This window comes from Nicotiana tabacum, chromosome 19 (assembly GCF_000715075.1).
Source record: "Nicotiana tabacum cultivar K326 chromosome 19, ASM71507v2, whole genome shotgun sequence".
Classification (NCBI taxonomy): domain Eukaryota; kingdom Viridiplantae; phylum Streptophyta; class Magnoliopsida; order Solanales; family Solanaceae; genus Nicotiana; species Nicotiana tabacum.
Window position 1 is genome coordinate 54,582,069 of NC_134098.1, and position 72,089 is coordinate 54,654,157.

The following is a 72,089-nucleotide window of genomic DNA, read 5'->3' on the forward strand; positions in this document are numbered from 1 at the left end:
ACCTAAATGAACCTAACACTCTGATACCAAACTGTCACGACCCAAAAATACACAATAGGTCGTGACGGCGCCTAACACCGCCGTCAGGCAATCTAATAGTTGTTGATCATTTTAATTACTCATTCTAGTACTTTAAAAAAAATTATAATTTTTATTAGTTAGATAGTGTAAAATAGAATTTACAGAGTGAATGATAATATTCACACGAGCTACAATAATGAACAACCCGTAGGAATCTCCAAAACCCGGTGTCATAAGTGTATGAGTATCAACTAGGAAATATAATAAAATACAATATTTGCCCGTAATACAAATTAGACAGGAGAAATATAAATAACTCTGATGGAGACTCTACAGGCTGCGGATCGTAACATGAAATGCAGTTCACGGTAAAAGTTCCCGCAATAGCCGCGCCTCTGCGCCCAAAAGACCACCAAGCATATATGTACCTACACAATAAGTGCAGCAAGTGTAGCATGAGTACGTAAATCAACGTGTACCCAATAAGTATCTAGCCTAACCCTAGAGAAGTAGTGACGAGGGGTCGACATCAACACTTACTAGTGGTCCAATAAGACAAATACAATAGAAGTAAACAAATGTGAGTCAGGGGAATAAACGAAATAACAAGTATAAATACGTGGAAAAATTCTCCTCTCAGCAATAACTCAAACTCTCAGCTAGTAGTTACCTCCTCAATCGGAGTATATATAATGGACCTAACCAGATAGGTCGCCACAGTTCAAATCAGGAAAACTCACAGATATAATGCCTTCTTATCAATTATTACACATGATTTCATAAGAGTATTTTATAGAAATGCTGAGGCATACGGCCCGATCCATCATAATATTGCCGAACCATAGATACATATATTGTATTGCCAAGGCAAACAACCCGCTCCCATGAGAGTGTGGTACATAATCCTGCCGAGGTGTACAATCTGATCCATCATAATATGCGCACTGCCGAGGGTCGAACGGCCCGATCCCATTAGAATAAGAAGCTTTGACGGGTCCTCGACCCCACTCATGAATAGTCGTGTGAGTTATAGATTTTAAGGGAACTTTTCGAACGCATAATAACGCGGGAGAATTTCGTAAGGAGAGTACAATTAATCTGCGGCTTATCATGATGCCCGTCAAATCTCTACATAGCAAGTCTATCACTCTATGCAAGTCTAATCTCAAGTCGTAATGTAAAATAAAGGAATTTAGTAGGCAAGAGACAACTCAAATAGTACAGTTATATCATGGCAGGAACCTAAGTCTACCCAGACATAACATGAATCTAGATATGTACGGACTCTTATCACCTCGTGCGTACGTAGCCCCCGCAACAAGTAGCACATAACAAACACATCACCTAGGGGTAGTTTCCCCCTCACAGAGTTAGACATGAGACTTACCTCGCTCCGAAGTTCCATAACCGGCTCCAAAGCCTCTCTAACACCTCAAACCGATGCCCAACGATCCAAAACTAGTCAAAACAATATGCAAAACCAATCAAAATATACTCTAATACCCATAATTAATCAATCCAAACAATTTCCAACTCCGCTCGAAAAGTCGATAAAGTTAACCCTCTGGCCCACGTGCCCGGATTCCGAAAGTTTTTGAAGATAAATCTTACCCATGACACCACGAACTCAATTATATAATTTATTCCAAATTCCATGTCCAATTTCGTGGTCAAAATCCAAAAAATACCAATTTTTCTAGGTTTTCTACCAAAATCTCAATTTCTACAAATTCCCATACTTAAATCCATATATAAAACATGTATTTAACTTACAATATGAAGAAATCACTTACCCCATAATAGTTGATGAAGATGGCACTCCAAAAGTGCTCCAAAATCGGCTCCCATAGACGAAATGAAGTGGGATTGAGCCAAACCCTCATTTTAAAGAAACACACTGCCCAGCCCGACTTTCGCACCTGCAGTCCAATAGCCGCTTATGCGGAAAATCCATCGCAGGTGTGGCTCCAGATCAAACCAACAGTTCTCGCATATGTGCCACATGTAGCGCATATGCGCTTCCGCTTCTGCGTCCTTCAAGCGCTTCTGCGCTCGCACACCTACGCGTTTACGCCCGCTTCTGCGGCTCAGGCCTTTTGGCCAACCTCCGTTTCTGCACTGCCCCATTCCGCAGGTGCGGTCCGACTTCTATGGAGAAATGACCGCATCGGTGGTCCCAGCACTACCCAGCCAGGGTTCGCTCCTGCCCTTGCCTGGCCACTTTTGCGGCGTCGCACCTGCGGCCCATTTTTCGCAGGTGTGATTGCACCAGAACTCAAGCCCTTCAGCAATACATCAAAGCTCCAAATTGATCCGCGACTCGTCCGGAACACACTTGAAGCCCCCGGAACCTTAACAAAATATATCAACACGTCCTAAAATATAATACGAACTTAGTCGAAACCTTAAACCACGTCAAACAACATCAAAATCATGAATCGTGTCTCGAATCAAACTTATAAATTTTTCAAATTCCAAATTCTATATCTTGTGCCGAAACGTACCAAATCAATCCGGAATGACTTCACATTTCGCACACGAGTCATAAATGACATAACGAAGCTGTTCCAAGGCTCGAAACCCCAAACGGACATTGATAACATCAAAATCCACTTCAAATCAAATTTATAAAATTCTTAAACTTTCAAAATGTTAACTTTCCATAATAAATGCCAAAATGCTCCCGGGTGATCCGATACTCAACCCGACCATACGCCAAGTCCGAAATCATCATACAAACCTATTGGAAACTTAAAATCCTGATTCTAAGGTCATTTACTCAAAAGCCAAACCTTAGTCAATTTTTCCAACTTAAAGCTTCCGAAATTAGAATTTTCTTTCCAAATCAATCCCGAACTTCCCGAAATTCAATTCTGACCACACGTACAAGTCATAATACCTGAAGTGAAGCTACTCAAGGCCTCAAACCGCTGAACGACATGCTAGAGCTCAAAACAACCGGTCGGGTCGTTATACATATTTATTCTTGGAAGAATATGAACGTGTTAGTGGTAGTGAATATACCACACTCACATCTAGAAGAAGGTTTGAGATGAAATAAGAAAATAATGTCATTATTATGACATAAATGGTCATTGGTCACGTACCTATATACGCCAAAATATTTTGGCAATGTGATTATTAAAGGACAACAGTAATGCAAGAAACAGATCTTGCATATAATTTGACCATGACCATAATGGTATAACTTTCTCTTTAAAAGAAATTCACCAATATAATGTTGATGAATATATGGTAATACAAAATTAATTGAGAGCTCTAGAAGAGCCAATTATTACTATTTTTAAGGAATAAAATTGATTATCAATAAGGCATTGTGTTGTAGTAAGTCTCAAAGAAACTTATTGAGTTTCTAAAGTATTCGCAAAAGGGGTTGGTTATATTGAGGCTATAAATAATGAGAAGATTTAATATCTTTATATTACTAAAACTGTAGCAGGGTAATATGTATATAAAAATTACCCGCTTTATTGCTTGATTTGTACTACATAAATAAGAATATGGTAAAATTACATGACACAATAAACTGGATATTTATTGATATAAAATACCCATGTCATAGTAAACTGGGAGTTTAATTAATAATTGCACATGTCATAATGTAAACCTGAAGTTTACTATAATTTTATCAAGCATGGTCTATTGAGCAATCTTGATTTAAGCATGATGTGCAAAATAAATAAGAATTCACATGGGTAAGTGTTGAATAAGATTCTTCATGAATTCTCATGTGTTGCTTGTTCTCGCGATTATTATACCAACTAAAATTGAGATTGAATCCCTTGAATTCTGGAATTTATCAAAGGTGAATATGAGCCCATTCACCTGCCATATAAACCTTATAAAGATGCATCTATGAGATGGTTACATGTGCATTTATTATCAACCCACAACATGAATGCCAAGTTTCTTGCTCAGTAATTTAATTTAGAGCATAATTTCTTGATTTTCTATTCAAGAAAATTCATTTGATAAGTTGGTTTATATCACAGTTGGTTTAGCAAAATGATTTATTAACTGCATCCACTTAATAGCTAAACTATTGCTTATGAGAACAAAGTTATCTATATCAGTTTGATATAGGTTATATACGAAAGTATATTACATTCTCTCCTCACAAGTGGTTCAGAGTCAGGAACTAAATAATTCCATATTATTATTATTGATGTGCGATGTATATTTTGACTAACACTATTACGCATAAAAGTGGGTTTCCAAAGTTGAGGAAGCAATTTAGTTTTTCTAACACGAGGGAGAGACAAGATAAAAGTTGAGAAAAAGTTATGTGGAATAAATTATCATTTGTACATCTAGATCATCGAATAAGATAATATGAACTTGAATTTCATAAAAAGATAATTCATCTGCAGTATATTGCAAAGCATGCCAGACGCATTTGCTGACCCAAAGAAAGTAACTATATTCTCACTACAAATGCTCCTATTAGAATAAGTCCTAGAAGGACAAAGTCTATGGTACGCTTAAAGCATATAGACAAATAAGTTTCAAATAAAATTCTTGATAAAGATGATGAGCAAATGATCAAAATGATCATAATAAGGAGGCAAGTAATCTAGAAGATCACATGACATAACACTTCATAAAATCTCAGGAGAAATTCAGGTACCTGAATATATGAATGAAGAGATCCCTATGTTATGTCTTTATGAAAAAATATTGGAGCCGATATAAAACGTTTGTTGACAACATCTATCATAGCGCTGAGTATAGATGTGGACCTTAAGTCTGTCGAATCCAGACACAAAAATATTAGCCAAATGAAAGAGACACAATTCGAATAGAATTGGTTTCATATGAAAGACATGCGGTTTGGGCTATGTAGTTCAAACACTTGAAAGTATAAAATCAATGATGTGTGCAATCACCTTTATCTATCTTATATGTCTAGAATGACATAAAAACTTGATATATATCTAAAGTCTATTTATATGGCTTGAATGACTTAACTTATATGACAATCCCTGAAGGATTTAAATTGGTTAAAGCATATAGAATTCTTGGTCATGAAATACTACACCCTAAGTGCAATTTGTACACATTTGTATCTTGCTATAACTATAAGCATGATAATGTGATAGTGAGAAATTTTTACCCATATGAAGATATTGAAAAGGCCATTCCACGACATTACATATCTATCAGGAATGATGATTTCAAAGTGAAACAAATTCGTTCAAGTTAATATAACTGATTTGTTTATCAAATCTCTACCAACGATCTTTTGAAGATGGTGCACAAGATTGGAATGCGAAGGCTCAAAGATGTGAATTGATGCTCTCATCAAGGAGAGTTAATACGCGTTGTACTCTTTTTACCTTACATGGTTTTGTCCCACTGGGTTTTTCTTGCAAGGTTTTTAACAAGGCAACCAAAAGGTGTATTTTTAAACATGTGTACTCTTTTTCCTTCACTAGAATTTTTTCCTACTGGGTTTTATTTTATTTAAGGTTTTAACGAGGCACATAATCTGTTGAATAGACATTCAAATGGGAGTGTTATAAATAGAGTTTTATTTAAGGTGCATGTCTATATTTTAGAGAGATTCTAGGGATTGTTACTTTGTGGCTAAGTCACTTTTTCCTATAAATAGAAGGGTTCTATTTAATTATAATTTATCCTAAAATCAATAAGAATTCTCACTCTCTACTTTTCTCTGCAATACTCTTCTTCTTTCTTTATTGTTTTATAACACGAATCAAATTATTTATGCTTTAACTAAGTGTATAGGATAAAATTGGTTTACATTAAATGATCGAATGGCAACATGACACGTGTAACCGAAGACAGGTAGAAAATAAATTGCATAGTAACCAGTACTGGGAACTATAACTGCAAGTGACATCGGGCTGACCCCGAAGCGAACATGATCAATGTGAGCAGAATCAAATGCTTGCCAACGGGTAGCATTCAATGAAGAATATTCCCTGGCATTAAATAGGCAACCGTTGCAGAGAATATTTGTATTCATGGCCTGCCATTATAAATTTATCAAATGGTCCTCTTTATTGTCATTTAAGAGGGGCTTGATCCTAGGATCTTGTTTTCCTAGGTATAACTATAAATAGTAGGCTCAACGGCCATTGTAAGACACGAAATCTTTGGCAAAACTTATGCTACATTCCATTCTCAAGCTAAATAAAATAACTTTGCTTACTATTTCATATTGTTCTTATTTCTGTCCTCGGAGACATTGCTCTCGGAGCCAAGCTTGTCATTTTCTTTGATTTTAATCGCTAAGTCTTATTCTTAATCTAGTCTATTTATCATTTTTGAATCAAATCAGTTCTCTTATCTATAAATCACATAACAAATTCAACTATACCGTTTTACAAGTAAAACATTTGGCATCCACCGTGGGGCTTAGACAGTTGCATAATTGAGTTGGTCCTTGTGTCTATTACAAACTTGTTTGATTCTTTATTTCTTAGCAAAAAATTGAAAAATTGTAGCCAACGATGTCAACATCACACACAATGTTGAGGGACATGAAAATCTACCTCAACACGAGGATTCAATCAACGATGCCCGCAACGAGGGGGATGAGGCAACCCCGGTCCGTAGAGGACAGTACCCGCGACATGTATGGGAGCCAGCTCTCGATGACACAGAAGACGAACATGTTGCGAAAACATTAAGGATCTAGAGAGAGCAACAAAAGGCCATCATGGGACATCTCTCAAGGCAGGACCATGCCATGACGAAATTGAAGCAAGCATTGTCGGACGCTTCCAACAATGCAAACGGAAGAGTTTCGGCTCCACCCGACTTTATTGCAAATCAGACGGATCAAAGAGTTGATAACAATACCCCTAGGGGTGAGGTCGGCTTTGAAGGTGCCGGGGGGATTGGTAGCGGATCCGATAACGACAACGATAGTGATCCCTTCAAAATAGAGCTGATGAGATTCATGAAGGAGATGATTGAGCAGATGGACCAGAATGCGAAGGAGTTTCATGATTGAATGGACCAGATTCCCAGCGCACCATCAATTTTGAAGGGCCTGGATTCGAAATAATATACCCAGTTTCCGTTCAAACTGAGCGCAACACCGGAGTTAATCTAAAGAGATTCAAGATGCCTGACATACCAAAATACGATAGGACCTCAGACCCTTGGGAGAACATCACGACTTATACAATGGATGTGAAAGGGAACGATTTGGCTTAACATGAGATCGAATCGGTTCTACTGAAAAAGTTTGGACAAACCCTCACGAAGGGGGCCTTGACATGGTATTCACTTTTACCCGAGCATTCAATTCACTCTTTTGAAATGCTTGCAGATTCATTCATTACGGTCCATGCCGAGGCTAGAAAGGTCCAAGCCAGGAAGGCGGACATATTCAGGATCGCATAAGGTGAGTCTGAATTGCTACGAGAGTTTGTTATTAGATTCCAGAAAGAGAGGATGTTGCTACCAGTCATACCAGACGAATAGGCAGCGGAGGCATTCACTAAGGGTTTGAACCCGAGAAGCTCCAATGCCTACTAAAAGTTGAAGGAAAGCCTGCTTAAATTCCAAGAGACCACATGGGTGGATGTCCATAACCACTATGAATCAAAGATAAGGATAGAAGATGATCAGATCGGGTTCCCGACATCAACTAAGGGGAGGTTCCGACACAAGAACTGGGATAAGTTCAAGGATGATTTTGACGCAGACCGATGATCCTCTAAAGGTCATTTTTGCCTTACAAGAGAGCCAAGGGACGGGGCAGTAAAGGGTTTCAGTCCTCGGATATGTTCACTCCCGAGAGAAGAACTGACTATGGCCGGAATAACAGATCGCTACAAGAAAAAGAGGTATTGGGGACCCGAAAATCCACTTATCATAGGTTGTCAGATTATAATTTCAACATCAATGTAGTGGAGTTGGTATCGCCGATAAGGAATATCAAAAAAGCACGATTTTCGAAGCCAATTAGATCTGATCCCAGCCAGAGGGATCCCAACTTATGGTGCAAATATCATGAGACTCATGGCCACAGAACTGGGGACTGCTGGCATCTGCGCGAGGAGGTGGCAATGCTGTTGAAGAACGACCATCTCAGGGAATTCTTGAGCGACCGATCTAAGAATAATTACGACCGCAGCCGGGACAACACAGAACCCTCGAAGACAGGGGAAGACCCTCCTCGGTTGACTGTCAACATGATTTTCGGAGGGAATGAAATCAATGGTGTAACCTTCTCGGCGGCCAAGAAGACAAAGGTATCGATGACCCATAGCAAGAGACTCCGGGAAGTCGCCAAAGATGACATCACCTTCACGGAGGAAGACTCTGACAGACTTCTTCTGCCACATAACGACGCCCTGGTAATTTCTCTTAATGTTCTAGATTTCAAGATTAAATGTGTTTTAGTTGACCTATGATGCTCAGCCAACACAATTCAGTGACGAGTGCTGGAACAAGCCAAATTAATCAGGAGTATCATTTCGGTAACAAAGCTCCTCGCCGGGTTCAAATTTGCAAGTGTGACAACCTGAGGAGAGATCCTGCTGTCCACGAATGCCGAAGGGGTAACAATGACCACCTTAGTTTAAGTGGTGGACGGCGACATGGGCTATGACATAAATATCGGTAGGCCATGGTTACATGAGGTGGAGGCCGTACCGCCAACGTATCACCAAATCCTGAAATTCCTTACCCTAGAGGGAATCAAGCAGATTAGGGGAGACCAACCGGCAGGAAGAGAAATGAACGTAGTATCAGTTTCTAACAGTAAAGGGAAAGAGCTCAACAAATAGCAATTACAGGAACCGATGCTTGCTCCTGTGCCAGGTGAAAAAGATAAAGCCGAGGAGTCATCAGAATCCCATAAAGTATCGAGATACTTCCAGGTACCGGAAGAGACGGACACAAGTAAGTCCACAGCAGAAGAACTCGAGCAAGTGGCTCTGTTCGAGGAATTCTTGGAGAGGAAGTTTTACTTGGGAACAGGACTCAATCTCGAACTCAGGTCAGGATTTATTAACTTCCTTAAAGCTAAGGTTGATTGTTCGGATATGACACATATCCCACTAGAGGTGGTCGTTCACAAACTAAGCCTGGACTCGAGCGTCTCTCCGATAAGGTAAAAGAAATGCCCGATAGGCGAGGTCAAAAACAAGACTTGAATAAGACATGCCTTAAAGACTCGTTCCCATTGTCAAAAGTATCCTGAATGGTTAGCTAATGGAGGTGTAGTTCCAAAAAAGAATAATAAGTTTTGAATATGTGTAGATTATAAAGACTTGAATAAGTCACGCCCTAAAGACTCGTTCCCACTGCCAAACATTGATCAAATGATTGATGCCTATTCTGGGTACAATCAATTCAAGATGAACCTGGAGGATCAGGAAAAAATTTCGTTCATGATGAACTTTGGCACATATTGTTATAATATGATGCCCTTCGGGCTTAAAAATGTCGGAGCCACTTATCAAAGGCTCGTGAACAAGATGTTTGAGAAGCAAATACGTAAAATGATAGAGGTGTATATAGATGACATGTTGGTCAAGTCTTTGAATGTATGTGATCATTTAAAGCATCTCCAAGAAACCTTTGATATCTTGAGGAAGCACAACATGAAGCTTTACTCGGAAAAATGCGCATTCGGGGTTGGCTCCGGTAAGTTTTTGGGTTTCTAGGTTTCACAAAGAGGGATAGAAGTAAATCCCGATAAGATCAAAGCCATCGAAGACATTCTGGACCAGCTGACAAGCGTAAAAGAAGTACAAAGGCTAACCGAAAGGTTGGCCGCATTGAACAGGTTCATCTCTCGATCCTCAGAAATATGTCATCACTTCTTCTCACTACTGAAGAAGAAGAACAATTTCAAATGGACTCTGGAATGTCAGCAGGCCTTGAAAGACCTGAAACATTATCTATCAAGCCCCCCGCTACTATCAAAACAGGGGAGGGTGAACAATTACTAATGTACTTAGCGGTCTCGAAGGTAGCGATAAGCGTCGTTCTAGTCCGGGAGGAAGAAGGTACATAATTTCCTGTCTATTATGTTAGCAAAATTTTGTTAGGAGCGGAGACTCGTTAACCGCACCTCAAAAAACTGGCCTTAGCTCTCGTAATTGGCTCTTGAAAGCTTAGGCCTTATTATAAGTGCCACCTGATAGCCGTTGTGACAACCTTCCCCTTGCAGAATGTTTTTCACAAGCCTGAGTCGTCAAGCCGATTGGCCAAATGGCCAGCCGAAATTAGTGAGTTCGATATTGAATACAAGCCTAGGACTGCGATCATATCACAAGTTTTGGTCCGACTTTGTGGCTAATTTTAGTCCTGGGTTATTGCTCCTGGCTGCTACAGAAGCAGTGTTGGTGTCGGAAACGACATCAAGAGTTTGGACCTTGTTCATGGATGGAGCTTCAAATGTGAAAAGGTCTAGGCTCGGGGTGGTCCTAATCATGCCTTCGGGGGAAACCCTGAGGCAGGCCATAAAACAGTTCTGTTAACTAAAAATGAAGCCGAGTATGAGGCTTTAGTTACAGGAATCGAACTGGCCCGGGGAATTGGCTCCGAGGTCATAGAAATCAAATGTGATTCCCAACTGGTAGTAAACCAAGTGTACGGTATTTTCGGTGCGAAGGAGGAACGCATGAAACAGTAAGTGATTGAAGTTCAAACTTTTCTTGCACGATTCAGGGAGTGGTCGATCACATACATCCCGAGATAAGAGAACGTAAAAGCAGATGCATTAGCCACATTGGGGTCGTCTACGAAAATGAAAGGATCTAACTTCAGTACTGTTGTTCAACTTATGCATTTGGTACTGGATGTGGACGAAAATTGTGAAGTAAATACAACAAATCTAGTCTGGGACTAGAGGAATGAGTTCATTGATTATCTTCAGCATGGCAAGTTGCTCGAAAACCCAAAGGCATCCCGGGCACTATACACCAAAGCGGCTCGTTACAGCCTCTTGGGTGGACAATTATATAGGAGATCATTCCAAGGCCCATTGACCCGAAGTTTAGGAGCCTCAGAGGCGGACTACGTGATGAGAGAAGTCCATAAAGAAATTTGCGGGAACCATTCTGGTGCAGATTCGTTGGTGCTAAAGCTGGTTAGGCAGGATACTATTGGCCCCGGATGGAGCAAGACACAAAGGCATTCGTTCAGAAATGTGACAAGTGTCAGCGCCATGCACAGTTGGTGCACCAACCGGCAGAACTCTTGCACTCGATTTTGTTCCCATGGCCATTCAGGAATGGGGGATGAATATAGTTGGTCCGCTGCCATCAGGACCCAGAAAGGTAAAATGCCCTTTAAGATTAACCGATTACTTCACTAAATAGGTTGAAGCAGGTCCTTGTAAAAAATCGGTGAGCGCAAAGTGATCGATTTCCAATGGGAACACATATTTTTCTGGTTCAAAATACCGAAGGAGATTGCCTGCGATAATGGTTCATAGATTCCAAAGTCACAAAATTTCTTGAAGATCTGAAAATCAAAAGAATTACCTCCTCACCATACCATCCGAGCGCTAACGGACATGCGGAGTCAACCAATAAGGTGATTATATAAAACCTCAAAATGAGATTTGAAGCTGCTAAAGGCAAGTGACCCGAAGAGTTACCGGGCGTGCTATGGGCGTACCGGACGACGATAAAATCAAGCATGGGAGAGATACATTTTTAATCGTATACGGTGCAAAAGCTCTGATCCTGGTGGAAGTAGGAGAACCAACCTTACGATTCTCCCGAACAGATGAAGAAGCAAATAATGAGGCATTGCTGGTGAAGCTGAAACTGCTCGATGAACGCAAAGACTTGGCACACGTGAGGATGATGGATCAGAAGCAACGGATAAAAAGATACTATAACCGAAGGGCCAATCTCCGCTACTTTAAAGTAGGAGACTTGGATTTGAGAAAAGTGACTCAGAACACTCGGGAAATCAATGCTGGGAAGCTGGGTCTGATGTGGGAATGCCCCTACTGGTTTTCAGCTATCACCGGTAAAGGATCATACGAGCTGGAGAATTAAGATGGAGTCAAACTACCCGGTAATTGGAACGTGACTTACCTTAAAAGGTATTACTGCTGATGGATCCTACATATACTGAAAGTATGTACTGCACTCTTTTTCCCTTCGTTCAGTTTTTGTCCGAATTAGATTTTTCTGGCGAGGTTTTTAATGAGGCAGCAATGGAAAGCATACTACGAAGGGAGCATCATCAGCAGAGTTAAGACCTTTCAATGACAAGTCATTGAAATAATAAAGTATTACAGGATGGTTAAATAGCCTTTGGCTCAATGGAAAATTCCTAATGGGTAGTAAAGCTTGCCATCAAACCAAAGGCTATTCAACCATTCACAAGTGTTTAACCAATGTAGCAAGACCTCCAGTGTTCTAATCCGCATACTTCACATTCGAACATTGGGGAGGATAGTATTGGATATGGCAGAGGTAATATGATGAGTATATGTAGAGTTATAGATGGCAAAAATCGTGGTCATGATTACCTCGAGAACCGGCAAAAATATTGCTAAATAGTGGGGCAACACATGTTCGGGGTATTAAATGAGAGAAGACGTGCGTCCTTTAAAGCATCAGAGACTGTTCAAAGGTTTTTAGAAGATTTTTTGCCAAGAAAGGGATCTTCACCAACTTCCCGGTTACACAAAGATATGCCATCGGAAAGCAGGGGGCTATCTAAATAGGGTAAAATTGGTTTACCTTAAATAATCGAATGGCAACATGACACGTGGAATCGAAAACAGGTAAAAAATAACTTGCGTAGTAACCAGTACGGGGAACAATAGCTGCAAGTGACATCAGGCTGACCCCGAAGGGAGCATGATCAATGTGAGCAGAATCAAATGCTTGCCATCGGGTAGTATCCAATAAAGAATATTCCATGGCATTAAATAAGCAGTCGTTGCAGAGAATATTTGCATTCATGGCTTGCCGTTACATATTCATCAAATGGCCCTCTTTATTATCATTTAAGAGGGGATTGATCCTAGGATCTTGTTTCCCTAGGTATAACTATAAATAGCAGGCTTAATAGTCATTGTAAGACACGAAATATTTGGCAAAACTTATGCTACATTCCATTCTCAAGCTAAATAAAATAATTTGCTTACTGTTTTATATTGTTCGTATTCCTGTCCTCGGAGACATTGCTCCCGGAGCCAGACTTGTCATTTCCTTTGATTTTAATTGCTAAGTCTTATTCTTAATCTAGTCTATTTATCGTTTTTGGATCAAATCAGCTTGTTTGTCAATAAACCACGTAACAAATCCAACTGTATTATTTTACGGGTAAACACTAAGATGATTATTTCTATGTGTGCTTCGATGAAATAAGAAACTGTCGCCCCATCTCGCTTATGATTTGAGTAATAATTGAAAAGGTACCTTTAAAAAAATCAAAAGGTTGTAGTTTTTGAATTCTGGAGAGAGTTTAAAAATTAAGATATATTGGGATTGCTTTATTTTTGTTCATTGTTCGAACTTAGAAGCTCTTCCTTTTCCATTTTTATTTTTGAGAAAGGGACAAAAGAGAACCATTATTTTTTCTTATCTTTGTGTATCCGAAAAATGGTACAGTTAAATTTATACATGATTTCTACACAAGTGAACTAATTTGATCCTGAAATAATACGATAATTGAATAAATACATGATACTTAGCCTTGAGATATGGATGAAAACAGCTGAGATGACAATTTCGGGAACAGTGTTTACGGGCACAACGATGATGAGATCAAAAAGCAAAAAGTAAAATTGGATGAAGCTTTATATAGAATAAAATGTAAGTTTAGCCAGAAAATTCGTGTCATTTACAATGATAACTGGGCTCACTATTTATAGCTATCTCTAGGGAAGGAAGTCCTAAGATCATATCCTCCTTAAATGTTAATTATGAGGGTCATTGATGAATAATTAACGGTGAACATAAATACCAAATTCTCTGTAATGGACTGTCACTCTTAATGCTGCAGAATATTACCTATTAAATGTTACCGGGCGCAGAGCATTTAATACACCTTTATGAACGTTATCCTTTCCGGTGACAAGCGGAATGGCTGCGTTCGGTCTTCGGCGATCCTTGTCTTGGGTTCCACGTGTCCTCCCTTTAGGCGACCACGTGTCATATCATATTTCAGCCTATACAGATAGTCCCCCTGCTTTCCAGTGACATAACTTTATGTTATCGGGAAGTTGGTAGAAACATCTTTTTGGCGGGAATTACTATAACTCCCTCTGAAGGTCCCTGACATTTTATTAGACGTACGTCTCTCCGTATTTAATGCCCCGAACATGCGTCGTCCCATGATTCAACACGGCTTTTACTGATTATCAAGGTAATCATGGCCATGAATTTAGCCGCCAAAAGTTTACTTATACGCCACATTCTTTTCCTTTTCGTTTCATAATTTCTCGAACTCCTGATTTGTATCTTTGCTTTCCATTCTTTCTCTAGTCCTCCTCAAACACAAAACCTTTTCCATCTTCTTTTTTAATGGCTTCTTCCTCTAAACGTGCTAGTTCTACAAAGAACACGAACAAAGCCGAGGACTTTGTTCCTCTAATGGTGGGTTCCATCATCCCAAGAAAACTCGGTACCATAAAAGACCTTGAAGAGAAATTCCCCCTACTGCTAACCCTCGTACATGGGATGTTAGTAAGTACCCTTCTTCCATTCGTCCTTCCAATATTTCTGTTGTGAAGGAAGACTGTCGCTGCCATGAGTTGGATATTATCGCTACTGACCTATTGGTGCCAGTGACCCTTACCAAGGAAGGTTTTACATACTTTTACACGTATCCCTTTACTTTGGGTACGTTTTCTTTGAGTGGAGAGCTCGATTCCATGATTGCAAAGTTTTTGCTTTCGCTACCAAGTGTGTTTGGCACAGCTAAGTCCTTCAGCGTGGAGGACGGTCGCATGTCTTTGACGTTTGTGCCAGGAAACTGGAGAGGAGCTAACCTTAGCTCATATGATGAATCTCTATTCTGCCAAAATCTTCCGCGGGGGAATGATAAACCTCTGCAAGCATGGCCACCATATTTTGCTGTCCAGCATGGATGATGACAATGACCGTGGGTGGATGGAATGGTTCGTTGTAGTTGCCACCAACGACATTATTCCAACAACAATTTCATCCTTTGCGGTCGCTTGGAACCGCACTCGTAAGTTCTTTGTTTTGTATTTCTTTTTACTAGATATTCCTTTGTGGTCGTATCAACTCTTCACCCTTCGCATGTTTCAGCAACTCGATGGATCCCACCGGTGGTGGAAGGTTTGGACCGGTGGGTTCATAAGATCTTGGACATCACAACGCCCGAAACTCATTTATGGAAAGAACTGGCCCTTAAATACGGGTGAAAGGCCAAAAATCATGGTAATTTTAATTTACATTGCTTCCATTTTTCGTATATGAAGTACTTGGTTGAACCCTTCTAACTTATTAATAGAATTAGGTCTACCTGCAGGCTCTGTTGTTGTCCCCGAGGAGGACATTTTGGTTGATCCTGCTGATGCAGCGAGGCTGCTTTAGGAAGCACTTACTCGAACAGGTATCTCCGGACCTGTTTTGGGTGCAAACACTTCTTTACGGAGTCCCCAGCCAGAGGATAAGCAACCAAAGAGAAGACGTTCCTCTGTGGCTGTGGAAAATAATAAGAGGGCAAAGACAGATGCCCCCAAGTCATCTTCGGTGGCAATGATGACTGGTCCTCCTTCTGGGCCGGTCATAGACACCGTGATGATTAATGCTGATAAAGAAGATGTTGATGAGGGAGCTTCATTACACAAAAGGCGACGATCTGCATCATCTCAACAGGATGCTCAACCTGTTGAGATAGTTACACCAACTGAATACGATGTCTCGGCACTTTGGGTAGAATCTGATTTGGTAGAAATGCCAACTCCCATTTTCGGGCCCCAATTGCTATAGCCGGTGCTGCGGGGTTGAGTACCGGGTCCTTTCCGTCTTTGGTTGGCGAGCATCCATCAGCTGGCACTGCATTTAATGCAGCTGCTTCTCATTTTTCAACTCCATCAACTTCATCTCCACTTTCACCAACACCAGCAACTGCTACATCACTTCCATCTTCATCCACTCTTCCACCAGCAGTTGCTACATCACCTCCATCGGCCGCACCTGACCATGAAGAAGGTGTTCCTCTTCCACAGTCCCTAGTTCATGGGAATTTGGGGCAAAATTACGCTGCCCCTTCTTAGGATCCACAAAGGAGGAGGAACGTTACTTTTTCAAGTCTCTACCAGATGCAACTTGCTATCCCGGTAGGTGGAGCTTGCTAACTATTCAGGCACTCTCGGGAGAGTGCTTGTTGAACAATGCCATGCATAACGTCGTAGCGGTACGTTCTTTTCTTACTTCATTACTTCTTCTACTTTTGTATGAATGTATTCTAAGTTTTACTTCTTCTTGTCTTGTAGGCCAACTTTCTTGCTTCTGAGGGCCTTCAAAGGTTGATTCGCAAAAAGGAAGAACTTACTTCTGAACAGAATCAGCTTTCGGTAGAACGAGACCAAACTGCTCTCCGCCTCTCAAAACTAGAAACCAAAGCTACTGAGGTCGTTATTTTGGAGGCTCGTTTGCAGCAAAGCAAGCAATAAGTGGTAACTCTTCGCCAAGAAGTTGGGCCGCTAAGGGTTAGATTTGATGAAGCCAAGGCCAAATGGGTTGAAGTCCAGGACGTCATTCTTGCTGCAACCGAGTGCGAGGCTGCTGCTACAGAAAAAGTAACCAACTTAAAAGCAACCTTGAACTCCAAAATTGAAGAGCTTGCTGCTGTGGGGGCGAAACACACCCAACTGAAAGAGAAGTACAGGATAACTATCAAGCTCAACAGGCTGTTTAGTTCAACTGCTCGCGACCTTAACGTCAGCCTCAAGTGTACTAGGTCCGCTCGGGAAAGCCTTTCTGCCGAGGTTTCCCAACTCAAAGAAGAACTTAAGCGTCGAGCGACTTCTCTCGTTGTTGAAAAAACTTATGCCATGTACAGTATGAGGAGAAAAACCTTGGAAGAGGCCAAAGTTGGTATCATTGATGTTGATGCCGAAATTGCTAAGGCCCGAGAGCTTGAGTTGGCTGCAAAAAAGGGACTCCCGGCGCAGTCTGATGCTCCAGGTTCTTCTGATTCTGGTTCCGAGTTTTCGGAAACTGAATAGGGATTGGAAGGCGGTGATGCTGAAGACCAAACTGGGGAAACATTGAGCCATCGGTGGAAACACCTAGTTTTCCCGGGGATGCGGATACTTATCTTCCTCCTGGTTCCGTAGGCGCTGCAGTTTAGATTTTTCTTTCTTTTCCCATTTTGTGCTTTTACCGTTTTGGCCCGTTCTTGTAAGTAAAGACATATTTTTGCTCAAGTATATTTTGAGTCTTATTAGACATATTTTTGCTCAAGTATCGTTTGAGTCTTACTTTTGTTTGAATATCCATGCAAGTCTTTAACTTTTGCACTTGCTCAAGCATTCTGCGCATGTTGCTCTATTCGCGCTTTACTATATGTAGTACAAGGAGTATAATTTCCCCTGACATCCGCTCAATTGCATTATTAAAACCGGTTAGGGTGATGCAGCGCGACACTATCTTGTCCTCGAGTCTCATTTCGATGGGGACTCGGGGATGGATAATGCACGCTCTACTTCCATCGTCCACCATGATATGTTTGACATCAGTATCTAAAATGCATAAAGTAATGATGAGGGCATTATTATGAAGGAAAGTCAAATCGTCGGCATCTGACTCATCAAAGATGATACTTTCTTCGAGTCTGTCATACCGTTTGTGGGTGATAGACCGTTTGAGCTTGTGAGTGGTGGTGAACTTCACACCGTTGAAAAAGGCATCATCTCCACCGCCGATGATCATGTTGATAGTACGAGTTAGTGATGGCGGCTTCGGCGGGCCTTGGTGTTCACGTCCTCTGGCAAAGTTATTTCTCCCCTTGTCTCTTAACATCTCTTTAAGGTGTCCCTGCCGCAACATGTTTACGACTTCTTGTCTGAGGGCGATGCAATCTTCTATTTTGTGCCCACTTTCCTAGTGGAACTCACAGAGGGCGTCGGATTTTCTGGTGTTCGGATCGGATCTCATCTTTGGCGGCCACTTTACCTTTGTTCTTAATTTCTCAAGAGCATAGACTATTTTTGTAGGTGACACACAAATATTGTGAGCAAATAATAAAGGGGGCGTACCTCTCTCGTTCTGATGAGTCCCTGTCCTTAGCCTAGATGGTCCTTCTTGATAGTAGAGGGAAGGTGCGGCGGCCGCCCTGATGTATGGCTGGTGTCATTCCCTGTTGGGTCGTTAGACCGTGTAATCCCTCCTGATGTTGTCTTTTCGTTCTTTTTTGGATTTGGTTTGTATCGAGATTAGCTGATGAGTTGGTCTGTTAAGGTCGTCCTCGTCTGCTTGGACCTCGGCACAATAAGCATTATGGATTTCGTCCCAAGTGGTTAGAGGATATTTCATCAATCGGCTCAACAGTTTTCTAGTCGCTCTTGAACCATCTCTACTCAACCCGTTCTGGAAAGCTGCGACCACCATCCCTTCGGACACATTCGGCAGAGTCATTCTTACTCTGTTGAATCGGGTGAGGAAGTCCCTCAGTCCCTCTCCTAAGGAATGCTTGATAGTGAATATATCATTTACTCTTGGTTCGGCCTTCTTGGATCCGGCATGGGCGGTTACGAACTTATTAGTCATTTCCTCGAAAGTTTCTATGGAGCGGGCTGGTAGCTGTGAGTACCATGTTAATGCCCCTCTCGTAAGGGTTTCGTCAAACTTCCTCAGCAAAATAGAGGACTACTTGTTCCTTGGTAAGGTTATTGCCTTTCACGGCGGTGACGTAATGGGTCACATGATCATCGATCGATCGTTCCATCATATATCCTGAGGTAGGGCAGCATTTTGAAGGTCTTTGTTATGACACGCGAGGCTGCTTCATCGCTGTATGGCTACTCTACGAACCTGCTGGCGTCCCTTTTTGGCAACAACTTAGGAGCGCCCGGTATCATGTCGACTCATTCTTGGTGTTCTTTTATTTGGTCTTGGAGTGCTTTGTTTTCATTCTCCATTTATTCCATCCTCTTTAGAACGGCATCAAGGGCATTATCGCCTGTATTATTAGTAATATTGTGAGTTATACATGTTATCGGAGGGTTTGTTTGGTTGCACTACTCATCTGCTCATTGTGTCATGCAAGCTCTTGCAGTTTCTGTAGTCGTGCCTGGAGCAGGCTTGTTAAGCATGCTCACTAGTGTGTCGGTCATCCATGCTATGAGGAGCTTTTTCACAGCTGGCAGCATCCCTTCTTCTACGGATGTGGAGGCCCCTTTTCCATTGGGTTTTGTTATACTACAATGGGGGAAGCAACCTCTCGCGCCTAGGGGAAGCGTTGGGCGTCACGTCCTCACCTACTATTTTGCAACTCTCGTTGATAGCGTTCATGAGGTTGCTAGGGAAATTACTTGTTATTTTTGTCCTTTCTCCTTGGTTACCTGCCATGTAGGTTTTTGTACATACAAAGAAAACAATTTTGGGGTTTGTGAGGTTAGTGACTTACGTTAGCTGTAGATCTAAAGGAAACAAAAAATTTAACTAAGAAATCCCCATAGACGGTGCCAAATTATTTGACCAAAAATATAGATCTTGGTTCAACTAATTAAATTTATACAAATGAGGGTTAATCTTAGTTAATAATAATATCCTAAAGATGAAATTCTCGACATTGTGATAAATAGCACGTAGATCTATTCCAAAAGCTATGACAGTAAACAATATTTAATATTTAAGAACCCAAACAGAAGCAATATAGCATTAAATAGTGATGAATAGCAATAAATGATATTTATGTAAATAGAACAATGAGTCACCCAAGAAAGGATAAAATCAATGGGTGTTCTTATGATAATGATGAATGATGGACAAGCCTTTGAATATCCGAGTTATTATCAGATCCAGTGAAAAAGTGTGGACAAGAATCTTAGTGAAAAGGTTATTTTTGTAGGCTTGTAATAAGACCAGATTCTCTCTTTAAAGTCAAAGTATATTTTACGAATGAATATCTTATGTACCTTCCTTTGTCGTTTGCTTGTTTACGACTTCTACTCTTTCTATTATCGTTTTCATCTAGTTGGTCGTAGCCCTGTTGACAGTTATTTGTGGGCCATGTCTGACTTTTGTTTATGTATGTTGGGTGTTCCTCTTTATTTAGAATAGGCTGATAGGTGTTATTTGAACTTGGTTGATTTCGGTCTTTTGCCAAGTCGTGGTCGAGGGTCGAGGGGTGTTGTTCGAGTTGGGTCAAACTTTACCCTTTATTAAGTTGTGGTTGAGGGTCGATCGGTGTTGTTCGAGCGTGGTCGACCGTAACTTAGTATTAAATCGTGGCCGAGGGCCGATAGGTGTTGTTCGAGCATGGTCGAACATATCCTTAACAAAAAAAGGTGTCCTGATAAATGTATGTGTTCGAGTGTGGTCAAACATAACCTAGCATTAAATCATGGTTGAGGGCCGATAGGTGTTGTTCGAGCGTGCTCGAACATATCCTAGTATTAAATCGTGGCCAAGGGCCGATAGGTGTTGTTCGAGCGTGGTCGAACATAACCTAGCATTAAATCGTGGCCGAGGGCCGGTAGGTATTGTTCGAGCGTGCTCGAACATATCCTAGTATTAAATCGTGGCCAAGGGCCGATAGGTGTTGTTCGAGCGTGGTCGAACGTAACCTAGCATTAAATCGTGGCCGAGGGCCGGTAGGTATTGTTCGAGCGTGGTCGAACGTAACCTAACATTAAATCGTGGCTGAGGGCCGATAGGTGTTGTTCGAGCATGGTCGAACATATCCTTAACAAAAAAAGGTGTCCTGATAAATGTATGTCTTTTATTACTTCGACGTTGTTGCTTTGGTTACATACTTGGAGAGAGTTACAGATTTTGGGTATTGGCTGGCGTTCCAGTCCCAGTAATAACAAAGCAACAATGTCGAAGTAATAAAAAACTTACGTTTATCAAGCCCTTTTTTGTGTTAAGATTACGTTCGACCATGCTCGAACAACACCGATCGGCCCTCAGCCACAACTTAATAAAGGGTAAAGTTCGACCCAAATCGAACAACACCCCTCGACCCTCGACCACGACTTGGCAAAAGACCGAATCAGCAAAGTTCAAACAACACCTATCAGCCTAATCTAAATAAAGAAGCACACCCGACTTATATAAATAAAAGGTAGACACGACCCGCAAATAACCGTCAACATGGCTACGACCAACTAGATAACAACGATAATAGAAAGAGCAAAAGTCCTAAACAAGCAAACGATAAAGAAAGGTACATGAGATATTCATTTGTAAAATATACTTTGACTTTAAAAAGTGAATCTGGTCTTATTATAAGTCTACAAAAATAACCTTTTTACTAAGATTCTTGTCCACACTTTTTCACTGGATCCGAGAATAACTCGGATATTCAAAAGCTTGTCCATCATTTATCATTGTCAGAAAGAACATCCATTGATTTTATCCTTTCTCGGGTGACTCATTCGTTCTATTTACATAAATGTCATTTATTGCTATTCATCACTATTTAATGTTATATTGCTTCTGTTTGGGTTCTTAAATATTAAATACTAGAAGTCGTACCCGCACGATGTGCGGTTAATATTAATTAAATTAAATTATGATCGGACTTATTTGAACATATTAGATCGTATTGCTTTAATAAATTTCAATTTCATCTTATTTGTCAATATGATATACCCAATAATAAAACCTTTTTGTCTGCACGCTTTCTTTTTGTAATATAAGAGAAGATATATATGTAGACAATAAATTTGTGTTGAGAAAATAAAATTAAGTCCGAAAAATATTGTAACAATCGTAGTATTTGATTTCAAATAATATGAGTGTACAATCTCTATGAATCCTTTGATTCTTCTTTCCCAATATAAATTCAAGGGCCTTTCACTTGATCTTGAATTTGAATTTGATTTATCCATCGCGAACGCTTTGATTGTTGCCACGAATTTCATCACGAACAAGTAGCCTTGATTTTGAACGCCTTGTATTTGATTTCACTTCGTTCTTGATCTTGAATGCTTGAACACTTGCAGTTTGCAGAAAATTATGGCCTTTGATCCACGAGCTCCCTTGTGTCTTCTTGTCATAACTTCTGGTCTTTTTCTGAGTTATGAAGACCTCTATTTATAGTTGTGGGAGGGAAGAGTTATGATAAGAACAAACTCTTTCCAACCAATCAAATTGAAGTGTGACAAGACCGCATTTGATTGGCCAGAATATGTCACTTGCACACGTGGCGTGATTTCATTGGCCTTTTAATGTGATTTGGCAAGCCTTGTCATTTTGACACGTGGCATGATCCTATTGGCTCTTCCGTTTGATTTGGCGTGTCACATCATTTGACATGTGGCACCAAACTGGGCCTCCAGGAGGATGACATTTTGGGCTTAATAAAGTGGGCTCATCACTTTAGCCCAATTAATTGGACTAGCCCAATGGATTAAGACTTATTTATTTAATCTATTTATATTGGACTTATACAATTAATTTAATTATATTAGCCCATAGTATTTATTTGGACCAATATATCTTGAATTTAAAATATAATCCAAATTATTTTATGAATTTAATTTTAATAAAATTTGTATGCCTACAAATGCCCCTACTTCAAGACTTATTGGGATTGTCAATATAATGACTAGGCTTGAAGTATTAACAAAGGTCATTAGTGCCTTTCTTCTTGCAAATGATTTCATGAATTTACTTATCCATGCCTCCTTCAAACGTAACTTGAGGTAAGTCATTCTGTCTAATTAGGTAAAGAACTTATGAATAGACCATAACTCTAATTTAAGAAATAACACATCAAATTTTGAATAAAATAATTTAATTGTCATAATTCCTTTTGCTCATGGAATCCAATAACCACACGTGACCACTTTATGCTTTTGAAATTCTCATTCATTAATTTCCCATGAAGAATCTCACGTAGTCATTATTCATCTCACGTAGTCATTATTCACTAAGCCAATTTGTAGACTTTAATAGCTTGAAAACCCACTTTTCAATTCCAATTCGATATCAAACAGCTTTAGCCTTTAGTTGACGTCTATTTGGATACGGAATAGGCTGGCCACCAAGTCCATGTTGGAAATTAATTTACCACCTTTAATCTGATCCCACACCGAAAAATAACTTCCCAGTGGCCATCTCGAGACATCTATATATAGCTCATGCATGGCCTATGTCAACACCACTTCATGGTATTTGCTTGTCGCGTTAATAATTCATAGTTGACAGGTAAGACTTCTCTTTCTTTTTCTACGTTTCTTTTTATCATCCTTTTTTTTCTCTTTTTTTTTAGGTCGAGCTAGAAAGATATGTTCTTGTTTATCGAGATGATCCATGTATGAAGAAGACAATCTTAGAGTGTGAAGGGATGTATACTTATCACGGCCTGAATATCTGAGAGATTACTCTCAAGGTGCAGAGGTTCATACGGTATATCGAAGTACAAGTCCATGGCAATAAATAGATAGACAAATCCTCAACATCATATAGGAGGACAAATCCATGGCAGCATATAGAAGGACAAATCCATAAAGAGGCCAACTTAAGGTGAAAAGGGACTTAAAACATCCACCTTAAGATTGGAAAATTATGGTTCCTTTTAAGGACAAACCCACGAAGAGGCCAACTTAAGGTGCAAAGGGACTTACATGTCCACCTTAAGATTGGAAAGTTATAGTTCCTTTTAAGGACAAATCCACGAAGAGGCTAACCTAAGGTGCAAAGGGACTTAAATGTCCACCTTAAGATTGGAAAATTATGGTTTCTTTTAAGGACAAACCCACAAAGAGGCTAACCTAAGGTGCAAAGGGACTTAAATGTCCACCTTAAGATTGGAAAATTATGGTTCCTTTTAAGGACAAACCCACAAAGAGGCCAACTTAAGGTGCAAAGGGACCTAAATGTCCACCTTAAAATTGGAAAATTAGAAAGCTTCGAAGACTTGGTGGACTTGACGACACCAACACTTGGTAAACTTTGAAGATTTAGCGGACTTGCAGACTTGAAGACTTCAACTTGAAAATTTGGAGGGCTTAAATAATTCAACTTGAAGACCGGAGAATTTGAAGACTTCAACTTGGAGACTTGGAGGATTTAAAAGTTTCAACTTGAAGAGCGGCGAAGACCCATAAAAGTTCGCGAAGAAGACCTTTAAAATTTGTAGAGAAGACCCATAAAAATTCGCGCAAGGATCCTTAAAAGCTCACAGTCATGATCTTTAAAAGTTCACAGTGAAGACCTTTAAAATTTCGCGGTAAAGACTTTTAAAAGCGCGCGATGAAGATTTTTAAAATTTTGTGGCGAAGACCCTTAAAAGTTCGCGGTCATTATCGTTAAAAGTTCATAGTGAAGACCTTTAAAAGTTCGCGGTGAAGATTTTTAAAAGCACGCGATGAAGACTTTTAAAAATTCGCGGCGAAGACCCTTAAAAGTTTCCGGTCATTATCGTTAAAAAGTTCAAAGTGAAGACCTTTAAAATTTTGCAGCGAGAACCTTAAAAAAACACCTTCAGAATTGTCCCGGACAACATTCTAAAACCAACTTTATATTGCACCATGCTGGCAATTTCAGATTTGCGCAGTCTCATCAAACTATTCGTATCTTGGTGTAAAAATATCGAAATTATGAACCGTTTGATTTTTTAAAAATTAGAATTAAAAATCTAAAACAGGTCCAAAACGTGGGATTTAATACCTTAAGGATAGTTTCAGATAATATTTTGAAGTCAACTTAAAATTCTGATACGATGACGATTTCAAACTTGCGCGACTTCACCAAAACTCTTATATCTTGATGTAGGTACGTTGAAATCATGAACCGTTTGATTTCTTGAAAACAAGACTTCAAAATATAAAACATATCCAAAATTTAGGATTTAATACCTTAAGGATAGTTTGAGATAATATTTCGAAGCCAACATCAGATTTTGATATACTAACAGTTTCGAATTGGCGCGGCTTCGCCAAAACTTTTATGTCTTGGTATGGAAGCCTCGGAAATACAAGACGTTTTTCTTGCTATCAATAGAAATTCAAGATCTCCATTCTCACCAAATACCTTAGGTTCAAGTCTCACTGAATTTGAAATGTTGTGCCAAGTAACCTTCCTTCTTATACTTGTATTCCCTTTTGATGCCTCTCTTCTCTTCCCTTTTTTCTTAGGGCAGAGAGCAGATATGAATACCAATAAACTTGAAGGTCATATGAACATGAAGACATAGCGAATCCCCAGACTTCAATGCAAATACTCTGTAGCCTCCTAAAAGACTAAAATTATTCCATTAAAGATACCAATTTACCACAGGAGCTTGCCCCCTTTAAATCAAATGGGATCCAAAGTTTAACAGAAGAATGGTATCTCAGCTCGATTTTCAAGTTCTGATTGAATGGATTACATTCCATCGTACTTCATTTGGATAACGACTGGGGGATTATGTATCTTTTGAACTTATGCGACTGAACTCAGAATGAAACTCTAAACTGCCTACGTACCTCTGTGAAGAGGATCAAGTCATACCGTAGTTCAGACTGGGTGAATTTTTTTTTTATCCTAACTTTTGCCTAGGCCGCCTCTTTCGAGGTTTTCAGCCTAGCAGATTTTTTTTTTATGTTCTAACATTTGCCTAGGCCGCCTCTTTCGACATTTTCAACCTAGCGGACTCTTTTGTTTTTGGTGGGCCGTACACAGTTTAAACTCATGCGGGTCAGGAGTGTAGGAACATGCAGTTTAGGCTCGTCAAGGAGCATAGTGACTTGTAATTTAAGCTCGTGTTTTGAGGAGCTTTGCAACTTGAACACTTTTCTCGAATTTGAAGAGCTTTACAACTTGAAGACTTTGCTGAATTTGAAGAGTTTTACAACTTGAAGACTTTGCCGAATTTGAAGAGCTTTAAGTCTTGAAGTTTGACTCGAATTTGAAAAACTTTGCGATTTGAAGTCCTTGCTCGACTTTGAAGAGCTTTCGACTTGAGTATTTGCTCGTATTTGAAGAGCTTTGCGACTTGAACACTTTGCCCAAATTTGAAGAGCTTTACAATTTGAAGAATTTGCTCGAATTTGAAGAGCTTTATGCCTGAAAGATTTAGTTCATAATTGGGGAGCTTCGTGACATACAATATATACTCATGTACCAAGAAGCATTATAACTTGCAGTTTAGGCTCGTGCATTGAGGAGCATTATAACTTGCAGTTTAAACTCGTGTGTTGAGGAGAATTATAACTTGCAGTTTAGGCTCATGCGTTGAGGAGCATTATAACTTGCAGTTTAGGCTCGTGCGTTGAGGAGCATTATAACTTGCAATTTAGGCTCATGTTTTGAGGAGCATTATAAGTTGTAGTTTAGGCTCGTACGTTAAAGAGTGTTATAACTTGCAGTTTAGGCTCGTGCGTTAAGGAGCATTACGACTTGCAGTTTAGGCTCATGCGTCATGGAGCCTATTACTTGCATGCCAGAATTTGTAGGATTTAATACCTTAAGGATAGTTTTAGATAATATTTCGAAGTCAACATCAGATTTTGATATACCGACAGTTTCGAATTGGCGTGGCTTCGCCAAAACTTTTATGTCTTGGTATGGAAGCCTCGGAATCACAAGACGTTTTTCTTGCTATCAATAGAAATTCAAGATCTCCATTCTCACCAAATATCTTGGGTTCAAGTCTCACTGAATTTGAAACATTGTGCCAAGTAACCTTCCTTCTTATACTTGTGTTCCCTTTTGATGCCTCTCTTCTCTTCCCTTTTTTCCTTAGGGCAGAGAGCGGATATGAAGACCAACAAACTTGAAGATCATATGAACATGAAGATATAGCGAATCCCCAGACTTTAATACAAATACTCTGTAGCCTCCTAAAAGACTAAAATCATTCCATTGAAGTCCCACTGGGCGTGTCAGAATTTGTAGATAATAAATTTGCGTCAAGAAAATAATCGAGACCGAAAAATATTGCAATAATCGTAGTATTTTATTTTAAATATTTGAGTGTACAATCTCTATGAATCCTCTGATTCTTCTTTCCAATAGTAAATAAATTCAAGGGCCTTTGAGCTTGATCTTAAACCTATATTTGTTGTCACGAACGATGATCTTGAATTCAACTAGCACGAACTTTGATTTGAACTCGTACTCCTTGAATCTTGACTTGTTTTTCGTTCTTGAGCTTGAACTTGATTTATTGAACTTGAACTTGATTGCTTGAAGCTTGAAACTTGTAGAGAAATTTGCGGCGTTTGACCCACGAGCTCTCTCTTACTTCTTGTAACTGGCCCAAATCTTTCAAAGATAATATTAAGGATGTTTTTCACATCAGCATAGAACTTGGAATTAGCTACTTTAGTGGAAGTTGATCTGGAGTTGATTTTCTTTGAAGCCATTTCGATGTTCTTAAACTTTGGTAATTGAAAAGTTGAGATGAGAGGTAGAGATTGTCCCACTGGGCGTGCCAGAATTTGTAGACAATAAATTTACGTCGGAAAAATAAAATCAAGTCCGAAAAATATTGCAACAATCATAGTATTTGATTTCAAATAATATAAGTGTACAATCTCTATGAATCCTCTAATTCTTCTTACCCAATATAAATTCAAGGGCCTTTGAGCTTGATCTTGAATTTGAATTTAATTTATCCATCGCGAACGCTTTGATTGTTGCCACGAATTTTATTACGAACAAGTAGCCTTGATCTTGAACGCCTTGTATTTGATTTGACTTCGTTCTTGATCTTGAAGGCTTGAACACTTGCAGTTTGCAGAGAATTGTGGCCTTTGATCCACGAGCTCACTTGTGTCTTCTTGTTATAACTTCTGGTCTTTTTCTGAGTTATGAAGACTCCTCTTTATAGTTGTGGGAGGGAAGAGTTATGATAAGAACAAACTCTTTCCGACCAATCAAATTGAAGTGTGACAACGCCGTATTTGATTGGCCAGAACATGTCACTTGCACATGTGGCGTGATTTCATTGGCCTTTTAATGTGATTTGGCATGCCTTGTCATTTTGACACGTGGCATGATCCTATTGGCTCTTCCGTTTGATTTGGCGTGCCATGTCATTTGATACGTGGCACCAAACTGGGCCTCCAGCAGGATGACATTTTGGGCTTAATGAAGTGGGCTCATCACTTTAGCCCAATTAAATGGACTAGCCCAATGGATTAAGACATATTTATTTAATCCATTTATGTTGGACTTGTACAATTAATTCAATTATATTAGCCCATAGAATTTATTTGGACCAATATATCTTGAATTTAAAATATAATCCAAACTATTTTATGGATTTAATTTTAATAAAATTTGTATGCCTACAATATATTTTATTAATGTTGAAATATTTTTTTATTTTAAATTTTATTCTGTTGTTGTCAATAATATTATCTGAATTTTAATGAATAAAATCTCTATTAAATTAAAGGGACTTATATAGTCAATTAGTTATTTTTTGTTATGTATTTTTCTTTATTATATTATCCAATATTTAATATAATTGTATTGTTAATAGAAATTTTTATTAGCATATTACTTTGTTTAATATTTTTGTCTACTACTTTTTTTGTAATATAATAGAAGATATATATTTTATTACTCTTGAAATACTGTTTTTATTTTAATTTTATTCCAATGTTCTCAATAATATTGTCTGAATTTTAATGAATAAAAGCTCTATTAAATTAAAGAGACTTGTATAGTCATTGAATAACTTTTTTGTTCTATATTTGTTTTATTATACTTATCCAATATTTAGTATTTTTACATTGGTAATAGAAATTTTTATTAGCATATTACTTTGTTTAATATTTTTGTCTACTATACTTTCTTTTTGTAATATAATAGAATATATATATTTTAGTACTCTTTATATATTTTTTATTTTAAATTTTATCCTATTGTTCTCAATAATATTATCTGAACTTTAATGAATAAAATCTCTATTAAATTAAAGAGACTTATATAGTCATCGAATAACTTTTTTGTTTTGTATTTTTCTTTATTATATTATCCATATCCATAAAATATAAGAGAAGATATATATTTTATTAATGTTGAAATATTTTTTATTTTAAATTTTATTCTGTTGTTGTCAATAATATTATCTGAATTTTAATGAATAAAATCTCTATTAAATTAAAGGGATTTATATAGTCAATTAGTTATTTTTTGTTATGTATTTTTCTTTATTATATTATCAAATATTTAATATAATTGTATTGTTAATAGAAATTTTTATTAGCATATTACTTTGTTTAATATTTTTGTCTACTATACTTTTTTTTGTAATATAATAGAAGATATATATTTTATTACTCTTGAAATACTATTTTTATTTTTATTTTATTCCAGTGTTCTCAATAATATTATCTAAACTTTAACGAATAAACTCTCTATTAAATTAAAGAGACTTATATAGTCATCGAATAACTTTTTTGATTTGTATTTTTCTTTATTATATTATTCATATTTAGTATTATTTCATTGTTAATAGAAACTTTTATTAGCATATTACTTTATTTAAAGTTTTGTATGTTACTTTCTTTTAATAATATAATAGAAGATATATATTTTTATAATTTATATTTTATTCTATTATTCTCAATAATATTTTCTGAATAAATAAACTTTGTAGTTTTAAAAAGAAAAACAAAAATTATTAGGGAAAACAAAGAAAATTTTGAATTGGCATTATTTTTTGTAATTTTAGTTTTTTATTTGAAAATAATTTTAAAACTCCAACTTGAGACTACTTTCCAATTTGAATGGACAGTTTTGTTTTTCATTTTTGTTTTTTATTATAAAATATTTTATTTTATTATTTTATAAATATTTAAATATAAAAATAATAACCAATAACTAATTATTAACTACTTAAACCATGTGGCTTTTTTCTAGGCTACCACTTGGCTTAAGGAGATGGCTTTTTTCTCTCCTTTTAATAATATATAGATTGTTCTCAATAATATTATCTGAACTTTAATGAATAAAATCTCTATTAAATTAAAGAGACTTATATAGTCATCAAATAACTTTTTTATTTTGTATTTTTCTTTATTATATTATCCATATTTAGTATTATTTTATTGTTAATAGAAACTTTTATTAGCATATTACTTTATTTAAATTTTTGTATGCTACTTTCTTTTAATAATATAATAGAAGATATATATTTTTATGATTTATATTTTATTCTATTATTCTCAATAATATTTTCTGAATAAATAAACTTTGTAGTTTTAAAACAAAGAAATTTTGAATTGGCATTATTTTTTGTAATTTTAGTTTTTTATTTTAAAATAATTTAAAAATTCCAACTTAAAACTACCCTCCAATTTGAATGGAAAGTTGTTTTTGTTAATTTTGGTTTTTTATTATAAAATATTTTATTTTATTATTTTATAAATATTTAAATACAAAAATAATAACCAATAACTAATTATTAATTAAATAACTAATTATTAACTACTTATGCTATGTGCCTTTGTTTTAGGCTACCACTTGACTTAAGGAGAGGGCTTTTCTTCTCCTTTTAATAATATATAGATACTTTATTTAAATTTTTGTATGTTACTTTCTTTTAATAGTATAATAGAAGATATATATTTTTGTTATTTATATTTTGTTCTATTATTCTCAATAATATTTTCTGAATAAATAAACTTTGTAGTTTTAAAAAGAAAAACAAAAATTATTAAGGAAAACAAAGAAATTTTGAATTGGCATTATTTTTTGTAATTTTAGTTTTTAAAAACTTCAACTTGAAACTACCCTCCAATTTGAATGGACAGTTGTTTTTGTTAATTTTTGTTTTTATTATAAAATATTCTATTTTATTATTTTATAAATATTTAAATATAAAACAATAACCAATAACTAATTATTAACTAAATAATTAATTATTAACTACTTATGCCATTTGCTTTTTCCTAGGCTATCACTTGACTTAAGGAGAGGGTTTTTTCCTCTTCTTTTAATAATATATAGATTGTACACTTTCATAGCTTTTGAAATAGATCTACGTGCTATTTATCACAGTGCCGAGAATTTCGTCTTTAGGATATTATTATTAACTAAGATTAACCCTCATTTGTATAAATTTAATTAGTTAAACCACGATCTATATTTTTGGTCAAAAGAATTTCTGATAACTAAATTTAATTAGGTTTACATGAAAACCAGAACACTGTTATATATCTTGTCCTTCTCTTCTCCTTTTTTGTATTCACAAATGCATGACTCATGACTGCTTTAAGATGTGTTGTTGGGTAAGGCAGGACAGTTAGAGGTCACTCTTCAATGCTGGGAAATTGCCGATTGGTTCGATATTACAATCAAATTACATTTGCATTTTGCTCTAGACAGGAGTGGCATGCATGTCTTGGGGTTGCACAGTGGCAGATGTAGGCTTAGAGCTACGAGTTCAACTAACCCAGTACTTTTTACACCTAACATAAATTCATATGTGAAAAACAATTAAACTTCAATAAATATTAGATTGTGCTTTCTGCTAAGAGCTCTTATTTTTCTTTAGATAACTAGGAAATATTGGCAAGTGAACCGAAGGTAGGCATGTATTTTTTCCAAATGCGAATAGGTCTTTTAGCTTGCAGTGAAGAAGTGATTTTTTTCTTTAATACTAAGGGAAACTTAAAAAATAATTTTTCGTTAAACTTTTTAATGGTGTATATGTTATTGAACGGTGCCAACGATCATAAAGCTAAGTCTACTTTTTAAAAAAAACAAATTAATTAAACGAATATGGAAGATTATTGTCTCTAGTAAATTTGTGATTGTGAAGTAGTTGCTGTTGATCAAAAAGTCTATTTGCATCCACTGAGCAGTGAACGTGAGAGATTAGGAATATGTTTAGTATTTCTTCTATAAACGACAATGTGAATTATCTTTCCTCTCTATCAAATGAAAAAGGACTGATAATGATATATAGGTGGTATATCTGTTTTGATTGCGTCTGGCTCGTTGGTCCACTCCATTAACAAATAGTGGTCAGTATAAGATGACATAACACATGGCTGAATATAATTGGCTCACAACAGATAAGGAGCAATCCAAATAATCCATGTTGGGTGGTTGGCTTTTGTGTTTTCAAGTGGAGATTAAATTTGTGTATTTCCTCTCAATTTTTGTGTGAATAAAGTAAACTGATAAGCTTTCATATTACTCAAGAGTGTGTCCTCAGAGTTCTGATCATTCTCTCAGATTGATATAGAAATGGCCACCATCAGTGCTTGCACTACAACCTCTTCAGTGGCACGTGCCGCCCTCGTGCAAAATGGATCTGTATCCCGCCCCTCATCTCTTCTTGGTATGTTCATTTTATATTCTTCACAAATCACTTGAAATATACCTTCAGTTCTTCAAATGATAATAGTATATAATATTTCACTTGATGTAAAAATGGTTAAGTATTTGTAAATATTGATTCATATTCTTTCTAAATTTCCTAATATTTTGTAATTATAGATGTGTTTAATGTAAGCCATACATAAGATAGTGTTACCAAAAGCTATAGTAAAATATGCATAAAACATAGCATTACTTCGGCACAATTCTCAAACTTAAAAAGTTGACAGCATGCTTAATGCGATTACTAAAAGAAAATTCGTTGATTCATTCCTAGATGTGTGAAAAATCATAATTTTTTTTTAAAGAAATACTCCCTCTGTTCCAGTTTATGTGAACCTATTTCCCTTTTGGTCCGTTCCAAAAAGAATGACCATTTTCTAAATTTGGAAATAATTTTACTTAAACTTACAATTCTACCCTTAATGAGAATCTATTATAACCACACAAATACTCTGAGCCCCTTTTTGACTTGTTTAGGACCACCAATTACAAAAGTCTTTTATTTTTTCTTAAACTCCGTGCCAAGTCAAACAGTTTCACATAAATTGGAACGGAGGGAGTATTATTTTTGAACACATAATAACAAAAGTATAATAGGTTAAGTGAAAAAACAATAAAATGTCCTCCGCACCTATTAATTAAGTTTAAGTATTGAATCCGTCTCTGCTTGTTATTCAGGATTGCCATCCATGAGCAAGGTTGGAAAGGTGAGATGTTCAATGGAGGTGAAGGGAGAGGGGGAAACATCAAAGTTGGGAATGGGAGCAGCATCAATGATGGCAGCAGCAGTAGCAGCAAGCATGTCAAGCCCAGCAGCAATGGCTCTTGTTGATGAGAGAATGAGCACAGAAGGAACAGGCCTTCCCTTTGGTCTCAGCAACAACCTTCTTGGTTGGATCCTTTTTGCTGTCTTTGGTTTGGTTTGGTCTCTTTACACTGTCTACACTTCTGGCCTTGATGATGATGAAGAGTCTGGATTGTCTCTTTAAGCTTTATTATTACCACTTTATTATGCACCTTTTAATTTTTGTGTATTATGTGATATAATCAACTTAATTAGTGTCTTCTTATTGATGTTGTATCTGCAACTCTTCAATTGAAGTCTTCTATTTTCCTTTCCTTTTTTTCCTCTTTACTTAAGGCTTTTACTTGCTATTTAGACAAAATATATAATATTCGAGAAGAATAGGGAAGCAAGGAAAGGAGAAGTTGTGAAAGTATCCGGTCTTGGGAGTAAACTTGTTGATTTCTAGCAAACTTGGTAATGCATTTAGACCCTTTTATAGAGAAAATGCAATAATTTTGGCAAAACATCTGTGCCTAAGACTAGATAGACTTTTATGTACTGATAATCAACAACTTCAATTCTTTATTGTCCACAAAATTTTAGGCTTTCTTTCTCATTACTGCATGATAATTCAATTTGTCTTTCCTTTTCGTTTGTTCTTCTTCGCAAGAGTAAAGTTGTAGTCATCAAATTCTGATAAAAATATATTCGTCTGGTTTCTATGCATTAGCCTTTCCTACGTACATGATTCGCGAATGAATGTTAGCAAAGATTTCTTGTCAATTTAAGCCTAATCAGATATTCAATGCAATTCAATATTTTCATCTTCAATCGACAAAATAAATGCTTTGGATCAGTTTGTTAATTTTGTTTCGAAATACTTACATTACAACTACAAAACCAATCAGCTACATCAATAACACTTACTAACGATTTGCAAACAATAGAACAGATAATGAATAATGAATTGACAATTAAGTTTTCTGCTTCTCTTGTATGATTAATTTTGGTGCTGAAAGTCTTGGCTGATACTGTAATATTTTCTGGAAATCCATTGACTTGAAATTCTCGAGTGGTGTTTCAATTATACTTACTATAAAACTCGAAGAAATGACTTGTGCTACCAAATATTGACAGATATTGTTGGGCAGGTTCATGCCAATGCAGGGGACTTTTAGGCCCAAAATAATTTTAGCATAATAAGGTCTTTACATCAATTAGAAGAGTTTGTAATTTTGTAACAAGAATAATGAATTTATAACATAAAATATCAATGTAAAAAAGCATCAAAGAGTGAGCTTGGAAATTTCAAATAGTTCAAATCAACTATTGTACATGTCCAGCCCATTGCGGAAAATTCCCTATTGCTGCCTCTCGTAGGAGTCTAGACGTGTCTCAGTTCCAGTGTGGCTGATCATCCTCTCGGATCAGCTTCTGATCACCGCCTTGATTAACTATTAGCTAATCAGATGTGAGCACGTCCCCACAACTATTTGAAGACGATCCAACAAATGAAGGTAGCTAAGCTAGGAGGAGTCTAATTCATCAGTTGGCATCTCACAACAGCAAATAGGACAACAGTGAGCATTCTCTAACCATTGCGTAATGCAATCGCCATGAAACATATGTGTGCAAGGCATACACAAAATCTCCCTCCCTTCCCCTAGTTTGTCAGCACAAATCACACAACCATCAATCATACATTCTCCATCGACCTCCATTCTCTCGGGCAACTCCATGGACGATTTACTAGCAGGTACCATCTCATTGAAGCGCGACAATTCTTCAAACAAATTGTTGGGTTTTTCTTTATAGTGTGTGAATGGGAAATGGAAGAGGCACCTCTTGGATTGCACCTCTTCATCACACCCTTTCATTATCTGTAAATTTAAAGGCTTGGCCTCATTTTTCATCCATAAAAAATCTGAAAACGTCTCCCCTCTTTTTACATTGTTGCATTATTTTCCAAATAAACATAAGTGTCAAATGTGATTTGCCCTGTTTGTTGAGTTCGCTGAAGTTCTATGATTTGTAGTGCCGCTATCACAGAATGTTATTCCGTTCTATCGTGGAAGGAATTAATAAAAGTTTCTTGCAATTAGAAGTCAACTAGTGTTAGTTTTGCTAAGCATGAGCGCCATCAAGTGGTGTGATCAAGCCAATGGAATTTTAAATGGAAGTCATGGCCGTGGCATAGCTTCATGATTTTCCAACATGTTTTTCATTTCTCCGGTGAATTTGTTTTGATCCGATGATACAAACAGAAATTCAAGAAGAAAGCGGCAACAAATCCGGGTTCTATTTTCATGACTCGATTTAACATACAAACGTATATGTTCCTCTTGATTTGATTCTCAAAGAATCTTGTACGCACTTGCTGGAGATATACTCTGTGCGATGTTTGTGTATGAAGCCGACTTGGAACTGGAGTTCTAGTTGGCTGAAAGTCTTCACAAGCAGTTCCTGTCCAGTAGGAATTGAATTAGACCGCGACAATATTGATATTTCAGGCATTGACCCTGTTCAAGTCGGGGAAAACATAAGAGACACATCAGTAGAGAATTCCATAACGGGCAAGTGATTTCAAAACAGTCTCGGGCAATACAACAGAGTCGTGTAATATGTTGGGAGACATGGAAGAGCAGATGTTCTTGCAAATATGGTGATAAAAAGAGGTTTAACTACTACAAGATGAAGCAACAGATTTACTGGAATACTCAAGCTGCAATCAATAGAGCTTTCCCAAAATGCAAGCTAACATTGCCTTGGATCAACTTTTGTGACAACATGATGACACTTCAACCTATTCCTAAGGCTATCTCAGTATGCAGGAATAAACCTAAACAGGGAGCCATTAAAGTAAACACCGATGGAAGCTTTATTCATGGTAATGGAAAAGCGGGATTGGGAGGAGTAGTGAGAAACGAACAAGGAAATCTCATTGTGGCCTTCTCAATTCCTTCAAAATGCAGCAGCAATAACATGGCAGAGGCTCAAGATGCTATGTTTGGCATTAATTGGTGTGTACAAAATGGGTTCTCATACTTCACAATTAAATTGGACTCAATGCTGGTGGTGAATATGCTCAAGGAGGGTGATACCAACAACTATAGGTTGAAGAAGATCATAAAGGATACTTCACATATAATGAACCAGGCTAATATTAGCCCTGTGCATTGCTTCAGGGAGACAAATGAAGTAGCAGATTCTCTAGCAAAATTGGCGACTACTAACTCTGAAGCCAAAGTATACCTTTCTTTCCAACAACTCCCAAAAGTAACTAAAGGTTCTTTTGTGCTTGACAAACACCAGATGCCTACTGTTAGGCTTAAGTATGACAAAGCAAATTTTTTTGTTAGCTAAGTAGTAAATGTCTTGTACTTTAACAGAGGCGCAAACTAATATAACAACTTTGTAACAACTTCTGTTGGATGTATATCAATGTGTTATAATCCTTGGAGGTAAGGCTCACATCCCCTCCTATCTTTTGAAAATAAATACAACACCCCAGGAAGCTTAGAAAATTCCTAATATATATATATATATATATATAAGGAAAGGCAACAAAATCTGGCAGAGAATTTATTGTGACAGGCCATTACTCGGAGTTATAACTTTGGTAGCATACTTAAAATTATGTGAAAAAAATATTTTCAAGGTTGTAAGTATGTATTAGGCTTACATTGATGCTTAAAAATTATTTTGAGATCATGTAGATGAAAAGTTTATATGTATTAATATTAATATACATGTGTTAGTTTGATAACAATCATATATCAAACTGTTGAAATGGTTGGGGTTACATTGGTGTAGTTGGCCATTTGAAAAGAAAACCAAAATACTTGTGGTTTTCTACCCCTATTTGGAGTTAAAATCCTCGCGATTTTCTACTCACATATAGGAGACTAAAATCTTCGTAATTTTCTACTCCTGCTTCGAGATTAAAATCCACGTAATCTCCTACTAGTTCGTTGAGATTAAAGTCTGTGTGACTTTCTACTCATTTGTGGGAGATTAAAGTCTAAGTGACTTTCTACTCTTTTTGAAAGACTAGAATCTTAGTGATTTTCTACTCCAATTTATAACACGGTGTGAAGATTAAAAACTTCACCGATTATTAAATTTGATTGTGTCAGATATTACTCGGTTTGAAGATTAAAAATTTTGCCGTTTATTAATTTTGGTTGTGTTAGATCGGTTTGAAGATTAAAAACTTTATCATTTATTAATTCTGACTCTGTCGTGACACAAATAACAGTTCATATGCTTGGATCTACAAAGTAATAAGGGTGGAGAAGATGAATGCCTTGTTGATAAGTTCTAGTTTATCACAAAACTTGTGGGGGGGGGGGGGGAGATATTCTTGCATCTAACCGAATACTAAATCGAGTTCCCCGTAGTAAAACGCAATCCATTCCATATGAAAAATGAAAAGAAAGAAAGGCCAACTTAAAATATTTTAATGTGTGGGGGTGCTTAGCTAAAGTATAAGTACCTAAACCCAAAATGATAAAGATCGGACCAAAAATCATTGATTGTATTTTTATAGGATATGCAATAAATAGTAAGGCATATCGTTTTCTGGTTCATAAATCAGAAAATCCCGACATTCATATTGATACGATAATCGAATCAGATAATGCTGAATTCTTTGAGAATATTTATCCATATAAAAAAGAATGTGATTAATCTAGTAAAAAATCTAAGCGACCTCGGAATGAGATAAAGAAAAGTACGTTTAATGAGGAAAATCCAAGACGTAGTAAACGTCAAAGGACAACTACTTTCTTTGGACCAGATTTTCTGACATTCTTGTTGGAAAATGAGCTTCGAACTTTTAAAGAAGTTATGTCTTCCTCGGAAAGAAGCAGTCAATAGTAAGATAGAATCCATAATATGTAATCATACTTGAGAATTGGTTGATCTTCCTCCAGAAAATAAACCTTTGGGTTCTAAGTGGATTTTCAAAAGAAAAATAAAAGTTAATAGTACTATTGACAAATATAAGACAAGATTAATTATCAAATAGTTTAGACGACAAGAAAGTCTTGATTACTTTGACACATACTTGCCGGTAATGAGGATTATATCTATTCGGATATTAATAGCATTAGTCACGATATATGCTCTTGAAATCAATCAAATAGATGTGAAAACATCTTTCTTAAATGAAGATTTGGAGGAAAAAATTTACATGAAACAACCTGAAGAGTTTGTGGTTCCTGACAAACATTTGAAATGCGGGGGCGTTTCGCTTATGCATGACAAAAGCCAACGTTAGACGTAATGTCTACATTATTCAGAAGAACTAGACGATAAGATTTTTTGGACCTTACAAATTCTTAGTGGATATTGATATGGTAGTCGGTGAATTCATTACTTGTTTAATCTTAATGATGACTAGTGATGAAACAACCAATTCCAAAGTTTTTCACGTGCCTTTCTAGAAAGGTTGTGTTCTTTCTTGTTTAGTTCTTTTATGAAAGAGTGTCACTTAGAAGGTTGTGACTTTTCATGAAAAGATGCGTCTATATGTTATTGTATAGACATGGCCAAATGTATTAATACGTTGGTCTATAATGAGGTGAACCAACCAATGAACATGACCAAAATCCAAGTTTGATTTATTTCATGAATGAAGGTGCTATAATTTGCATATCATATAAATATATGAATAAATAGCATACAAATGCTAGTAAATGGCGGAGTGGTTGCGAAATGTGTTATATATTAAAAGGTTGTGACTACAACTGATGCCAATTATTCCAGCTGTTGTTTTAATATAATATTGCTACATTAAGTGTAGTCAATAATCTGATATACAATAGAAAGTCTAGACGTATTAGTCTACAACATAAGGAAGTTCACATTGAACTGTCATGACAATGAAATGAGTCTTGAGATATTTGAAATATACTCAAAATTATGATGTGCACTATAATAAATATCCCGCGGTAATGTATACTGATGCAAATTAGATTACCGATTTAACTGTTTATAAATCCACAAGTGGATATATTTTTACATGCGTTGGAGGTGTGGTGTCTTGAAAATTATCCAAATAAACGTGCATTGCACGTTGTACAATGGAGGCTGAGTTTATAGCCTTAGACAATATCGGTGAATAAACAGAATGGCTCCAGAATTTCTTAAAAATATTCCATTTTGGCCCAAATTGTTGACACATATAGGCATACATTATGATAGTCAAGCGGAAATGGAAAGGGCTAGGAGCATAATGTGTAACGGAAAATCTCGTCATATACGCCGAAGGCATAAAATCGTTAGACAACTACTCTCAAGGAGAATTATCATAATTGACTATATGAAGTCAAGTGCTGAGGTGTCGGATCTATTTAAAAAGGCCTAATTAGAGAGGTATTTGAAAGATCATCGAGGGAAATGGAACTATGGCCGAGGACAAGTCATTGTGACGGTAACTCTACTTAGAAGACTGGAGATCCCAAGATCTAGGTTCAGCGAGATCAAACAAAGTCGTTAGTGACGGTTCAACATTGTCAAATAAAATTTTGATCCATTCTCGTGATGAGACAATGTTCATTACTAAGGATAATGCGTTAACGCTTTTTACTGATTTTTCAGTTTGATATGGGGTATATCAAATAGTGTATCTACGTGACACGTTTAGGAATCACCTATCACGACCCCAATTCCCACCGTAGGATGTCGTGATGGCATCTAGTCCTTAAGACTAGGTAAGCCTAACATATGCTGATAAATAATAAAATTTAACAAATCTTATTTGCAATACATTAAATAATACCTAAAACAACGTAGCTGAACAAATGTCAGTTATATAACCCCAAGAGCGGTAGTATAAGTCATAAGCCTTTCTAATAGTAACTATATATAATGAATACATAACTGATCCGAAATAATAGGAAACAATGGAATTCAACATAAGGTGACTTCGGGACCTGCGAACGTCGAGCAGGTATACCTTGAAGTCTCCAGCAGCGCAGACATCAGTCTCAAAACCAACTCGATCTAAAGTACCTGGATCTGCACAAAAATGTGCAAAAATATAGCACGAGTACACCACAACGGTACCCAGTAAGTATCAAGCCTATCCTCGGTAGAGTAGTGACGAGGCCAGGTCAAGATACCTACCAGACATGAAAACCTGCGCAGGATATAACATAAAGCTAACCAAGGAAAGAACATCAATGTAAGGCCAATAGCAGAAGTATCGCATATTACAATCAACAGTGAAAATAGTGGGAGCACGAATGGCAAAGAGATACAACCAAGTAATTAAGCAACAACCTAGTCGGGGTACAAATGAAATATGAATGAATTCAAGTAAGGGAAACCGATGACAACTCAATCAATTAAATCATTCCTAATGCATGAACTAGAACAAGAATTACCCAAAGTACCACTCCTCAAAATCTCAAATCATAAGTCACAACTTCCAAACCTCACACATATGGAACTTTGTGCCCACATTTTCCAAATCACTTTCGCACGGCAAAATCCATGTACTACCACGTACATAATATCCGTGTCAAATGCTAATAGAAATGTTCGAGGGACCTATTTATATACAATAAAGCATAATAACAGTTTTGAATAAAATAGGAAATCAATGAGAAAATGAGTTTATTTTAAAAATTATTTGGGTGAAGGAAATAACATTTTTTGAATAAAATAAAATAAAGCATCGGATAAGCTACTGAATTAAATATAGAATTTGTTGAATTAAAACATAATAACGATTTTTAAGTAAAGTACAGACATCAGACTGAGTAAGAAGTTTAAGTTGAGAAATCAATTAAAGTAAAATATGACAACTATTAAGAATAGTAAAGTACCAAATGAAATGATGATTTTTAACTTAAGAGTCACATAAGGAAAGCATGCTCCAAATTCTTTCATTTAAAACTGTTATGTTATCAACAACTCAACAAGGTATGAGATAGTAACTCCGCATAGTAAATTCATCTTGAAAATCAATTCACCAAGTACCCACGGGAGCACAGATTTGATACATTGAAGTAATACAACGGTTCACGCAGGATGCACGACTCACACAAAACATAACCACAATGACAAGTACAATACACACAATCTGTTGCGGCGCACAATTCGATCCCGCCGTACATACACTATCCTCCCTAATTTCACCATGTCAATATCAAGAATCACATATAAAATCCGTTACGGCGCGCAACCCGATCCCACAGTATTATCAATTATCAATATTATAATCCTTCCTTATTCCACCATAAATATCACATATATAATCTGTTGCGGTTCGCAACCCGATCCCATCATATCAATATCAAATCCTCCCTTATTCTACCATATCACAATTATTGCCGCGTGCAATCTGATCCACAAACAACTTAAATCAACAGCAACAATTCAATAACTCAATTTATAAGATTTTCTACAATCAAAGGGTATAAGTACAAGGCAATAAAGGAACCACATAATAATCAACAGTGTTTTAATATATGTCTCAGCGGGGCGTAAGCCCCGAGACGCGAGGCGTAAGCCCCATAGGTATTTAATTTTTAATATTTTATAAAATAATATAATGACAGTTAATATTTATAAACAGGTAAAATTGCATAAAAATTGAAGAAAACTATATATATGTGTGCTCCATCCCCACAAAAAACTAATCAAAATAATCTATTATACGTTACTTATAAGCACAAGTAATTTGAGTCCAAAACAATAAAGTTTTCTATATGGAGGAACAAAAAGGATGATTAACCTGCAATTTGAACTTTGAATTTGCTGCTATGAAGAAAAATGTAATTTTCTTTATATTTGTAAAAAAAATTAAATATTTGTTGCTTTTGGGAGATATTAGCAGACTAGCGGACAAGATAAAAAATTGAAAAAATCATGAATTAGGGCTTAAATCAATAAAAAAAGGTCTTTACTTTTAAATTTAATACTTTTGAGTTCCTTTTTAAACCTTTTGAGTAATTACCAAACTGACTTTTGAGAATTTGGGTATTATATGAAGGACTAATTCAACAAATTTTATTTTAATTTGAAAAGGTCTCTGGGGCTTACTCCTTAGTCCTTACTGAAAAAACGCACCCCGAACGCCCGGGTGTACACCCCGAACGCCCGGGTGTACGCCCCGAACGCCCGAGCGTACGCCCCAAATTGCGGGGCGTATGCCTCTTGAGACTTTTGCCCCACACCATCGCCCCGGGGCATTTTTGGTACGTCTCGCCCCGGGGCTCGCCCCAGAAACGCCTTTTAAAACAATTAAGGAATGCAACGAGTATTACAAAAGCAATAGGACAAGTGAAGCACATGACAACTAAGGTGTGCAAGTACAACAATTAAGGAAAGTGGCAGATAAACACGGAGTCATGGAAGGGACTCAACAATTAAGAGGTCACAAGACAATAAGAAAGGCAATAACTTCAACTAAAGCATATAATGTCAAAATAACAAGTAAGAGGTACAATAAGTGCTAACAACGTCAAAAAAAGCACGTAAGAGTAGATTAACAATGGGAGATATAACACGTCATGACAATTCAATTAAAGTCATGGAAAGAGTCTAGATAACCTACACCGGTCAAATACCACATATAGCCCGGGTACCCACTCGTCACCTTGCGTACACGGCTTTCACATAACACAAATAGCACAATTAACCCGAATCCTAAGGGGTAGTTTCTCTCATACAAAGTTAGACAAGATACTTACCTCATTTCGGTACTCAAATTAGCTTTTTCCTTTACAAATTCACATATGCTCGGCTCAATCTATCCAAAGAAGACTTAAATTCATCAAACAATGGAAGAGAAAACAATTTCAATTAACAAAGTTATGATCTTTATACAATTTCTAAAAGGTCAACAAATGTCAACCTCGAACCCGTCCGGTCAAAACCGGGTCCAAGGGTAAGTTTTGACTATACATAGCCCCGCGAGTCCATATATGTATTTAGTTTCCAAATCTGAGTCCAATTTGACTCTCAAATCCCAAATTTTTATTTTTCAAAACTTTGAAAAAATCTCCAAATTTTTCCCTTAAATTCCCATGAATTTGATGTTAAATCTAATATATTGTAACGACCCGGCCGTTCGTTTCGAGAGTTATAACCCCTTTTTCCCCATTTATACTTCTTTTTTGTATTATTCAGCTATATTATGTTATATCGGGTTAGTTGGTTCGAGTCCGGAAGGAACTCGGAGTGAAATGAGACACTTAGTCTCATAATTGAAAATTTTAAGTTAGAAAAGTAGACACGATATGGACCAATGTGTAAACGACCTCCGATTTGAATTTTGATGATTACAATAGCTCTGTATGGTAATTTTGGTCTTAGGAGCGTGTCCGGAATATTATTTGGAAGTCCGTAGAGGAATTAGGCTTGAAATGCCGAAAGTTTTATTTTTGAGAAGTTTGACCAGGGGGTTGAATTTTCGATATCGGGCTCGGAATCCGATTCTAAAAATTGAAATACCTCTGTTATGTCATTTAGGACTTGTGTGCAAAATTTGAGGTCAATTGGACGTGATTTGATAGGTTCCGGAGTTGTTTGTAGAAATTAGAAATTTTAAAGTTCATTAGGCTTGAATTGGGGCGTAATTCATGGCTTTAGCATTGTTTGAGGTGATTTGAGGATTCGACTAAGTTCGTATGATGTTTTAGGACTTGTTGGTATATTTGGTTGAGGTCCCGAGGGCCTCGGGTGAGTTTCGGATGGTTAACGGATCAAAAATTGAACTACAATAGCTGCTGCAATTTCCTTCTGTTGGAAATTCTTCTGCCAGATTCGAGCCCAGAAATCGATCCCAGATCAAACCCAGGGTCAAGGGCCATGATCGAAGTCATGATCAAGCCCAGAGTCGAGGACCACGATCGAAGCCATGATCGAGCCCAGAGTCGAGGGCCACGATCAAAGGCCTAGGATCGAGGGCCAGGATCGAGGACCTCAATTGAAGGCCAAGATCGAAGGCCAAGATCGAGGCAGAACCGAGGTTGTCTGGGCAGAATTATAAAAACAGGGACTTCGTCCCATTTGCCATTTTTGACAAATTGGAGCTTGAGGAGAGGCGATTTTTGATATATTTTCAAGGAAAACTTGAGGTAAGCCCCCTTGTGATCATTTCTACTCCATAATATTGAATTATCATCGAATAATCCGACTAGATTACATGATTTTGAGGTGTAAATCGGAGATTGGAACTTAAAAATTTGGAAATAAGATTTGTAGATTTGAGGGTTGAGTTGATGTCGGATTTTGATGAATTTGGTATGGTTAGACTTGTGAGTGAATGAGCTTTCTAGTTTTGTAAATTTTGTCGGATTTCGAGATGTGGGCCCGGGGCCGGGTTTGAGCCAATTTCGAGTTTTGGTCTAATTTTGTAGTTTTTCTTGTGGAATTCATCCCATTAGCGCGTATTGATGGTATTGTACTGATTGTGAATAGATTCGGAGCATTTGGAGGCCGAGTCCAGAGGCAAGATCATTGCGGGTTAGAGATTTGACCTGTTTGAGGTAAGTAACGATTGTAAATCTAGTCCTGAGGGTATGAAATCCCGAATTTCGTATCATTCTATTGTTTTGAAGTGACGCACATGCTAGGTGACGGGCGTGTGGGCATGCACTATTGGGGATTTGTGACTTGGTCCATCCCGTAGCAACTGTAAAGTTATATATTTTGTTGAAACTATATGATACTTATATGTTTTAGAAAGAGTTTTTGTAAATTGGGCTGAATGCCATGTTTGGGCCTTGCGCCAAAGCTGTTTGGACCCTTAAGGGCTATTTCTTACCATCCTCTCATTATTTTCGATTGAAAATCTATACTCAGTCATGTTTATACTTATTTACCGTATAACTCAGTTTTATGACTCTATTTTGATGCATATAAATGTTTTGGGCCGAATGCCCTATTTTATTGAAATGCCCGAGAGGCTTGAGAGGTTTATGACTGAGTGAGGCCGAGGGACTGATTTGTGAGGATAAGTGTGGATTGGGGCTGCCCGCCTGCAGCATATTTATGATTGAGTGAGGCTGAGGGCCTGAATTGTGAGTATGAGTGTGGATCGGGGGTGCCCGCCTGCAGCATACTTTATTATTTTGGCACGTGAGTTGTCCGTGCAGATTATAGCGCTTGGGCCGAAGGAGCCCCTCCGGAGTCTGTACACACCCCCCAGTGAGCGCAGGTACCTACTGAGTGTGAGTGCCGAGTGCCGAGTACTGAGTAACTGGAGGCATGAGCGATTGTGAGGTGTGTCCGAGTGGCAAGAGTGATTATGAGGTATGCCCGAGTGGCACGAGTGACTGTGAGGTTTGCCCGAGGGGCTGTATATGAGTGATGTTTTGCCCGAGGGGTTGTTTATGATTTTATCATTTTTGCTCACCTTTGCATTGAGCCTTTGTTTGAAAAATTGTTGGAAAAATGTCTTTAAATGATTTTTATTGGAACTGGGTTTAAACAAGATGTTTGATTCAAATCCTGATTTTTAAAAGCATGTGGTATTTTACTGAGATTTCTTGATATGAGCGTTATATGCTTTATTGCTCGTCACTACTGCTCAATCTTTATTTATTATTGTTACTTACTGAGTTGGCATACTCATGTTACTCCCTGCACCTTGTGTGCAGATTCAGGTGTAGCTGGACATGGTAGCGGTTACTAAGTATTCTGGTTGCAGATTTTCTTGGAGATAGCAAGGTAGCTGTTTGGCGATCGCAGCCCCTGCTCTTCTCCCTCTTATCTTCCTCTAGTTGTATTTAGCTATTTTCTGGGCTGAGTTAGCCTTGATATTGTTTGACAGATTGTAGTATATGCTCATGACTAGTGACACCCCGATGTCGGGCTTTTCTTTTTCGCACTTCTGGTTTTCTTTAATTGGAACTCTTTAAATAGAGATTTTTTGTTAAATAACCTTGAAATTGTCTTTAAAAATGAAAATATCGGTTTGTTTTGGAAATGAGTCGGCTTGCCTAGTTCCACGATAGGCGCCATTACGACAGGGGTTAGTTTTGGATCGTGACAGATTGGTATCAGAGCCTAGGTTACATAGGTCTCACGAGTCATGAGCGGGTTTAGTAGAGTCTTGCGGATCGGTACGGAGACATCTGTACTTATCTTCAGGAGGCTGCAGAACCTTTAGGAAACTCCATATTCTTGAATTCTTGTCGTGCGAATCTTTTGATTCTAGTAACTAAACATCTGTTATTTCATTCTCTCACAGATGGTGAGGACTCGTGCTACCGGTCAGGAGGGCCAGCTACCAGTACTACCAGCCAGGGCCGCGAGAGGCCGAGGCCACGGTAGAGGCCGTGGTAGGGTCAGAGGTGCAGCCCGTATAACAATTGGGGCAGTACCTACAGATCCACAGGTTGTCCCAGATCAGGACCAAGTTCCAATTATTGATGCACCAGCTCAGGCACCATCTGTGCCTAGCCAGGAGGAGCACACTCAGTATTAAAAGATTGTATTACAGAGATTGAGGGAGGTGAAGCTTTATGCAAAGTTCTCCAAATGCGAGTTCTGGCTCAGTTCAGTAGCATTCTTAGGGCACGTGGTGTCCAGTGAGGGTATTTAGGTGGATCCGAAGAAGATAGAGGCGGTGCAGAGTTGGCTCGGACCATCCTCAGCCACAGATATTAGGAGCTTTCTTGGTTTAGCGGGTTACTACCGTTGCTTTGTGGAGGGATTTTCATCTATTGCATCGCCCTTGACAAAATTAACCCAAAAGGGGGCTCCATTCAAGTGGTCGGATGAATGTGAGGAGAGCTTTTAGAAGCTCAAGACTTCTTTGACCACAGCTCCAGTGTTAGTTCTGCCATCAGCTTCAGGTTCTTACACCGTGTATTATGATGCCTCGAGGATAGGCATTAGTTATGTTTTGATGCAGGAAGGTAGGGTGATTGCCTATGCCTCGTGCCAGTTGAAGACCCATGAGAAGAACTATCCTGTCCATGATCTTGATTTAGCAGCCATTATTCACGCCTTGAAGATTTGGCGTCATTATTTGTATGGGGTTCATTGTGAGATTTATACTGATCACCGGAGTCTGCAGTATCTGTTAAAGCAGATGGATCTTAATTTGCATCAACGGAGATGGTTGGAGCTTCTTAACGACTATGATATCACTATTATGTACCATCCGGGGAAGGCCAATGTGGTGGCCGATGTTTTGAGTCGCCGGGCAGAGAGTTTGGGGAGTTTAGCATATCTTCCAGCAGCAGAGAGACATTTGGCATTAGATGTTCATACCTTAGCGTGCCAGCTTGTCAGATTGGATATTTCGGAGCCTAATCGGGTATTGGCTTGTGTGGTCTCCAAGTCTTCTCTTTATGACCGTATCAGGGAGCGTCAGTATGATGACCCTCACTTGCTCGTTCTTCAGGACAAGGTTCGGAGAGGTGATGCTAGGGATGTGACTATTGGTGATGATGGGGTGCTGAAAATGCAGGGCCGGATATATGTGCCTAATGTAGATGGGCTTCGAGAGTTGATTCTTGAGGAGGCCCACAGCTCGTGGTATTCCTTCCATCCGGGTGCCGCAAAGATGTACCAGGATTTGAGGCAGCACTATTGATGGAGGCAGATGAAGAAGGATATAGTTAGGTTTGTGGCTCGGTGTCTAAACTGTCAGTAGGTTAAGTATGAGCATCAGAGACCGGGTGGCTTGCTTCAGAGATTAGAGATCCCAGAGTGGAAGTGGGAGCGGATCACTATGGACTTTGTAGTTGGGCTCCCACGGACTTCGAGGAAGTTTGACGCTATTTGGGTTATTGTGGATCGGTTGACCAAATCCGCGCACTTCATTCCAGTTGGTACTACTTACTCTTCAGAGCGTTTGGATGAAATTTACATCCGAGAGATCGTTCGCCTGCATGGTGTCCCAGTTTTTATCATTTCAGATAGGGGTACTCAGTTCACATCGCAGTTTTGGAGGGTCGTGCAGCGAGAGTTGGGTACTCATATTGAGTTAAGCACAGTTTTTCACCCTCAGACGGACGGGCAGTCCGAGCGCACTATTCAGATATTAGAGGACATGTTGCGTGCTTGTGTCATTGACTTTGGGGGTTCATGGGACCAGTTTCTTCCACTCGCGGAGTTTACATATAACAACAGTTATCAGTCGAGTATTCAGATGGCTCCGTACGAGGCTTTGTATGGGAGGAGATGTAGATCTCCGGTTGGATGGTTTGAGCCGGGTGAGGCTAGGCTCTTAGGTACATACTTGGTCCAGGACGCATTAGATAAGGTGAAATTGATTCAGGAGCGGCTTCGCAAGGCGCATTCCAGGCAGAAGAGCTACGCAGATAGGAAGGTCCGTGATGTGTCTTTTATCGTTGGGGAGAAGTTTTTGCTGAAGGTATCACCCGTGAAGGGTATTATGAGGTTTGGGAAGAGGGGCAAGTTGAGCCCCCGGTTCATTTGGTCTTTTGAGGTACTTCAGATAATAGGGGAGGTGGCTTATAAGCTTGCCTTGCCACCCAGCTTGTCGAGTGTGCATCCAGTGTTTCATGTTTCCATGCTCCGAAAGTATATTGGAGATCCGTCCCATGTTGTGGATTTCATCACGGTTCAGTTGGAGGGTGATATGACTTATGAAGTGGAGCCGGTGGCTCTTTTAGATCGGCAGGTTCGAAGGTTGAGGTCAAAGGATATAGCTTCAGTGAAGGTGCAATGGAGAGATCAGCCTGTAGAGGAGGCCACCTGGGAACCGAGCGGGAGATGTAGAGCAGCTATCCACGCCTATTCTAGACTCCAGGTATGTTTCTAGACCCGTTCGAGGACGAACGGATGTTTAAGAGGGGGAGGATATAACGATCCGGCCGGTCGTTTCGAGAGTTATAACCCCGTTTTCCCCATTCCTACTTCTTTTTTGTGTTATTTATCTATATTATGTTATATCGGGTTAGTTGATTTGGGTACGGAAGGAACTCAGAGTGAAATGAGACACTTAGTCTCATAATTGAAAATTTTAAGTTAGAAAAGTGGACCGGATATGGACCTATGTGTAAACGACCTCGGATTTGAATTTTGATTATTCCAATAGCTCTGTATGGTAATTTTGGGCTTAGGAGCGTGTCCGGAATATTATTTGGAAGTCCGTAGAGGAATTAGGCTTGAAATGCCGAAAGTTTTATTTTTGAAAAGTTTGACCGGGGGGTTGAATTTTCGATATCGGGGTCGGAATCCGATTCTAAAAATTGGAATACCTTTGTTATGTCATTTAGGACTTGTGTGCAAAATTTGAGTTCAATCGAACGTGATTTGATAGGTTCCGGAGTTGTTTGTAGAAATTAGAAATTTCAAAGTTCATTAGGCTTGAATTGGGACGTAATTCATGGTTTTAGCATTGTTTGAGGTGATTTGAGAATTCGACTAAGTTCTTATGATATTTTAGGATTTGTTGGTATATTTGGTTGAGGTCCCGAGGGCCTCGGGTGAGTTTCGGATGGTTAACGGATCAAAAATTGAACTACAACAGCTGCTGCAATTTCCTTCTGTTGGAAATTCTTTTGCCAGATTCGAGCCCAGATCGAGCCCAGGGTCGAGGGCCACGATCGAAGTCATGATCGATCCCAGAGTCGAGGGCCACGATCGAAGCCATGATCGAGCCCAGAGTCGAGGGCCATGATCGAAGGCCGGGTCGAAGACATGATCGAAGGCCTAGGATCGAGAACCAGGATCTAGGACCTCGATCGAAGGCCAAGATCGAAGGCCAAGATCGAGGCAAAACCGAGGTTGTCTGGGCAGAATTATAAAAACAGGGACTTCGTCCCATTTGCCATTTTTGACAAATTGGAGCTTGAGGAGAGGCAATTTTTGATATATTTTCAAGGAAAACTTGAGGTAAGTCCCCTTGTGATCATTTCTACTCCATAATATTGAATTATCATTGAATAATCCGACTAGATTACATGATTTTGAGGTGTAAATCGGAGATTAAAACTTAGAAATTTGGAAATAAGATTTGTAGATTTGAGGGTCGAGTTGATGTCGGATTTTGATGAATTTGGTATGGTTAGACTCGTGAGTGAATGAGCTTTCTAGTTTTGTAAATTTTGTTGGATTTCGAGATGTGGGCCTGGGGGTCGGGTTTGAGCCAATTTCGAGTCTTGGTCTAATTTTATAGTTTTTCTTATGGAATTCATCCCATTAGCGCGTATTGATGGTATTGTACAAATTGTGAATAGATTCGGAGCATTTGGAGGCCGAGTCTAGAGGCAAGATCATTGCGGGTTAGAGATTTGACCGGTTTGAGGTAAGTAACGATTGTAAATCTAGTCCTGAGGGTATGAAATCCCTGATTTTGTATCATTCTATTGTTTTGAAGTGACGCACATGCTAGGTGACGGGCGTGTGGGCGTGCACTGTTGGGGATTTGTGACTTGGTCCGTCCCGTAGCAACTGTAAAGTTGTATATTTTGTTGAAACTATATGATACTTATATGTTTTAGAAAGAGTTTCTGTAAATTGGGTTGAATGCCATGTTTGGGCCTTGCGCCAAAGCTGTTTGGACCATTAGAGGTTGTTTCTTACCATCCTCTCATTGTTTTCGATTGAAAATCTATACTCAGTCATGTTTATACTTGTTTACCGCATAACTCAATTTTATGACTCTATTTTGATGCATATAAATGTTTTGGGCCGAATGCCCTGTTTTATTGAAATGCCCGAGAGGCTTGAGAGGTTTATGACTGAGTAAGGCCGAGGGCCTGATTTGTGAGGATGAGTGTGGATCGGGGCTGCCCGCCTGCAGCATATTTATGATTGAGTGAGGCCGAGGGCCTGAATTGTGAGGATGAGTGTGGATCGGGGATGCCCGCCTGCAGCATACTTTATTATTTTTGCACGTGAGTTGTCCGTGCAGATTATAGCGCATGGGCTGAAGGAGCCCCTCCGGAGTCTGTACATACCCCCAGTGAGCGCAGGTACCTACTGAGTGCGAGTACCAAGTGCTGAGTGACTGGGAGGCATGAGCGATTGTGAGGTATGCCCGAGTGGCAAGAGTGATTGTGAGGTATGCCCGAGTGGCACGAGTGACTGTGAGGTTTGCCCGAGGGGCTGTATATGAGTGATGTTTTGCCCGAGGGGCTGTTTATGATTTCATCATTTTTGATCACCTTTGCATTGAGCCTTTGTTTGAAAAATTATTGGAAAAATGTCTTTAAATGATTTTTACTGGAACTGGGTTTAAACGAGATATTTGATTCAAATCCTGATTTTTAAAAGCATGTGGTATTTTACTGAGATTTCCTGATATGAGCGTTATATGCTTTATTGCTCGTCACTACTGCTCAGTCTTTATTTATTGTTGTTACTTACTGAGTTGGCGTACTCACGTTACTCCCTGCACCTTGTGTGCAGATTCAGGTGTAGCTAGACACGGTAGTGGTTATTAAGTGTTCTGGTTGTAGATTTTCTTAGAGATAGCAAGGTAGTTGTTTGGCGATCGCAGCCCCTGCTCTTCTCCCTCTTATCTTCCTCTAGTTGTATTTAGCTATTTTTCAGGCTGAATTAGCCTTGATATTGTTAGACATATTATAGTATATGCTCATGACTAGTGACACCCCGATGTCGAGCTTTTCTTTTCTGCACTTCTATTTTTCTTTAATTGGAACTCTTTAAATGGAGGTTTTTTGTTAAATAACCTTGAAATTATCTTTAAAATGAAAATATCGGTTTGTTTTGGAAATGAGTCGGCTTGCCTAGTTCCACGATAGGCGCCATCACGATAGGGGTTAGTTTTGGGTCGTGACATATATAATCATGAAATATAATTTAAAATTGATTAGAATCACTTGCCCAATAGTTTTGTATGAAAATCTCTCCACAAAATCGCCTACCACCAAGTCTAGGGTTCAAAATATGATAAAATGAAGCTAAGTCTCGCAATACTCAACTATAAACAAGCTGCAGATGTCGCAATTGCGAACCCTCGCAAAAGCGAAGCTTGAACAGTTCTGATGACTTTGCAAATGCGACAAAAATGTCGCAAATGCGCACACTGATCTTGCGCAAAAGCGACCAGTTGGTCACAAATGTGACACAAACCCAACCCAGGCCTTCATCGCAAATGCGATACAGAGTTCACAAATGCGCACTCTACAGGCTTCGCAAATGCGAGTCCCTTCCCCAGGAGCCCAGGTTCTCAAAAGCGAGGACTACCTCGCAAATGCAGTAGTCTCATTTGCGACAAAAACATCGCAATTGCGATGAAACCAGCACCAGCACTCTAAATGCTACAAAACCAATCTGAAACTCATTCGAGCCCCCCAGGCTCCAAACCAAACACCTACACAAGTCTAAAAACATAACACAAACTCGCTCGCGCGATCAAAATAATCGCTAGAATCACGAATCGGATGCCAAAGTGCATGAAAAATCACAATGAACTTGAAGAACTTTCTAGAATGGCAACCATATGTCCGAACTACATCAAATCAACTCCAAATGAAACCAAATTTTACAAGCAACTTCCAAATAACAAAACACACCTATTCCAAGTCCCGAAATTAAAATCCGAACCCGATAGCCTCAAAGTCAAACCATGGTCAAAATTAGAAAAAATTTTAAACCTTTAAATTGCCAACTTCCGCCAAATGGTATCGAAACCTTTTAGGAACATCCAAATGCAAATCCGGGCATTCGCCCGAGTCCAAAATCACCATCCGGACCTACCAGAACCATCAAAATTCTGATCCGAAGTCAAATACTCAAAAGTCAAACATAGTCAACTCTTTTAACTTCAAGCTTCTCAAGTGGGAGTCCTCCTTTAAAATCAATTCCGGATAACTCAAAAACAAAAGCCGACCATGGACTCAAATCATAATACACAGTGTGAAGCAACTTATGACCTCAAACTGCCGAACCGGACGCAATTGCTCAAAACGACCAGCCGAGTCATTACATCTTCCCCCACTTAAATATACGTTCGTCCTCGAACGTGCCAGGAATCGTTTCAAAGTAATCAAATCACTGCATAAGCACACCATACATACATCCGGGGGTGATTACACATCACCCCAATCCATGTAGGCCTGAAAATGCAACTTAACTGAAGATTTCACTTCATCCTTAGTCCATAACATTAGGACAAAACCCAATCCTCAACATCTGAAACTCATCATAGGACTCGAATCTCGCATCAATACATTGTATAAGCCTGAACAAGTTGAATCGAGCCATAATACCAACCCAGGGTACAATCACATGATGTTCCACACAACTCAAATGACGGCAGCAATAACTTCTAACCACCATAGCGTCCAATAACAATCTGGGTACCGTTAATACACTTCATATCAAATAAAACTTTGTTCCGGGACTCTGCAATACTTCCCATGATAAAAGAAACATGCCGAAACTCATAACCACCCGTGAAATCAACAATCCAGGAAGCCCTCCCGTCCACAAGGGCCATTGCCCAAACTCTAAGCGGAAATAGCATCACTCTTCCAAACACTCCTCATCTCGATACGATAGTGCAAATCTCAGGTCTAGAAACCTCATCTCAGCCAATACAAGCAGCCCAACTGATAACTCACCCCGAAACCACACGGATTCTCACACAACACGGTCCATATACCAAACCAGCAATAACTCAGATATGCAGCAAAAATAGAAGAAAAGCAAGGTACGAGAACTATCTAACAAGTACAACAGATATAACAACAAAAGTACAATTTCATTAACTCATCCCATAGAGGGAAAACAAAACACCAAATAAACACAAGGTAAAGGGTATCCCACATAATATTAGTTGCGGCGTGCAACCCGATCCAAAATATATCAATCCACATAGGGATACCCATCAAGCCAAAGTGCTCGGGTTCACTGATCACATGAATGCTGATATCAAGCACGATAGAGTGCACAAATATAACTGTGGGAAAATGAATGGAAATAATACAACATGGAGGGGAAAAAAGCACAATTAAGGTTCAATGAGTAAATCAACATCACGAGGGCCATCTTGCCCATATCACCATAAGGCCTAAACAGGATTACAACATGCGTGAGAATAATCATACAAACTCACAGCCCATCATAGCATAAGAGAAGAGCACATAACATAGACCGGGGGCACAAATAATATCCATTCTTCCCGATAACATAACCATGATATCAACTTCACAAGAGTACCCAAACCTGATCCGATATAGAATACACATTCTCATTGGGCTTCCAAGTAGCCCCCAAACCAATTTCGATCATTCCCAAACAGGTAAATATCCTTCCAAAAAAGCATAGCAACCTATCCATAATATATGCCATCAGTTATCCCATTCTCAACATTTCTTCACAATCCGCAATCAAGAAATAGTCCGCCTACGAGGACATCCAGCCCCGAAACCTCATGAATACTAGAATTTCCAAACTCGATCTCAACTATGCTACCCAAATGGCTGATACATCACTCACACTCCATCATCTTACGAAAGCACCCACACCGGTCTTCCATGCCACATATCAAAACCCGGACCTCAGAAGCCTCAAACCTCGGTAATCACCGTACCACTAGCTCAAATCCGTAACCCAAAACATAAAATGCCTTCCGAAAATGCACGCTCTTCACATGCGATATCCAATAATGCCAGCATTTTATTAACGTCTGATACCCATCTAGGAGAAAACTGTAATGTGAAACACATTCCTTATGCACGTAGCATACAGCCGACTCAAGGAATGGCTGACACCATCGAGAACTCTCCGAGACCCGCCCGCACACAACTAAGCCATCATGACCGAATCTCTCTGACTCAACCGAATCAAGCAAACCGTTCAACCCAAAAGCACTGCCACAAACACCAGTAGAGAATTACTATCTAAAAAAAGGACCAATTACTTCCATTGCTATGCAGACCCATTTCTTGGAATACTCCTCGATGTTTCTTCGGGGTAACACTCCTCCCTGTAGATACACAATGATCCCAAAACCATAGCTCAATACAAAAAATCCTAGCATGAACCACGTAGCCCAGAAGCTCATTAACCATCGTATTTCCTCTTAAGTGCCCCAAAATGTTGTAGCTGAGATGCCCATGTTGAAGAGACCTTCTGTGAATCTAAAGTTTCTTCTCTGACCACTTTGATACTGAAATGTAGATTCATTAATGACACAGAAATACCGCAAGTCGCAGCATTATCCCATGCAAATCTCAACTCTTAATAATATACAAATTTCGGGGAACCTTTCAATACGACATATATACCTCTCAGGCCAAAACTGATATAACACATGGCCCTATAATCTGATCGTCGATAGTGGACTCCCCCACTTGGCGCAAAACCATAGGGTACACCATCTGATGATCCACAATACTAATCTTCATAGCTCATACAACACCAATCATAAGATACCTCAATTATCTACTAAGCGCATGTCCATCCTCGTGACAGTCAAACTCGCCTCCTCAAGTGCATTGAATGATAATATGTACCTTTCATTGAGTATAATTCACATACAAACCACATAGTCTCTAATACCACCAACTATCCTCAAATCAACATCCACCTCGTGACCCTACCATGATCGCGATGACTAGTTAACCAATTAAACCTTCCCAAGCTCGTACTTATCAACCAGATGTCGGAACCCGCTGCACCCCCACGTGAACAATTGGATGATCGCTCAATACATCTGCATCCTTAGACGGGATGACATATTGAGACAATGGTTGAGCATCCTTGGCTCCCTTTTAGCCCGCAGCATCACGAACTGTTGGCGCATAGATGATATCGAATGCGCGATATCATACATAAATGGATGCAAAGGAATATAAGATATGTGCTCAAGCTGAATCAATGTCGCACGATAAAGAATGAAAGAAGTGGAATTTTCTAATAGTTTCTGTAGCCTCTTGAAGATAAGTACAGATATCTATGTACCGATCCGCAAGACTCTACAAAACCTGCTTATGACTCGCAGCACCTATGAACCTAGAGCTCTGATACCAACTTGTCATGACCCCAATTCCCATCGTAGGATGTCGTGATGGCATCTAGTCCTTAAGACTAGGTAAACCTAATACATGCTGATAAATAATGGAATTTAACTAATCTTATCTGCAATACATTAAATAATATCTAAAACAACGTAGCTGAACAAACATTAGTTACATTATCACAAGACCGGTAGTACAAGTCATAAGCCTTTCAAAGAGTAACTATATATAATGAATACATCATTGTTTCGAAATAATAGGAAACAATGGAAATGAAGTACAACAGAAGGTGACTTCGGGACCTGCGAACGTCGAGCAGGTATACCTTGAAGTTTCCAGCCGCGCAGACATCAGTCTCAAAACCAACTCGATCCAAAGTACCTAGATCTGCACAAAAATGTGCAGAAACGTAGCATGAGTATACCACAACGGTACTCAGTAAGTATCAAGCCTATCCTCGGTAGAGTAGTGACGAGGCTAGGTCAAGACACCTACCAGACATAAAAACCTGTACAGGATATAACATAAAGCTAACCAAGAAAAGAAAATTAATGTAAGGCCAATAGCAGAAGGACCACAGATTACAATCAACAGTGAAAATAATGGGAGCATGAATGGCAAAGAGATACAACCAAGTAATTAAGCAACAACCTAGTCGGGGTACAGATGAAATATAAATGAATTCAAGTAAGGGAAACCGATGACAACTCAATCAATCAAATCATTCTTAATACATGAACTACAACAAGAATTACCAAAAGTACCACTCCTCGTAATCTCAAATCATAAGTCACAACTTCCAAACCTCACACATATGGTACCTTGTGCGCACATTTTCCAAATTACTTTCGCACGGCACAACCCGCGTGCTACCATGTACATAATATCCATGTCAAATGCTAATAGAAATGTTGGAGGTACCTATTTATATACAATAAAGCATAATAACAGTTTTGAATAAAATAGGAAATCAATGAGAAAATGAGTTTATTTTAGAAATAATTTGGGAGAAGGAAATAACATTTTCGAATAAAATAAAATAAAGCATCAGAAAAGCTACTGAATTAAATATAGAATTTGTTGAATTAAAACATAATAACGATTTTTAAGTAAAGTACAGACATCAGACTGAGTAAGAAGTTTAAGTTAAAAAATCAATTAAAGTGAAATATGACAACTATTAAGAATAGTAAAGTACCAAATGGAACGATGAGTTTTAACTTAAGAGTCACATAAGGAAAGCATGCTCCAAATTCTTTCATTTCAAACCGTTATGTTATCAACAACTCAATAAGGTATGAGATAGTAACTTCGCGTAATAAATTCATCTTGAAAATTAATTCACCAAGTACCCATGGGAGTACATATTGATACATTGAAGTAATACAAAGGTTCACGTAGGATGCACGACTCACACAAAACACAACCACAACGACAAGTACAATACACATAATTTGTTGCGGCGCGCAACCCGATCCCGTCGTATATACACAATCCTCCCTTATTTCACCATGTCAATATCAAGAATCACATATAAAATTCGTTGGGGCGCGCAACCCGATCCCACGGTATTATCAATTATCAATACTATAATCCTCCTTTATTCTACCATAAATATCACATATATAATCTGTTGCGGTTTGCAACCCGATCCCATCGTATCAATATCAAATCCTCCCTTATTCCACCATATCACAACCGTTGCTGCGTGTAACCCGATCCACAAATAATTTAATCAACAGCAACAATCCAATAACTCAATTTACAAAAAATTTTACCATCAAAGGGTATGAGTAGATGGCAATAAATGAACCACGTAATAATCAAGGAATGCAACAAATATTCAAAAAGCAAAAGGACAAGTGAAGCGCATGACAACTAAGGTGTGCAAGTACAACAATTTAAGGCAAGTGATAGATAAGCACGGAATCATGAAAGGGACTCAACAATTAAGATGTCAGAAGACAATAAGAAAGGCAATAACTTCAACTAAAGCATATAAGGGAAAAATAACAAGTAAGAGGTACAATAAGTGCTTACAACGTCAAAAAAAACATGTAAGAGTAGATTAACAATGGGAGATATAACACGTCATGACAATTCAATTAAAGGCATGGAAAGAGTCTAGATAACCTACACCGGTCAAATATCACATATAGCCTGGGTACCCACGTATCACCATGCGTACACGGCTTTCACATAACACAAATAGTACAATCAACCCGAATCCTAAGGGGTAGTCCCCCCTCCCCCCACAAAGTTAGACAAGACACTTACCTCATTTCGGCGAAATCAATACTCAAATTAGCCTTTTCCTTTACAAATTCACCTCCGCTCGGCTCAATCTAGCAAAGACGACTTAAATTCATCAAACAATGCAAGAGAAAATAATTTCAATTAACAAAGTTATGATCTTTATACAATTTTCAAAAGGTCAATAAAAGTAAATTTCGGGCCCGCCCGGTCAAATCCCGGGTCTCAGCTATAAACAAGTTGCATATGTTGCATTTGCGACATGGGGTTCGCAATTGTGAACCCTCGTAAAAGCGAAGCATCCTTCGCAAAAGTGAAGCTTGAACAGTTCTGATGCCTTCGCAAATGCGACAAAAATGTTACAAATGCGGTCGCTGATCTTTTGTAAAAGCGACCAGTTGGTCGCAAAAGCGACACTACCCCAGCTCAGGCCTTCATCGCAAATGCGATACAGAGTTCACAAAAGCACACTCTACAGGCTTCGCAACTGTGAGTCCCTTCCCTAGCAGCCCAGGTTCGCAAAAGCGAGGACTACCTCGCAAATGCGGTAGTCTCATTTGCGATAAAAACTTTGCAATTGCGACGAAACCAGCACCAGCACTCTAAATGCTATAAAACCAATCTGAAACTCATTCGAGCCCCCGAGGCTCCAAACCAAACACCTACACAAGTCTAAAAATATAACACGAACTTGCTCGCATGATCAAAATACCAAAATAACCTCTAGAATCACGAATCGGATGCCAAAATCCATAAAAATCACAATAAACTTCAAGAACTTCTAGAATTGCAACCACGTGTCCGAACCATATTAAATCAACTCCAAATGACGCCAAATTTTGCAGGAAAGTTTCAAATGATGAAACAGACCTATTCCAAGTCCCGAAATTAAAATACAAACCCGATAGCCTTAAAGTCAAACTTAAAAAAAATTCTAAACCTTTAAATTGTTAACTTCCGCCAAATGGTGCCGAAACCTTCTAGGAACATCCAAATGCAAATCTCTGTCAAAATTCTGATCCGAGGTCAAATACTCAAAAGTCAAACTTATTCAACTCTGTCAACTTCAAGCTTCTCAAGTGGGAGTCCTCCTTCAAAATCAATTCTGGATAACTCAAAAATTAAAACCGACCATGCACGCAAGTCATAATATACTATGTGAAGCTACTCATGACCTCAAACTGCCAAACCGGATGCAATTGCTCAAAACGACCAGCTGGGTCGTTACATCACATATGTAGGTGTGAAGTGTTAGCCGCTTCAATGAGAATTATGTAAGGCGGTGTTCATGGCTGAAACAAACACAACAATGAGAATCTAAGACAGTTAAGGATTAATTATGTGACTTATGGTTGTCTAGGTATACACCAAAGCTCGATGTTTCAAAGATATCAAATCTACCAATTGACTGAGTATATCGACATAAGTTCACTATGGAAAGTTTAAAGGAAAACCTACTTATCCAGATACGATTAATCCTTACTTGCGAATCACATAATTTTTTATGCATGCTTTTATCATATAGTCATTCCCCATTCATGTGGAGGATTGTTGGATTTTTCATTAAAGGATGTGAATGGAAAATGGAAGAGGCACTTCTTGGATTGCATCTCTTCATCTCACCCTTTCATTGTCTATAAATTTAGAGGCTTGGCCTCATTTTTCATACCTAGAAAATCTGAAAAATTCTACACTATTTTATTTTTCAAATAAACATAAGTGTCAAGTGTGATTTGCTCCGTTTGTTGAGTTCGCTGAAGTTCTGTGATTTGTAGTACCGCTATCACAGAATAGTTATTCCGTTCTATCATGGGAGAACTTAATCTAGAAAACCTTGGGCAACAGTGAGAGGATTAAACTTCTTAAGGACACACAAGCAACTTGTGGGCTCGAAATTATTTTCAATTTTGTTTATTGAACTAATATATTTTTTTCTTCTCTGATTTTTTGATTTTGAACACGGTTACTAACACAAATTCCTCCCATCAATATCATGGTCAAAGACTACAATTGCATCAATGTACATCTTCAAGATTTGACAACCCTTGCTAGACTCTACATCCACAATTCTGCATAATTTGCCTATCATATCATGGATGACAACGTGAAGATAATTCTGATCAAACTCCTCAGACAAGTTTTCCAAATTCCTTTGCATGGCATAGTAGAACATATCATATGACATGTATACAGACGGGTCAAGTTAGACATTAAGTGATCTGACATGATCTTCCTGTCCTTGGAATTGTGAAGGGCACCAGGCACTGTCTATACCAATGTAGTTCATGAGCATGAAGGAAGAATACAATGAATAAAGAGGGTTAAGAAGAATTATGTTTATCATCAATTCTTAATTTTTGTGCTGATATTGGTCGCTGAATTAGGACGATTGAATCCGAGGAGGGATGTTGGTACTTAAAAACATCACGCTTCATATCCATATTCAAAAGAGTTGAAATGGAAAAACTAGGAAGTGATCTCCAACCTAGTCTTATGTAGTAGTAATATATTTATACTAATTGAGAAGTCCTAGACCAATTGAACTTACGAAACCTGAATTTCATAGGAAAATGGTAGGTTAGTTGTGCCTTAAGAAATAAAACTATTAAGTAAACAAAAGTTTTTTGTTTAACCCAAAAAATAATTTTTAAGGTCAAAGCAATTAATTTTATATGACGCGCCACAAGCAACCGATTCGATCCGAAAGATATAAATTTTCGTTAATACAACGTGATAGAGATTTAAAAAATAAATTCAATTATAGATAATATAATAAAAATAAAATATAGAAGAAATAATTATTATTGGATGATCTTTGATAGGATAATGAGCCGAACAGAGCTTGAAGAGCCAAACTATAGCTAACTTGGGAGCAAGATGCTATGAATTATAATTAATAGAACGGTAAAGAAGAAAATTAGCTGATTATAATGGTGGTAAAATGTCTCTATTTATAGAACTAGATCGAGGTAACCATTCTCCTTCAATTATGGGTCCATTATGAGCATTTACTCAATCCATCTGTTACTTTTGGAAGACTTGTAACAGCTGAGTAAATGCTGGAATTCCGTAGTTGATGTTGAGTCAATCATGTACCTTTTGAGTCAATCTCGTACTCGTGAGTCAATTTCGTAATTGATTGGCTTGTTCTGCCCGTTACAACCACTTATTACATTTATTATACGTTACATAATTGATTTATAACTAATGGCGTAATAATGGTAAATCCTGTGTAATCGGAGATTAATTGATTCTTTTCTCATTTGTAACTATGAGCTATTCTTTCGTACCCGATCCGGGGCTATTTTATGATGATCAGTTCGGAGACTAACAGGTATGGTACGAGTATGTTCGGCCCCGAGGGTATTTCACATATCATCTTTACACGTCATTCTTCACTTTTCTCATAACTTTGCTGACACGTGTCGCCATTTAATAGACCAACGTAGCGAGTCTATTTTTTACTAATACAGATAGTCCCCCCAATTTCCGGTTACTCACTGTGATATGACCGGGAAGTGAAAGATTTTATCTTCTCCACCCTCGCCTCTGCCTCATTAAAAATCTTGTCGGAAAAACCGAATAGGGAAAAAAACTGGGTGAATGGAAAAAGAGTACAGAACTTAGGGATTCAAATGACAACTCCGCCACTTATTTTCTTTTCATCAATGATCGGTTGGTGCTAAAAAGTACCACTAGCACAGAAAGCTTGATCTCTGATTTTTAGTATTCATCCGAAACTTTTAATATTTGAGTTTTGACTCTTGAATTTTTAGTTGTACCCGAAACTTTTATAACCTCACAGCCTTAGAGACCGGTGATGTTAATAACCAAGAATTTTGTACTTCTGATTTTGATAAAGTCCAGAATTAATATATCCGGTTAACTTTACGATCGAAAAATAAAGCATCCGACCGTTAGCCATTTGACTGGATGACTTTAGAAGAAGAGTACTATGGGTACTGATCTGGAGAGTGTTTTTGCCTGTCTTCCAAAGAAAAGATTTGACAAGGGGAGGAAAGAGTTTTCCGAGGATAGTCAGAGTAATCCCTGAACCAATCCCCAACCTACTTAGTTTCGTCTCCAATCTAGATGATATTTTCATTATCATGGCGGATGATAGAGAAGATTCTCTGATTTGAGAAAGATATAAGTACTGCAAATATAAGTACTGTAATCACGCTTGTCTAGATATTATTTGGTACTGTAGGAAATTTATCTAAATACTAATTTTTCTTGACACTTTAAAAATTTGTCTCAGTGCTCATATTTAGTCTTATAGACTTGAAATATATATGTTAGGATGCATTATTTCATATGTGATGTCTTAAAGTTGCACCTTTGGGTATCTGACTTCTAAATAAAAGAGGGCCTTTTATATATTTTAAACACTACGAAGAGGACGTCTCCTCTTCACTCGGATGTAAATAGGATTGATTGATCCGAGTAGACTTTTATTCTGAGGGAGTATTAATTCATGTAGTATTTATGGGAGTATTGACCCTGGTAAGACATTGAATCTAAGGGAATATTGATCCCGAATAAATGTATATCTTAGTAGATTTATCCCCAAGAGACATTTAATCTGATTAGTTGTTAAATCCGAATTGGAGTATACGAACATACTTCCAAGTAGAGAAGAACACATGACCGAAATGATATTTGAGATTTTCATTAATGTATACGGGATAATCGATCCAATTATAATATCAAATAGTAAGTTATTTACTAACGAAATGGAATATATATCCAAGACATAATACAATCAACCGTTAAGAAAGGCTTATATGTTTAACTTGAATAATCGTTGTTGGACCGAATATAAATCACGTGTTTGTTCAAAGTAAACTTTATTCTGGTGGCATATTTGCGTATATTTATCTCAACTTGGATATAAAACTCTCATTTTTGTTTTTTTATCATGGGACTCTTGACTCTGACATGGAGTTCTCAATCCTTTTTTATACACGTGTAGTATATTTATTTTTGAAGAACTGGTTCAGTACAGTTTGAAGTGTATGTGCTTGATATGAACAAGGCAACTGACTGAGTTGAGATAGTAGTAAATAATATCGGAATACTCTTAGGAATTCTATCTCCCAAGGCAATCGATTGTTTGTACTACTTATAATGTCAGAACAAATTGACTAATCTTCAAGTATGGATAGTCCCCCTAATGTTCGAGTTTTGAGGTATGAGAACTCAAACACTGGAATCAGAATTTGGCAGTCCCGAGTTTAACAGTCCCCGGTAGAACAACTAGTTCTAATGTTGATGGATTTTCAAATGGTCCAGTTCTAACATAGGGACGGTACCAGAGCTCTTTTTATCAAATATTTTTTATTCTGGTCGGGAACTACGGAGGTTCCAAAATTTTATCGAGAATCATGTCATATTTCAATTTGAGCTAGTCATACTGGCTTTGATGAGTTTTCGATTTAAAGTCTTATTAACAGAATAATTTTCATTGCTCTCTTTATGAATTTCTTGCATCAGATATTCTGTTTGTCTGGGTCCTTGGCATTTTAGACCCTTGAATATTCTCAAATGTAATTCTCCTTTAACAAGACAATTACTACTAGAAAATTGCTATTTTTTGACTACCAAAATAGTCAAAAAAGTACCTATTTTGACTACTTTTCGACTGATTTACAGTAGTCAGAAAATGGTATGTTGGAAAAAACTTTCCAACTACTGTAGTCAGAAAGTTTATTTTGCCAAAAATTCGAAAAGTGAGCTATTTTTCGACTGAACTACTCGAAAATTCAATAAAATAATTATTTATTTAAAAAATATTTTTGACTACTGTAGTCGGAATGTTATATAAATAATAACTATTTATTAATTATTGTAATTTTATTTTTTGACCACAGTAGTTAGAATGTTGAATTTTCTAAAAAAATTCAGTAATTGTTTCAACTACTATAATCGAAATAAAATAAATATTATTTTTGGGCACATTTTCTGGCTACAGTACTCGAAAAACTGTGTTGATTTTTGGCAGAATACTGCTATTTTATTAGCACACCACCTGCAAAATGACCAATACAATAAACAACAAATTCCAACTAAACAGCCTAATAATCTAGCCAATTCCAAATAACCATATCCAACTTCAACAAACAAACATTCAAACCCTATAATATCAAACTAAAGCATTAATTGAAGTCTAAATATTCAATATCAAGTCTAAGTAGCTAATACAAATCAACACTAATATAATAGAGTCTAAACATATATACCACAACATCCAAACCTACCATAAAGTCTAAATATAAATTCTAAACATCCAAAAATATTAATCAACCATAATACATTACTACGCATCAGATTCAATCTCTTCATCATCATAAAAGTAGGGCATGTATTTTTTTTATGAATTTATCCACTCTAGCAATGTGAGCTTCGGTTGTTTCACAACGTTTCGACAGCAACTCAATTTGCTTTCGCATCGCTTCCATTTCTTCCTGATTTTGCGCAGTAGGAGCATCCGACAATAATGACGATGGACGAAAAGAGGAAGGTTGTACTCCAAGCCCGTAAACTTTATCTTTCGATACACCACCTGCCATATCTGTCCATATTGAAGTCATATCATCGGGTGACGGTTGGATTGGGGTAGCATCATCAGAAGCAGGCTACGTCTGACGCCATTCATCCAAGCTTATATGATATCCATCATGAATTAAAAGTAATAAGGATTATTACAATAAATTAATATCAAAGAAAAATGGAAATAGTCTTAAAGTTATGATCTTACATATGTTTCCGATGCACGTATCTCAACCCATCCTTCTTTTGAACCTTCCTTCTTCTTTTTCTTATGTGTCTTCGTAAAGACCTCATCATGAGACATTGGTCCCTCTTTTAACTTTTCATGCAAAATTAATAGGATATAGAATTTAGATAAAAGTTCAATTGAATTTAAATAAAATCAAGAAAAATAAAGGTGAAAATTACCAATCTCCGTCAATGCGCAGCAAAACTCATAGATCCCCCAGTGCGCAACGACCTACCCTTTTGAGAGGTTCGGGCTGCCTTTGCTCATTCACTCTTCTTCTTAAATTCATCACTATCCCTTATTTCTAAAAAATTTATGCACATATCTTCTCTTATCCAATCAAGCTTCTTCTTCTTTTCTCGAGCTTCATACAATGAATCTGCAATTATTTTTTTACTTTCTTCTCGAAGACATTGCTGCCATACACTTTGTCTACAAAATAATTAAATAAAGTAGAATAAAATTGGGTATTTGATAAATAATTTAAAAATAAAGTTTATATGTACCCTAAACTGATTCAACATTGCATCTCTGATATGATATAGAATTTCTTTCCATATACCCCAAGCATCATTGTAAAGTGGCTTAAGAGACTCTGTAACCATATGCGCGACAGTATATGGGGAAAAACCCTGGATTAAAATTAATATATGTAAAATATATATTTAACAGACTAAATATAAACATAAGGATTACTTATCCACCATGCTGATCCGAAATGATAATCAACCTACGATATGCATCATACTGTGAAGTCTCTCTATCACTTCGACCCCGTGAAGCTGCTGGTGTAGCACTACCAATAGATGGTGATGTTGGTGTGCCTGAGACTCTAATATTTAACCTAGATATGCTATGTGTTCTTGATTAAAGAGATGCAGCTAGAGTCGATGATGAAGTAGGCAGTGTTAAGGAGCTACCTTGTTGAATAATATAAAAATTCGGGAAATAATTCACATTTGGTATGGGCATAAAATTAAGGTTAGAGCCGGAGTTCGTGCCAACTGAAGGCATAGAAATGTGGATAGGCCCAGCTGGGGGCATGAAAAATATAGGTGACAACGAAGTCGACTGAGCAGGAAAAGTAGGAGGAGGCCCCATATGTGGAGGAGGAGAGTAACTTGTAGTTGGAGATTTTAATTGAGTCCCCTTACCCTTACGTCGTCAATGATCTCTACCCCAAATGCCATCTATGTAATATAAGCATAGTAAAAAATATAAAGTAAATCTTCAACATATTAGATGAATAAGGAATAACAAAAAACAGAAAGATATAATAAAATCATAAAGTGTTTCTTTAACATATTAGATGATTAGGAAAAAACATAAAAATATAAAGAGATAACATTTTCAACATATTAGAAGATTAAGGAAAAAAATAAAAACCTAAAGGAATAATAAAAATATAAAGTAATTCTTCAACAAATTAGATGATAAAGGAAAAACATAAAAACTAAAGAAATAAAAAAAACATAAGGTAATTCTTCAACAAATTAGATGATTAAGGAATAACATAAAACCTAACGAAATAATAAAAATATAAAGTAATTCTTCAACATATTAGAGTAAAGAGGTTTAAAGATGAACTAAGAATTAGCATAGGAAAATTTCACAATAGTATTGTTTAAAGATGTTTATACATGGTATATTGCTTTTTGCATAAAATCTTAAACATTTAATGCGAGATCGTCTTGACAAGAGGTTCACTTCACTTACGGATTCTTTACTAGTTGCTCGAGCGAAATCTATCAAAAGTCGATGTGTTTGTGTTCCGAGACCAATTGGCTATTCTATAACTAACAGAAACATATGCATAAGTCACCTCAAAATAATGAGAGGTGAAGCTAAAAACCCTAGAATTTAGGGCCCTAAATCAAATTGGAAATATTCAACCAAACAAAATGACAAAAACCAATAATTAGTGTCAATTTTTCCGGTAAGGATCATCAAGTCAGTCAATTCTAATATAACAAAATTCTCGACCACATTGTGGCACAAGTAGGGTAATGAACTACGTACTTTACCCTATTCTTTTTCAAATCTACATAAACATCCCACAAAATTGATTACCATCAAGACTACTCAAATTTATTGAGAAAAGAATATCAAATAGAAAGAGTAATAGATTATGTGACTATTATAATAAGGCAAAACAAATTGAGCTTCAAAATTGAATAATCGAGGCTTTATTTACGCAAAAGATTGACGAAACGAAGAGGGAGAAGAAGATCAGCAATTGACCGGAGGAAGAGGCGAAGAGAAGCCGAGCAAGTTCGCAGTGGGGACGAAGGGAAAGTCGAAGAGGAAGACTCTTTCAGTTGCTCTTCTACTCTACAACTAAGTGAGCGGAGAAGCAATTGAATGGCGTTGATGGCGTAAGGTGTGGCTGTCTAGAAGGGAAAATTCACAGAGGTGTCATATCCGCTCGTTCTGTTCCTTGATTTATTTCTGTAATGTTAGAGCTAAATATTGTAAATTAAAATTACCTGGCATATCTGAACTTCTTGTTCCGGAACTATTTTGGTGCGGATCCATTATAGTCAATTTCGGTACTAATAGTTACGGTACAAATATGTCTAGTACCGATGTCTATTCTCCATTTTTCTTTGTTCGTTGCTTCTCTATTATTATCATGGCTATTCTCCATTTTCATTTTTCTTGGTAAAGTCATCTCCAACTCGATTGTCCTCAAGTGTGTTAACTGGCAAATTTTAACCATGATGAAAGTTTAAACTGAAAACAAGCGAAGATAAACAAAAATTGTAAGTATCTTTGGATAAATAGCAAATTTGCTTGAGTTTCCAGTAACGGAACTAAACTGTTTAACACAAAAAATAATTTTTAAGGTCAAATCAATTAATTTTATATAATGGGCCACAAGCAACCGATTCAATCCGAAAGATATAAATTTTCGTCCATACAACATGATAGAGAAGTAAAAAATAAATTCAATGACAGATAATATAATAAAAATAAAATATAAAAGAAATAATTCTTATTGGATGATCTTTTATAGGATGATGAGCCGAATAAAGCTTGAAGAGCCAAACTATAGCTAACTTGGGAGCAAGATGCTATGAGTTACAATTTATAGAATTGTAAAGAAGAAAATTAGATGATTACAATGGTGGTAAAATATCTATATTTATAGAATTAGATCTTGGTAATCATTCTCCTTGAATTATGGGTCCATTAGGAGCATTTACTGAATCCATCTGTTATTTTGGAAAACTTGTAACAATTGAGTAAATGCTGGAATTCCGTAACCGATGAGTCAATCTTGTACCTGTTGAGTCAATTTCAAAATTGATTATCTCGTTCTGCCCGTTACAACCATTTATTGCATTTATTGTATATTACACAATTGATTTATAACTGACGGCGTAATGATGGTAAATCCCGTGTAATTTGAAATTTACCAAACTTTCTATACACTTCAAAATCATATCAGACTATAAACATCTGCGGTAAATACTTAGTCACATAACCTAAGGGGGGACTGTCATATATTTTATCTCACAATAATAGCTGCTTCTTATAGTAACTTACTAATATGGTACTTTCTAGTTCTAATATGAATAAATCTGAACAACTTAAAATCATTCCATGAAATTCAATATCGGCTGCTCTTGGTTCTCATATCGTACATCATGTCTTCTTAGTCATATACATGAGTCGTACGAAAAATACATCTCTAATAATAACAATCATTTCTGACTCCTAGATATTTTGCCCTTAGGCTCTTTTCTATCCAAAACTATAGTGACCAATGTTAGGGTCTGACATCTCAACTATCATCATCCAACTTGTGGCTCCATTTTTATGAATTAAAATAAAATTATTCTGTGAGGTAAAATACATACGGATACACTACCATACGCAAACGTGTCCTTCAGAGTATACCATCATCTGATAAATCACTTCCTGCACCATCCGGCGAGTCTTGAGTCTTAATCCGGGCCTAAAACATGCAAAATATTTGCTATAACCACCGTTACTTATATTTTCTTTTAGCACCCATAGGCGTCACTATATACTCACAAGTCACCGGAATTTGGATACACTGAAAATTAGAAATCTGATAACTGAATAACTAAATACTGACATACCGAATAACCATACACCTGCTAACTGAAAGATTGTATAACTGGTAACTGAGGTAAACTGATAACCATAAAACATGATAACTGCTTTTGTACTTTCTGATAAGGTTATGCTCTAATATGTACTACTATCCATTGTATCCCACTTTCAATATCCTCTCAAGTCTCATTTGTTACCAACTTGTACTCTATAATTATACCCCAATAGGCTATCACCCTCTCTAGGACCTTGGGTTTTTCCTACCCATCGCTTAGGCATTCGATACGTCTGGAATTCGATAGGAAGAGAAGGTTACCTATTTCTCTAAGTTTCATGGCACGATCTAGAGTAGAAAGAAATGAGACAATCCTGAATGTCTTGGTAGTTAACCGTTTATATGAGTGGTCGGCACACGCATATAAAGGAAACTCCACTGGACACAACTTCATAGACTCCCCAGGACTCTTAAACCTAGTGCTCTGATACCAAGCTTTGTCACACCCCGAACCTGGGCCTGGACGTAACACGGCAACCGGTGCCTGACTACATGCGACCGAGCGAACCAACTGCTGACTGAATCAACATTTGGTATCATAACATATTGAATGCGAAAGATAAGCTAACACATGTTGATATACTAAAAATCTAAATGATATAAATCAAAGTGCGAAAATACTAATACAATTCTGAAACATATTTGTAGCCAATATAGCTTGACATGAAAAGCCTGCGACTCTGTCTAACTCTTACTCTAGTCTGTGAAGCCTCTAATGAAGTACTGAAAACACTGACTGTCTGAAAATACTAAAGACCGTAAGATAATGATAATGTCCTGAAAGAACTGGGAATCACCAAATAGCTGGTACGAGAATCTTAGCGCTCTGAATCGTCAACCTGTAAATCATTGCCTACATCGTGAGATGCAGGCCCCGGGCAAAAGGGATATCACTATATTTGAATTGCACTGGTATGTAAAGCAACTGAAAGAAAGAACTATAAATGTTGAAACTGATACTGAGCTGATAACTGAGAATTGATAATTGATAACTGAAATGATAACTGTTGAAACTAAAACTGAAACTGAAACTGAAATGATAACTGATAACTTAAATGATAATTGATAACTGAACTAAACAAAGGAAGTAAGGATATGAATACTCCCTCTTCTAAATGATGAACAACCTATTTATCTCAATAAACTATGGCCTCGGACCCAATATATATGTGCACAAGCTACGGCCTCAGGCCCAAGTATATGTATACATAACTACGGCCTCAGGCCCAAAAATGCATAAAGCATAAACTACGGCCTCAGGCCCAAACATGCATAAAGCATAAACTACGGCCTCAGGCCCAAATATGCATAAAGCATATAAACTACGGCCTCAGGACCAAATACAGGTGTTCAACATTTAGGGATTTAAATTTAGGAACTAAGAATCATACTGCAATATGTGATGCTGAAATACTGAATCATATTGAGTTACATGATACTGGAATACTGAATAGGACTAGACTGAGACATGTATTCTTGAACTGATTATGAAAACTGAAACTTCAATTGTTTATAACATGCTGAGTAATCTAGACTGAGACTCATGGGCATCAAACCCAAGTCTTTATTGATTACACACTGAGCTCACAACGTTCAGCATCAAAGTCATGAACGAGTTACGAAGCTAGAGAATAGAAGTTCTGCAACTATTCAAGGATCTAGGCTTAACTATATTTCTAAAGAAATTAGTAACGTCGTAAAAGAAATGTAGTGTAGGGAGAATCATTAACATTCCCAAACATGGAGAGTTAGTCTTACTTACCTTAACTTCTGCTCCTGAGCGTAATACAACATCCGCCAACCCTTTCAACTTTAATCTATATCAATACAAGTCAAAGGGATTTCATAATAGCAATAATACTCATGTTTTGGTCACTTAGACATTTTCTTAAACACTTGGTGGGCATAAAGATTCATAGCCCTTATTAATGGTATTTCTATACCCAACAACCCATCCTCTTGCTCATAGATAAATTCTAAAATCTCAAATTACTATAATCATTACCATTTTTTATCACCCATAAGATAATACACCCTTAATCAATAATCAACAATCAACAATCCAGACATATAACCGTTCATGCTTTTCAATCAAATCCATCAACTCATATCTCATGACCATAGAGTCTATAATCATTAATCCAATGCTATAATCATTTAGAGAGTGAAGATATTACTTTTTGACGTCCAATCCTCTTGAATTCAAGTTCTAGAGTTTCTTTCCTCAACAATGATGTCTCAATCAAATATCTAATGATTTGGAGGGTTTACCCATGTTAATAAGGTATTGGGGAATTGAAATTAACTTAGAATCACCATTAAAATTTACCTTGGATGGTGGAGGGACCTTTGAGGAGTTAGGTTCTTCAGAGCTTCCCTTTCTAAAGCATGTTTTTGTGTTTTTGGGTGTGGGGGACAAAGTAGGGCTTTAAAAATGACCACCCCCCGGGTGCACTCCCGTGCACCTAAAGGCCCAACCATGCACCTGGGCATGCAGCAAGGCAGTAGCACGGCCATAAGTACGCGGCCGCGCACGGGACTGTTTGGGCGTGTATACTGCGCATTATCCAGTAAAACACACATAACTCTTTACGTAGAAATTCGTTTGGGATCCACAATATATTGTTGGAAATCTATTTCAAAGGGCTACAACTTTTATGTTTTGTAGTTTCCCAAATTCCTTACCAATATTTACGAAATCTTGATGGAATACAAATCT

The 72,089-nt window shown here is 37.7% G+C and overlaps 2 protein-coding genes across 2 annotated transcripts; one reads left to right on the forward strand and one right to left on the reverse strand.

Annotated features, from left to right (window-relative positions):
* Positions 1-17,528: 17,528 nt before the first annotated feature.
* LOC107825359 (uncharacterized) lies at positions 17,529-18,029 on the reverse strand. The gene has a single exon (XM_016652208.1). It carries the CDS (start codon positions 18,027-18,029, stop codon positions 17,529-17,531), a length of 501 nt encoding a protein of 166 aa, XP_016507694.1.
* Positions 18,030-32,209: 14,180 nt separating this feature from the next.
* Positions 32,210-33,599, forward strand: LOC107825362 (photosystem II reaction center W protein, chloroplastic-like). Its single transcript, XM_016652211.1, has 2 exons — positions 32,210-32,439; positions 33,159-33,599. Exons 1-2 carry the CDS (start codon positions 32,346-32,348, stop codon positions 33,467-33,469), a joined length of 405 nt encoding a protein of 134 aa, XP_016507697.1. The 5' UTR covers positions 32,210-32,345; the 3' UTR covers positions 33,470-33,599.
* The last annotated feature ends 38,490 nt before the right edge of the window (positions 33,600-72,089 follow it).

Coding starts and splice junctions, on each gene's coding strand:
- LOC107825359 (XM_016652208.1), bottom strand. CDS start 18,029: ATGTTGCGGCAGGGACACCTTAAAGAGATGTTAAGAGACAAGGGGAGA.
- LOC107825362 (XM_016652211.1), top strand. CDS start 32,346: ATGGCCACCATCAGTGCTTGCACTACAACCTCTTCAGTGGCACGTGCC. Junction 32,440..33,158: donor CCGCCCCTCATCTCTTCTTG/GTATGTTCATTT, acceptor CTTGTTATTCAG/GATTGCCATCCATGAGCAAG.